This window comes from Carcharodon carcharias, chromosome 2 (assembly GCF_017639515.1).
Source record: "Carcharodon carcharias isolate sCarCar2 chromosome 2, sCarCar2.pri, whole genome shotgun sequence".
Taxonomy (NCBI): domain Eukaryota; kingdom Metazoa; phylum Chordata; class Chondrichthyes; order Lamniformes; family Lamnidae; genus Carcharodon; species Carcharodon carcharias.
The window spans coordinates 225816033-225888121 of record NC_054468.1 but is presented as its reverse complement, the minus strand read 5'-3'; the positions used below and the strand labels follow the sequence as shown (position 1 = coordinate 225888121).

General features: G+C 48.2%; 1 protein-coding gene across 1 annotated transcript; it reads left to right on the top strand.

Moving 5' to 3' along the window:
• The first annotated feature begins 36864 nt into the window (after positions 1–36864).
• Positions 36865–61165, top strand: LOC121289640 (p53 apoptosis effector related to pmp22). The gene is made up of 3 exons (XM_041209270.1): positions 36865–37252; positions 56890–57027; positions 60701–61165. The coding sequence occupies exons 1-3, from the start codon at positions 37057–37059 to the stop codon at positions 60910–60912; spliced, it is 546 nt and encodes a 181-aa protein (XP_041065204.1). The 5' UTR covers positions 36865–37056; the 3' UTR covers positions 60913–61165.
• The last annotated feature ends 10924 nt before the right edge of the window (positions 61166–72089 follow it).

Genomic DNA, 72089 nt, shown 5'->3' with positions numbered 1-72089 from the left:
CAGAAAACAGGGTCTATTTATTTACATGCACATCGCCTGTGAAAACAAAACTCAAAGGATTTTATTGTCCTGATTTGAACCTTTATTCTGCTTCCACTCTGTGCTTTACAATCTGGTCTTACACTCCTGGACAGGATACACAGGGGATGGTAGTCATTCAGTAGGCAACCTTCCTCTCACCAGGGTTCAAGTACCCCTCCAGGACTTGAGCACAAACATTAACTCTGATACTCCACTGCAATACTGAGGGAATACAGCTGTGTTCGAAGTGCTGCCTTTTGGATGAGATGTTATACTGAGGCTCTGTCTGCCCTCTCGGGTGTCTGTCAAAGATCCTGTGACACTACTTTGAAGATGAACAGGGTAGTTATCCTGGTGTAATGGCCAACATTTATCCCTCAGCCAGCATCACTAAATACAAATTATCTGCTCATTATCACAATTGCTGTTTGTGGGAGCTGGCTGTGCATAAATTGACTGCCATGTTTCTTACATTACAACAGTGACTACACTTCAAAAGCACTTCATTGGCTGAAAAGCGTTTTGAGATATCTGGTGGTCATGACAAGCGCTATAATAAATGCAAGATATCAATTTTAGTGTTTGTCTGAATTTTCTCGCTTATTCCTTCAAACGTCCTATACTTTCATCCACCTTTTCTGTATCATTGCTGGGTTGAAATTAAGACTTGCCTCACTCTGTCCTACTCTTAACTCCTTTAATGCCATAATCTCCAAAATGATATAGATGGGTTGGTGGAGTGGGCGGTAAAGTGGCAGATGGATTTTAACATAGAGAAGTGTGAGGTTATACATTTAGGGAGGTCAACCAGTTACAGGGATTACACAATAAATGGGAATATACTAAGAGGGGTAGATGAAGTGAGAGATCTTGGCTTACAAGTACACAGATCCCTGAAGGCAACAGTTCAAGTAGACAAGGTTGTAAAGAAGGCATATGGAATGCTCTCCTTCATTGGCAGAGGTATAGAATATAAAAGTAAGGATATAATGTTGGAATTAAATAAAACACTGGTGAGGCCACAACGGGAGTATTGTGTGCAGTTCTGGTCACTACATTACAGGAAGGACGTGATAGCTCTGGAGAGAGTGCAGTGGAGGTTTACAAGAATGTTGCCAGGGTTAGAAAAGTGTAGCTATGAGGAGAGATTGGATAGGTTGGGGTTATTTTCCTTAGAACAAAGAAGGCTGAGAGGTGACTTGATTGAGGTGTTCAAACTTATGAGGGGAATAGATAGAATGGACAGGATAAAATTGTTTCCCTTGGTGGAGAATTCTAGAACCAGCGGACATAGATTCGAGATAAGTGGCAGAAGGTGTAGGGGAGACATGAGGAAGAACTTTTTTACGCAGAGGGTAGTGGGTGTCTGGAATTCACTGCTCAAGTTGGTGGTAGAGACAGAAACTTTAAACTCTTTTAAAAAGTACCTGGATCTGCACCTTAAGTGCTGTAAGCTGCAGGGCTATGGGCCGGGTGCAGGAAGGTGGGATTAGAAAGGGCACCTGGGTGTCCTCGGGCTGGCATAGATAAGATGGGCTGAATGGCCTCCTTCTGTGCTGTAACTTTTCTATGGTTCTATGGTTCTCAGGGTGCATAACATCACCCATCATTACTTCCTGATTCATTTTGTCTTCTCTCCCATTCTTTCCAACCACCATTATGGGCCTCGGGACTTCACATTGAAGAATATAAAGGCCGTTGTCCACTTTTAAATTGTAGGCGCCTTCATTGTGATCCATACCCTGTGTGAGGAATACCTGCATCTTGTCCCAGGCACACTGGCTGTTCAGCAGGCAGAGGAGGGGCTACTGTATTCATTCCAAAGGCATTCCAAGAATCCAGGTTTGATACTTCAGCTATTCGTAGAATCTTACAGGACTGAAGGAGGCTATTTGGTCCATTGTTCTTGTGCCAGCTCTTTGTATCAGCTGTCCAACTAGTCTCACTCACTTGATCTTTCCACTAGCCCTGCAAATTTTTCCTCATTAATTCAAAGCAAAGGAATGTTTTCTTTTATTATTTTACAGTATAGTTTCTAGAATCAGAAAACTTTGGCTCTTATTTAGCTACCCCATTCCAAAAAAAAGGGGAAAAGGCTTTCATTTTCCCTCTTCAGCAGTCTTTGAATTTTATAAAAAATATTATTTAAAAAAGGATATAGAAGCACCAGAGAGGGTGCAGACAAAATTTACGATACCAGAAATACGAGAGTGTAATGACAGGAATGGATTGACAGGCTGTGTATCCTTCTCTTGAACAGAGAAAGCTGAAGAGGTGACCTAGTCGAGATCTTTAAAATGATGAAAGGTTTTGATAGAGTGGATACAGAGGGAATGATTCCTCTTGTGGGAAAGAGCGTAACTAGAACCCATCAATATAAGACAGTCACCAAGAAATCCAACTCCAAAGAGTGGTGAGAATGTAGGACTCGCTACCACAGTTGAACTGAATCCTATTGATGCAGTTAAGGGGAAGTTAGACAGACATATGAGGGAGAAGGGAATAGAGGGTTACAATTATAGATTTAGATGAGGAAAGATGGGAGGAGGCTTGAGTGGAGCATAAACTCCAATAAGGATTGATTGGGCCAATGGTTCTATACTAGATAGCCTGTGCAGTGGTGTGTTACAGTTCACTCAGGGAGTCTGGGTTGCTGTGACAACATGCACTTTTACATGCCTGGTCTAGTCTGTAGATATGGATAGTGATGGTAGAGGCTCCAGCTTTCTTTCCATTACATGGCTGACCAGAAATCTCTCCTGCTCTTACTGCCTATCATTGGTGTGTGTTGGAAGGATTTACAGGTTGATACTCGACCTGTCTGGCTGCATTATGAATGCACCTTCCTTTGCCAGTCAAGTCCTGGGGTGAGTCTGGAGCTTAGAGTTTCTGGCTCAGAAGCAGGGGCGTTACCCACTGCGCCACAAGATCTCCTATCCTATGTAATCCTATGTAAATTTCCACAGGCAAAATTAACACAAAGCCCTCATACTGTAATGTGAGAAACTGTAACTCAGGAACAGCAGGCAAACGGAGAGCTGCAGTGATCCTGCGAACAGAGGGTGCCAAGCATGGTGCGGACTTATCTGATGTATCAAAAATAAATATGACTTTTGTGTACAGAGATTAAAGTGAACGATACCGATTAATCCACGGGCAGAGGACAGTCACAGAGTTACATGGGCACACACATACACAGAAAGCAGACGCACACTGATACATACCCACAGGCTCACTCATGGGTCAGCCAACACATGCACACACGTGTGCACAATACTCAGAAACGTAGACGCACAGAGATGAATGAGACTATAGACCTATGAACATTTTGGGATTTTTGGGATTCAAAGAACATGGGATAGGTCAGAAAGATCAGGCAGGGGACTGTAGCATGGTGTTAATGCTACTGGACGAGTCAGCCAGAAGCCTGGGCTAATAGTCTGGAGACATGAGTTCAAATTCCACCCTCCTGGATAGAGTAGATGGGAAGGGCCTATTTACTTTAGCAGAGAGGTCAGTGACTAGGGGACATACATTTAAAGTGATTGGTAGAAGGATTAGAGGGGAGACGAGGAACTTTTTTCACCCAGAGGGTGATAGGGATCTGGAACTCACTGCCTGAAAGGGTAGTAGAGGGAGAAACCCTCAGCTCATTTAAAAGGTGTCTGGATAGGCCTGAAGTGCCGTAACTTGCAGGGCTAAGGACCGAATGCTGGAAAGTGGGATTAGGCTGAGTGGCTTGTTTCTCAACCAGTGCAGACACAATCGGCCAAGTCCTTTCCATGCTGTAAACTTTCTACGACTCTGTGATTCTATAGCAGCTGGGGTAATTTAAATTCAATTAATTAATAAATCCAGAATAAAACGCTAGTCTCATTATAATCATGAACTTACCAGGTTATCATAAACCCATCTGTTTCACCAATGTCCTTCAGGGACAGAAATCTGCCATCCTGAGCTGGTCTGGCCTACCTGGAACTCCAGGCCCACAGCAATGTCATTGACTCTTAACTGTTCTCTGAAATAGCCTAGCAAGCTATTCAGCTGTATTTGGCTCATCACCACCTGCACATGTGCAATTAAGGATGGCCAATAAATATTGGCTTTGCCAGCAACGCTCACATTCCAATAACGAATTATAAAAAAGGATCTTATTGAATAACAATGGCAGCCCGAGGCACTGAATGGCCAACTCCTGCTCCTATTTCTTACGTTTCTTGCACTGCCACACAAGTATACTTAAAGAGGTAAAAACACACACACACACACACATTGAACACACAATATGTATGAATATACCTGAAAGCATAAAAATTTAGACCACCAGTATTCTCAGAATGATAAACACTCCCAGTATTCCCAGTGTAACATTTTACTCCCAGTATTTTCAGAGTGTCATTCACTCTCAATATTCCCAGAGTGATATTTTACTCCCCGTATTCCGTGGCATTCACTCTCAATATTCCCAGAGTGATATTTTACTCCCAGTATTCCCAGAGTGATATTCACTCCCAATATTCCCAGGGTGACATTCTCCCCCAAAAATTCACAGAATGACATTCATGCCGAGTATTCCCAGTGTAACATTTTACTCCCAGTGTTCCCAGAGTGACATTCGTCCCCCTCCCCCCGCTTCTCTCCCCACTGATTAACGGAATCTGAGATTGAGATGAATTGGAACTTTGGTAAGAATGCTTTCTGTGCATTGTCCACTGATGACTCCCATATATTTTACAGGAATAGGATTCCCGGACACCTCAGGGTCAACTCACTCACTCCATGGGCCAACGGCCCTCTCTCAGCCTGGATCTGATGTTGCGCCTTGCACGTGCACCAGCGCATTCTGCGCCCCTGGTAAGGACACCCCGTTTGGGTGGTCACGAGGCGCTGTTGGTGACCCAGCACTGCAGGCGGGTGCCCACCTCATTGCCATCTCCGCATGCTGCAGGAACAATGCAGGCTCACCAACCCCTTTGCCAACCAACAATCCTGTGGCCATTAATGGATCCTCGTCCTCGTCCCAAGTGGAACCGATCCTGCCGTCATGGAATAAGAAATACCACCTTGGAGGGGAGCGCAAGATTCTCCGGGACCCCCAGAGTCCTGGCTTTACTCACGTTGCTCATCAGGGGTCAATACTCAGCGTGAGGGAGGGAGTCCACCACTCCGGCAGTTACACCCACAGCAGGAGCGGGTACGAGTGTGATTTTATTCGCAGTCTGTACCAAGCCGAATCGTGCTCCCAGGGACAAGGAACCTCTCCAGGTAAGGCCTGACACTGAAGCCTGAGATCATGTCAATTCCAGTTTGACCACATTTGATAACTGAATCTTGGTGTAAGCTGTAACTCAGTGCTAACAAAAGCAAAATACTGCCAATGCTGTAATATAAACAGAGAATTCTGGAGCTGCTCAGCAGGTCTAGCGTAATGGTAATGTCACTGGACCTGTAATCCAGAGACCCAGGCTAACGCTTTGGGGACATGGGTTCAAATCTCTCAAAAAAAATAATACCAGCTTAGTCCTGGTAATGGTGGCCATAAAACTACCATCAATTGTCATAAAAAGCCACCTGGTTCACTAGTGCCCTTTAGGGAAGAAAATGTGCCATCCTTACCTGGTCTGGCCTACATGTGACTCCACAATGAGGTGGACAAGCCATTCAGTTCAGGTGCAGTTAGGGATAGGAGACAAATGCCAGGCCTTGGCAGTGATGCCCACATCCCATGAAAGAATAAATGAAATGTGGACAGAAAAAAGCGGAGTTAATGTTCCAAGTCTATTGGCCTTTTGTCAAAACTGAGTTCCTGAGAAACTTTGTTTTCTCTCCGTCCAAATTCTCAGCATTTCTAGCATTTTCTGTTTATAGTTCAGTGGTAACATTCTTGTCTCTGAGTTAAGAGGTCATTAGTTCAAGACTCACTCTGGGTACTTGAGCACATAATTGAGGCAGACACTCAGTACAGTGCTGAGGGCGTGCAGCACTGTCAGAGATGCTGCCATTTGCCTGAGTCATTAAATTGAGGCCCCGCCTGACCCCCATTTAATGTGAAAGATCCCAAGGCACAATCTGAAGAAGAGTGGGGGAGTCCTCTTTGATGTCCTGCCAAGTGTATACACCACAACCAACAGATTATCTGGTTATTATCTCATTAATGTTTGTTGGACCTTGCTGTCTATATCTATTGCTTATCCCTAGTTGCCCTGAAAATGTGATGGGCTTTCTCCATGAACCACTGATCATTTGATAGAGCTGAGAAGATTACGAGGTTACTTCAGAGGACAATCAAAAGTCTTATTTTTTATTCGTTCATGGGATGTGGGCATCTATAGCTGAGCCAGAATTTATTGCCCATCCCTAGCTATCCTTGAGAAGGTGGTGGTGAGCTGACTTTTTGAACTGCTGTAGTCCATGTGGTTTAGGTACACCCACAGTGCTGTTAGGGAGGAAGTTCCGGGATTTTGACCCAGCAACAGTGAAGGAACGTCAATGTATTTCCAAGTCAGGATGGTGAGTGGTTTGGAGGGGAACTTGCAGGCGGTGGTGTTCCCATGCATCTGCTGCCCTTGTCCTTCTAATTGGAAGATGTCACGGGTTTGGAAGGTGCTTTCAAGACGGGCTTGATCAGCTGCTGCAGTGCAACACTGCTGCCGCTGTGTATCAGTGGAAGGGGGAGTGGATGTTCAAGATGGTGGATGGGTGCAAATCAAGCGAGTTGCCTAGTCCTGGATGGTGTCGAGCTTCTTGGGTATTGTTGGAGCTGCACTCATCCAGGAAAATGGAGAGTATTCTTCCTGACCTGTGCCTTACACCAATGACTACACTTCAAAAATACCTACTCAGCTATAAAGCACTTGGGATGTCCTGCGGTTGCGAAAGGTGCTATAGAAATGCAGGTCTTTCTTTTCCTTATCAGCTATGTTGAGACCGGAGTCACATATATTGCAGACTGAGAAAGTACAGCAGGTTTCCTCTCCTAAGGCAAGTTAAAGGTCCTATTCTAAGGATAAATCCAACAGCTCCCTGGCCCGTCTGATCTCTCGCTGTCTGCATTACTAACCCAGCATCATAACCACTACATTACTGAACCCCTATTGCATTCAACCTGTATCCGGATAGTGGGGGCAGCAAGGTGGTTAAAGGGGAATCCTTCTCACCAAATGGCCGATTGAATCCTGATCTTAATGAGCAAATCCTACACCACACTGAGTGCTCTTTGTGCAGCGATTCAGCAGCCAGAGAGCTCCGGGTGCAGGATGCAAGGAGCTGACATAGAATGTACAGCGTAGAAACAGGACATTCATCCCAATTGCTCCATGCTGATATTTATGCTCCAAACAAACCAACTTCCCCACACCAACATCCCCGCAACACCCCCCCCCACCCCCCCCAACTTTCAACTCACCCTATCAGCGAACTCTTCTGTCCTTTCCTCCAGTAACTTCCCCTTAAACGCATCCATGCTATTCGCCTCAGCAACTCCATGCCAGGATTTTGTGGCCCTGACACCGGCGGGTGGGGCAGAGAAACCTATAGAGCCGCCGACCTTTAACCGCTCTCCAAGTTTTCCCGAAGACTCCCGCTGCCGGCGGGACTGGAAAATCCCGGCCTAAGTGGGCAGTGAGTTCGGCATTTTCCTGAATTCCTTAGGGGGTGGGGTTTTTTTTAGCGAGAATCTTACGTTCGTGGTTTTACGAAGACCCCGTTGTCATCGCGCACTCTCGCGATCTTCCGGCCATCAGGAGGCCTGTTAAGGCCCTTAAGCAATGAACTAAGTTGTATTTTTCGCTGCCCGCTTGACCGTTCAGTTGGCGGGCGGCCGAATAGGCTGGGCGGCCTTTGCGTTGCTTTTTTTGTGAAACCTCATCCACGGGCAGAAGGATGTTTCTGCAATTAATCTTTTTTTAAAAGAAAAATGTTTGGGCAGGATTTTAATAATCACCAGGTAAAGGTGCGCGACTCCGCTGGGCGGACTCCGCTGTGCAGACATTTTTCCTGGATTTTTTAAACATTTTTCATTTTGTTTTTAAAAGTCTTCAGCGTCCCTGAGGCGAGCGCAGACTTTAGCGCTCCTCCCCCCACCCCTCCTCCTCCCCCCCCACCCTCCTCCTCCCACCCCTCCTCCTCCTCCCCCCCCCTCCTCCCCCCACCCCTCCTCCTCCCCCCACCCCTCCTCCTCCCCCCACCCCTCCTCCTCCCCCCACCCCTCCTCCTCCCTCCCCTCCTCCTCCTCCCCCACCCTCCTCCTCCCACCCCTCCTCCTCCCCCCCACCCTCCTCCTCCTCCCCCACCCTCCTCCTCCCACCCCTCCTCCTCCCCCCCACCCTCCTCCTCCTCCCCCACCCTCCTCCTCCCACCCCTCCTCCTCCCTCCCACCCCTCCTCCTCCTCCCCCACCCTCCTCCTCCCCCACCCTCCTCCTCCACCCCACCCCTCCTCCTCCCCCCCCACCCCTCCTCCTCCCCCCCCACCCTCCTCCTCCCACCCCTCCTCCTCCTCCCCCACCCTCCTCCTCCCACCCCTCCTCCTCCTCCCCCACCCTCCTCCTCCCACCCCTCCTCCTCCCCCCCCACCCTCCTCCTCCCACCCCTCCTCCTCCCTCCCCACCCTCCTCCTCCCACCCCTCCTCCTCCCCTCCCACCCTCCTCCCCCCACCCCTCCTCCTCCTCCCACCCCTCCTCCTCCTCCCCCACCCTCCTCCTCCCACCCCTCCTCCTCCCCTCCCACCCTCCTCCCCCCACCCCTCCTCCTTCCCCCACCCCTCCTCCTCCCCCCCCACCCTCCTCCTCCCACCCCTCCTCCTCCCCCCCACCCCTCCTCCTCCCACCCTCACCCCTCCTCCTCCCACCCCCACCCCTCCTCCTCCTCCCACCCCCACCTCTCCTCCACCCCCCCCACCTCTCCTCCTCCCCCCCACCCCTCCTCCTCCCACCCCCACCCCTCCTCCTCCCACCCCCACCCCTCCTCCTCCCCCCCACCCCTCCTCCTCCCCCCCACCCCTCCTCCTCCTCCCACCCCTCCTCCTCCCCCCCCACCCTCCTCCTCCCACCCCCACCCTCCTCCTCCCACCCCTCCTCCTCCCCCCCCACCCTCCTCCTCCCACCCCCACCCTCCTCCTCCCACCCCTCCTCCTCCCACCCTCACCCCTCCTCCTCCCCCCCCACCCTCCTCCTCCCACCCCTCCTCCTCCCCCCCCACCCTCCTCCTCCCACCCTCACCCCTCCTCCTCCTCCCACCCCTCCTCCTCCCCCCCACCCCTCCTCCTCCCACCCTCACCCCTCCTCCTCCTCCCACCCCTCCTCCTCCCCCCCACCCCTGCTCCTCCCACCCTCACCCCTCCTCCTCCTCCCACCCCTCCTCCTCCCCCCCACCCCTCCTCCTCCCACCCTCACCCCTCCTCCTCCTCCCACCCCTCCTCCTCCCCCCCCACCCTCCTCCTCCCACCCCTCCTCCTCCCACCCCTCCTCCTCCCCCCCACCCCTCCTCCTCCTCCCACCCTCACCCCTCCTCCTCCTCCCACCCCTCCTCCTCCCACCCTCACCCCTCCTCCTCCTCCCACCCCTCCTCCTCCCACCCTCACCCCTCCTCCTCCTCCCACCCTCACCCCTCCTCCTCCTCCCACCCCTCCTCCTCCCCCCCACCCCTCCTCCTCCCACCCTCACCCCTCCTCCTCCTCCCACCCCCACCCCTCCTCCTCCCACCCCCACCCCTCCTCCTCCCCCCCCACCCTCCTCCTCCCACCCCTCCTCCTCCCACCCTCACCCCTCCTCCTCCTCCCACCCCTCCTCCTCCCACCCTCACCCCTCCTCCTCCTCCCACCCTCACCCCTCCTCCTCCTCCCACCCCCACCCCTCCTCCTCCTCCCACCCCCACCCCTCCTCCTCCTCCCACCCTCACCCCTCCTCCTCCTCCCACCCTCACCCCTCCTCCTCCTCCCACCCCTCCTCCTCCCACCCCTCCTCCTCCCACCCCCACCCCTCCTCCTCCTCCCACCCTCACCCCTCCTCCTCCTCCCACCCTCACCCCTCCTCCTCCTCCCACCCCCACCCCTCCTCCTCCCCCCCCCACCCTCCTCCTCCCACCCCTCCTCCTCCCACCCTCACCCCTCCTCCTCCTCCCACCCTCACCCCTCCTCCTCCTCCCACCCCCACCCCTCCTCCTCCCACCCTCACCCCTCCTCCTCCTCCCACCCCCACCCCTCCTCCTCCCACCCTCACCCCTCCTCCTCCTCCCACCCTCACCCCTCCTCCTCCTCCCACCCTCACCCCTCCTCCTCCTCCCACCCTCACCCCTCCTCCTCCCCCCCCACCCTCCTCCTCCCACCCCTCCTCCTCCCACCCCTCCTCCTCCCACCCCCACCCCTCCTCCTCCTCCCACCCCCACCTCTCCTCCTCCCACCCCCACCCCTCCTCCCCCCCACCCCTCCTCCTCCTCCCACCCCCACCCCTCCTCCTCCTCCCACCCTCACCATGCTCTCAGTGCCCGTTTCACGTGAGCTGGCCGTGTTAATTGGCCGGCCAGCGTGAAATGGCGGTTGGGGGTCCCATCGGGGGCCGTGGGCCACTCTCAGGCCCACCCGACAAGGGGGAAATCACCCCCCCCACCCCACCCCTAATCTCCCCCCCCTCTCCCCCTCCACCCACTTAAAGCGCGGTGGTTGTTATAGGAAACTCCGACAAATCCGCCACCTAGCCGTGGGTCAGCGCAGGCCCCGAGCGATACGTCAGGTTTGTCACTGAGAATTTCCTTGCTGCTGCTGCTAATATAACTTTGCTGCAAGCAGTTGCACGTTTGTTTCCGCCCAGGGAGCGGAGCGGGAGCACACCTGAAAAATCCCAGGCTTTCGTCACGTCGGAGCTAATTCCCAGCAAAGGTCAGACGAGCAGAGAGGCGTCTCCTGTTGGTAATCAACCAACAGCAAACACTGGAGGGCAGCACGTTCATGTATGTGACTGTCTTTCCACATACAGGAATGAGCTCCATTGATGCATCTTCACATCTGCACCTTTAACTCTTTGGCCTGAGAGACTTTCTAGAGTTAAATCTATTTATTCATGTACAGCTGGGGGGGGGGGGGGTGGGGGGGCACGGTGTAGTGGTGTTGTCACTGAGCTAGTATTCCAGAGGCCCTGGCTCTATGCTCTGGGGTCATGGGCTCAAATCCCACCATTGCAGTTATGCCCAGGATTGAATACCACACCCATGTTGTGAAACTCACATAACTAACAGGTTAATTCAAGTTGACAGGAGAGAGGCCCTGAGCAGGCACTCCACCAAAATGCCAAATACCAGCCCAGCAGTGTATGTAATGGTCTTTAATGTTCAGTTACTTATGGGTTACTGCCTCCACTGCCAGAGATGCTCCTGGCAGCAGCCTCCTCCTCTTTAGGATACAGCATAGGTTCAGATAGAAGAGGCCCATGAGGGATGGGAGGGTGGTGATTTCAGCACAGCAAGAAAGGAGCTGGGGGGGCGGGGTGGATAACTGAGAGTGTTTAAAATGATGAGAAAGCTTGCTGGGGTAAATAGTGGAAGATGATCAGTGATATAACCCCCTCCCAAGTTGGGTTGCCAACTCTGGTTGCATGTATTCCTGGAGGTTTCATTAAATGTGCCCTCACATCCAATAATAGCGTTGACTCAAATATCCTCTCCCACCATCTTCCATATTTTGATAAGTAATAAAACATTTTTTTTAATGCTCTGATGATGCTTTTTCCTGTGTTGATTGTGGCACTGTTCAGAAGGTTAATCTTTAACTCCTACAGACTCCAGGACACCATGGAGGAATAGCAACCTTGGTCCTCCCACATAAAATTCCTCTGAGAACCTTTGCCCTGTTCACCTGATTCTTGTAATTATAATATCACAGAATCACAGAGCACAGAAAGAGGCCACTCAGCCCATCATGCCTTGATAGAGCTATCCAATTAATTCCATTCTCCCGCTCTTCCCCCATAGCTCTCTAATAATTTTTCCAACTTCCAAGATCCAATTGATCCAATTTCCTTTTGAAAATTACTACTGAAAGTCCTTCCATCATCTTTCAGGCAGTGCATTCCCGATCACACCTGACTGCATAAAAAAATGTTTCCTGTTGCCTCCAGTCCTTTTGCCAATCACCATAAATTGGTGTCCTCTGGTTGCCGACCCTTCTGCCACTGGAAACAGTTTCTCTACACTCTATCCAAACCTTTCTTGATTTTGAAACCCTCTATCAAATCTGTTCTTAGCCTTCTCTACTCTCAGGAATGTTGTAAGATGCCTTTAAGGGATAGCAGCATGACATCACTAGAAGGGAAGTTTGTCTTGTGATCCAGTCTTAGTTTCACTTTTGCCTATGAGCAGAGTGCACACACACACACACGCACACACAGCTCTGCTGCTGATGTCTTCAAGCTTTCTACCTTTGTATAAATATTCCCACGTGCCCAGTCTAAATAAATGAACCAGCACTCGGGGCCATTGTGTATCAATGAGTATTACGTCCTTTCTGTTACTTCACTGACACACTCTAATATTCCGAGCTGAATAATTGAAAAGATAGGACAATAAACTTCACCCTGGTTCATACATGACTGTAGGCTTTGAAACTAACAAAGTGAATGCTTATTATAAAACAGTCAGGCTGGTTTCACCAGATAGCAAACCTCAGGTTACTTTGTCCCCCTATTAATCCCAAACCCCACCCCAGACTGTTTGTTTTGTAGGAAACAATGAGCAGGTCGTTTGCCATTATGGTCCACCCGCATTCCGCACTGGAGCTTGGTACCTTGTCAGTGGGAAACTTCTTCTATCAAGCAGTTTGTGAAGCTCCATTTTGCACTGAGGAATATTCATGGCACCTGGTTTCCATCTCTGACTTCCATGGTCTTAGCTGTAGCTCAGTTGGTTGCACTTAATACTCTGAGCCAGAAGGTTGTGGGTTCATTACTCACTCCAGTGATTTCCAAGGAGCAGGAGTAAGCCATTCAGCCCCTCAAGCTTACTCTGGCATTCAATAAAATTATGGCTGGTTTGATTGTGGCCTTAACTCCACTTTCCCATCTCTTTCCCCATGACTCTTGTATCAAAACTTAGCCTTGAATAAATTTGATGACCCTGCCTCCACTGCTCCCTGAGGGAGAGAATTCCACAGACTAAGGACCTTCTGTGAGAGAAAAAATCTCCTTATCTCAGTCTCAAATGGGAGACCCTTCATTTTTAAACTGTGTGCCCTAGTTCTAGACTCTTCACATAATCCAGGATGAAAATTGTACAGTGCTGAGGGTGTTGTCTTTCACGTGAGATGTTACATTGAGGCCCCGTCAGCCCTCTCAGATGGATCTAAACAATCCCATGGCATTATTCAAAGAAGAGCAGGGGAGATCTCCCTAGTGTGCTGGCCAATATTTAATCCTTACCCAATAACACTGAAACAGAAATCATCCCAGGTTTGCACTAAGTGCGATAGCGGGCAGATGTTTTACCCACCGGCCGCAATGACAGGTTTTCATGTTGTATCGTCCCAAACCAGCTGCATTACTTATGCATTCCCGGGAAACATGCCATTTCGATGACAGACAGGCTCCAATTCGCCTGCCCCACTGTCACCTCGCTGCTTCATCACGCCAGGCGCTATATTTAAAGTACAGCCGCTCTCAGTGCTTCCAGCCCAGGACTGCAGCAAACAAGACATGGCCCCAAGAGACAAGAAGACTGCAGCCCTCGAGCACCTTTCTGGATGCTGTGGAGGCCACTGTGATGTCCTCTACCCCCCGCTCTGGCCACAGGACAGGCAGCAGCATCACCAATCCAGCATGGCAAGTGGTGGCAGTGGTGGTCAGTGCCAATGCTGCATGGAAGAGGTTGGCCATCCAATGCAGATAGAGGATGAATGATCTCATCCGTGCTGCCAGAGTAAGGCAACCATCTCATCACTCTAAACTCACACACTCAAGCCCATTACACATTCACTGGCATCTCACTCACTGCCAGCTCAAGGGGCATCACCAGGGTGTCTTACACACACCCTCACATCTCCATCTGGCCTCATCTCCTCTGGAGACTGCCTCCTCAGCCCTCACCATCTTGAGGCCACTTGCACAGATCAACATGGCCCCCATACACACACACTGGTATACCCTCCTTCCCCAGTACAGCCCTCATCCTGCAGCCTCTTCCCTTGCCTGAGGCCACTTCTGCCCCTTCCCCAAACAAGCCCTAGTCCTGCAACCGTTGAAAATCTACCCACATTTGGCTGGTCTGGTAGGTAGAGACCTACCCATGAACCCCCCTAAAAGTGATGCGGTGCTGTCTGTGAAGCCTGGTGCTGATGACTGTGAGTGCTGACTGAAGCAAGGTAGGCAAACAAACCTCAAAGTCCCAAGTGAAGTGCAGCTCGTCAGGTGCATGTTTGGATGGACAGTCCAGTGAGGGTAGTTAGTGGGGGGGAGATGAATCCAGCGGAGCTGACGTTATAATGATATGCACATGTACATAACAATGAGGTTCCTGACATCCAATGGTGGGAATGGAAGATCCCGGCCGGAGGGTGGGATTTTCTGTCCCTGCCCACTGCTGGGATAATCCAGTCCCACCAAAAGTCAATGGACATTTGGCTGGGCTGCCGAATCTCCCACGGTGTATCCCACCACAGTGAAGCCGGAAAATCCCGGGCAGAATATTTCATTGTTGCTTAAAGGATCTTGCAGTGTGCAAATTGGCTGCTGTTTTGACTACGCTTCTGCAGTACTTAATGGGCTGTAAAGTGCTCGGGAATGGCCTGAGGTTGAGAAAGATGCCATATAGATGAAGTCTTCCTTCTACTCCTCCTGACTCTCTGTCTCTAGGGCCTCAGCATGATGGCTATTCTGAATGTGTTAGCTTAGAAATTACCATGAGGCCAACTGACTAAGGGGTGGGGGGGAAATTGCATCAGGTCACATGACCTGACATCCATACAAATGCACTTCCGCCAGGATTCCGATCGGGAATGGGAGCCAATAGGATTTTAAAATCTCTCCAGCTGAGGAGCTGCTTTTTGCCTAGGACCAGTTAAAGAGGGAAAAGCTATTTTAATCTTTCCTATGTAGTGCTCTGTTCCTTGGCTACCACCGACATCTTAAAGAGGTGGAAAAGTCACGTTTGATATCCCCGGAGAGAGCTGTGCTGGAGTCTACGAGACTTGCTGCAGATTTGTGATTTGTGAGTGGTGTAAAATCTATTTAAGTATCCACAGTGCGTAAGGAAAACACAACATTTCCAAGAAGCAGTAATATTTTTATTTTACTTCACTGTCTCTGGGGAGATCGCTTACCAATTCCTTTCTAAATCCTATCAGTGGACATGAAGGGGAATTTTGACCCCTCCCCCCCCCTTGGGGACGGAATTGGAGACGGGGCAGGGTCAAATAATAAATCCTACCGGCCAGTGTTTTTTTCCTTTATTCTTTCATTGGATGTGGGTGTTGCTGGCAAGGCTAGCGTTTGTTGCCCATCCCTAATTGCCCTTGAACTGAGTGGCTTGCTAGGCCATTTTAGAGGGCAGTTAAGAGTCAACCACATTGTTGTGGGTCTGGAGTCACATGTAGGCCAGACCAGGTAAGGATGGCAGATTTCCTTCCTTAAAGGGATTTTAGTGAACCAGTTGGGTTTTTACAACAACCGATGATAGTTTCATGGTCACCATTAGCGAGACTAGCTTTATCTTCCAGATTTATTAACTGAATTTGAATTCTACCAGCTGCCATGATGGGACTTGAACCCTTCCTCAGTTGCAACCTCCAACTCATCATGAGCAATGTCTGAGGGCTCTCGAATTTATTTCTGTAGCTTTGGATAACAGTCAGGGACTAACATGTGGGTACACATCCATGGAGGGGGTTAGGGGTGATGGTAGTGGGTGGGCAAGTGGTGGTGGCTAGATGGCTAGCGTGTGTTTCAGTAATAACACCAGCAGCGTGATTGAATCCCCATTCTGGTTGAGGTAGGCTTGAGACCTTTTCGGGATTGAAATGTACTAAAGGTCCTACCTGGCTTGCCATTAGTCATGTGACCTTTGCCATGAGGCACAGGCTGGGGGCAGCCATGTTACATTCAGTTCTAATGAAGTCATTGTACCAGAAGCACTTTTCTCTTTCAGCTCATAACAGGACCTGCTTCCTCGCCCTGACCCGATAGTGGAAGGCAATGGGAAACCTACTTTAAGAAATAAAAAAAAATCTGGAGGTCTTGGGGCACAGTGGGTAGTGTCCCTGTTTCAGAGTCAGAAGCTCTGGGTTCAAGTCCCTCTCCAGGCCAAGGACAGTGCATCTATAATGCAGTTAAACAGGTCGAGTATCAACCTGCAAATCCTTCCCACAAACACCAATGGCAGGCGGTAAGAGCAGGAGAGACTCCTGCTCAGCCATGTGATGGAAGGAATGCTGGAGCCTCTGACATCACTAACTGTAGCTCCAAGCTACAACATGCAAATAAAGGGCATGTTACCACAGCAACCTGGACTTCCTGAGTGAACTGTAACACACCAGCACAGACCTATGGATGTGCTTCCCCAACAATAGAAATTGACTGTAATGTTAATTGATTGTATTGAAGCACCTTGTGAAAAAGCTGAATCTGAGTGCACGTTTTGTGATGGTGATTTAGAAATGTTTTGTAATGTTTGTTCAGATATTTTATGAATAAAGTATATTTTTCAAAAAAAAAAGCAATCGAAATTAGCAGCTAATTAAACCTCAGGATACACCTGTAACTAAAGTCTGTTTGTAGCAAGTAGACTTTCTGCCCCTATATAGACAGGGCACATCACACATAGCAAAAAGAAACGAATAACTGTGCTCCTGTCTTTAAGAATCTATATCTTCTCTTCTACCTGGCACTATTTCAAAGGACAGGGCGGATCTCCATGCTGCCTTGGCCAATCTTTATCCCTCAGATAGACTCCTAAAGTAGGATGATCTGGTTATTTTGTTGCTGTTTGTGGGACCTTGCTGTGGGCAAGTTGGCTGCATTCTCTACATTACAACAAAAAGTTAAGTCACAACAGTGAGTACACTTCAAAAAGTATTGCATTGCCTATGATGCACTTTGGGACATTATGAGGTTGTATATAAGCTTATATAAAGGCGCTATACCTTCTTTCAATCTTACTTCCCAAGTATCTTAATTCCTTTTAAATACATCCATTGATTCTCCATCTGTGGACACTGCATTCAAAGCTAACAATAACAAAATTCAGAACTTTAAACCTAAATTACGACACGCAACTGAACCTGTCCTGGATCCTTCTTTTCCCTGAGGCAAACCCGCCCATCAACATCCCAAATTGCCAACTCAACCCAAATCTGCATTTATGTGCTGAGTCACTAGAGGGAGTTTGACTCATCCCTTCCCAGCCCCTCCCATCATGAGGCCTTAGCCTTCCCTTTACTTTTAAAGTTAACTGGCTGAAATACTGCACTCCATCCAAACCGCTCCTTGTGCATACAGTTCATTGCTTGGTATTGTCTTGCTTTTAAAAATGTAATTAACCTCTTAATCGCTGAATGGATTAGAATAAAAATGAAGGATGAGAACTGGCGATGCGGGTCCACTGAATCCTAGGGTTGCCAACTGTGATCCAATGTATTCCTGGAGGATTCATCACATGGCTTTCCCCAGGCTCCAGCCATTAGTCGGCCAACACTTCCACCCTTGTGATGCGCTGCCTTCCTGCATCAATTGGAACGCAAAAAGACTCTTTGCCCAATTGGATAAAGCTTGCCTGTCATCCAGAAAGCCTTTCACACGCCCCCCCACCCTCCCCACCACACCTCCCCCAATTTTCAATGTTTTTCTCTCTGGTAAAGAGAAATGTTCAAAGAAAATGACAAAAAAAAACAATCTTTTTTAATGTCCTGATGATTTTTCTCCAGGGTTGCACACAGCAGCATCCTGGAGACTCCAGGCCAATCCTGGAGGGTTGGCAACCCAGTCCCTCTTTAATGTTTGAATTCTCATAAGAACAGGAGGCCATTCAGCCCATTGTGCCAGTGTTGGTGCTTTGAAAGAAATTTTCAATTAATTGCACTCTCCCCACAACACTTAAAAAAATCTCCCGTGTTCTAGTATTTATCCAGTTCCCTTTTTAAAAGATATTATTAAATCTGCTTCCATTCCAGTTCCAGCTTCCTTTAAAATAACTCCAATGGCTGATCATCCAGGACGATGCTGCCTACGTTTTCCCATCCCCTTTAGTCTGCAGAAGTGTTTTCTGTGGGGATCCAAAGAGATTTAGGGGGCCCATGTCCATAGATCATTAGAACGTCATTGAAAATAATGAATCAGGCTAATGAGATACTGGTAAGGACGCCCGGCCTCTGAGCCAGAAGCCTCGAGCCCCGTTCCAGGGCCGGGATTTTCCGGTCCCGCCTGTGGCAAGAACCATCGTGGTCAGTAAGGGAAACTTCGGAGAGGCAGCCGAAAGTCCTTGGACTTAGGGCCGGGCTGAAAAATCCCGACCACGGGCAGGGAGCTGAAAAATCCCACCGCAGGACTTGACGGCCAAGGAAGACCCATTGGTAACACGGCCAACCAGGTTGAATATCAACCTGCAAACCCAATGGCAGGTGAGTAAGAGCGGGACAGATTCCTGGTCAGCCCATGTGATGGAAAGAACGCTGGAGCCTCTACCATAGCTCCAGACTGCAGCGTACACCTAAAAGTGCTTGTTGCCACTGCAACTCGAACCTCCTTGGGAGGCCCATTGGCTGGACAATCAGATTGGTGCCAACAGCAAGGGGTACGATCCCTGTCCTGGCTGCGGTGGGTTTAGGTCCTGCCTCCCTGCTCTGGCCATGGTGCTGAGGGTCAGAGAACTTAAGAAGAATGGAATGCTGCCCTTTATATCTGGGGGTGCTGGTATACAAGGAGTTAAAAGTCATTCTTCAACAATACAAAACTCTGGTTAGACCACACCTGGACTGCTGCACTGTGCTCAGTTTCGGGCACCAAACCTTAGGAAGGACATATTGGGAGTGCAGCATTGATTTACCAGGACTCCAACGTTCAATTAAATTTGGGGGAGATGTTTGTGTACTGGTAATGTTACTAGGCTAATAATCCAAAGGCCTAGGCTAATACCCTTTGGACATGGGTTCAAATCCCACCATGGTAGCTAGAATATAAAGCCAGCCATTAGTAATGGTGACTGTGAAACTATCATCGATTGCTGTTTAAAAACCCATCCAGTTCACTAATGCCCTTTAGGGAAGGAAATCTACCATCCCTTACCTGGTCTGGCCTACATGTGATCCCAGACCCACAGCAATGTGGTTGATTCTTTGATGCCCTTTAAAATGGTCTAGCAAGCCACTCAGTTCAAAGGTCATTAGGTTTGGACAATGAACGTCGGCCTTGCCAGTGGTGCCCACATCCCATGAAAGAATAGGAAAACGATTAATGGAGATATTGATTACACAAACCAGTTCTGATGCTGGGTCACTGGCTCGAAACGTTAACTCTGTTTTTCTCTCCACAAATGCTAACTGACCTGATGAGTATTTCCAGCATTTTCTGCTTTTAGTACACAAGCTGGGGTTTTATTCCCTGAAACGTAGAAGATTAGAGGGTGATTTGGTCAGAGCTTTAAGGGAAACCGGTAATTTTGGTTAGAAAGAACTCATTTCCACTGATTGATGTGTCCAGGACTAGGGGACATAGTCTAAAGATTAGAGTCAGGTTTTTGGGAGGGAAGTTGAGAAGTATTTTTGCACACAGAGGGTGGTAGAAGTTTGGAACTCTCTCCCACAAATGGCAGTACTGATAGATCAATTTTAACTTTAAACCTGAGACAGATTTTTGTTAGCCAAGGATATTAAGGGATTATGGGGAAAATGGAGTTAGGTCGCAGATCAGCCACGATCTCATTGAGTGGCGGAGAAGGCTCAAGGTGCTCAATGGTCTCCTCATGTTCCAATGTTCCTGGGTTTGTTCTTAACTAGTTCTACTTTCCTCGTTCAAGATTCCTGCTATGTAAACAAAGAGACATTCCCTAACAATCTTATCAAAGTCCTTCACTAACTGAAATATCCTTCTCCTCCTCATCTCTATAGGGTTTATCCAGGCTCTCACTGGTGCTTGCCTCCCTTCATGCCAAGGATAATTCTGGTGTGTCATCACCAGCTTTTTTTCTGAGGCCTACACATACTAAATAAACAACAGAACTTATATTCATATGGCACCGTTCATGGTCTCCGGATATCCCAAAGCACTTTGCTGTCAACTCAGTACCATCGCAATGTGGTCACTTTTGTAATGTGGAAAAACAAACCAATTTTGGCTGCAGCAAAGGCTCAAAAACCAATTATGAGGTTAATGTGCCAGATGATCAGCTTTTAGTGATGTTGATTGTGGAATGAAAGATTGTCCAAGACACCAGCTCCATTATTAATAATAACTCATCGTTTTCTATCTGATCAAGTTGCCTCATGTTTCCCAGGCTATTTAAGGAGCTTTGAGGTTAACTCGCATCCAGGAAAAAGCAGGTTGGTTGTCATCGTTCTGCAGTGGACAATGACTCAGTCACATTGTGGCTGGTCACACATGAACTTGGCCTGGCTGAATTTTGAACATTTTGAACCCAACTTCCACACAAGGAGTAGGTTCTCACAAGACCCTCCAGCCCATCGCACTTGGCTTGGGGGCTGAGGGAAAAGTGACGGTCCTCGAGGCACAAGGGTTGCCATGTGGCTCACAAAGACACCTATGTGCCATTGGGTGGAATTTACTGCCCTCCCCTGAGGCAGGTTCAGAGGCAGGGGATGTTTAATTGGGCAGGAGGGTGCTGGCTGGAGACACCGCCGCCTTCCCACCTCTTCCCCGGTGAAACCCGGATGACCTTCCCATTCCGACGCCAAATGAGATCCTTGAGTGGACAATTAATGCCCCCTTAAGTGCCTCATCCCACCGCCGCTGGTATTTTTGCAGGTTCCCAGGGGCAGGTCCCTCGTTCGAAGGCACTCAGTGCCTGATTAAGGGACCCGACTATTCGGAAAGAAGGGCCGTCCGCCACCCTTGCCTCCAAACCCCCTCCTCCCCTGACAGTGACCCCATCCCCATGACCTCTATTCACTGTTCACTCACCTGTGGCCTGGGTCCCTCACTGACCCAAGGCCCCGGAGCCTCTGGTGGGTGCAATGCTGGCAGCTACCACTGCTTGCCCAGTGGTGCTGCCTGCAACGGACGGCTGCCAGCTTCTGATTGGCTGACAGCTCCCAGGCGGCGGGATTTCAGCCCCCCAGGGTCCTCGACCCTGGGAAAGCCCCACTGCTCACCACTTAAGTGCCTGATAGGCACTTAAAACTGCAGACCTTCCACAAATGAGGTGAGACAAGATCCCCATTGCCTGGATTAAATTCCACCTTTTGTGTGAGCTTTGCACTGTATCTTGTTAAGCATTGACTTTGCACCTCTTGTTGGCCATGGTTCACTGTCCCTTCTGAGTCAGAAAGTTCTGGGTTCAAGCCCCTTTCCAGGGCTTGAACACGGAAATCAAAGCTGACGCTCCAGTGCAGTATTGAGGGAGTGCTGCACAGTCAGAAGTGCCGCATTTCATTAAACCGAGGCCCCAGCTGCCTGCTTGGGTGGATGTAAAAGATCCCACCGCTCTTGTAAGGAGAGTAACGTGAAATGAGCTTGGGGCAGCCTCAACCGGGTTCCAACCAGATCCAGGCTTGGAGCGCAAAACAAACACAGGCACCGGCGTCAACAAAGTGGCTGGCGTTGAAAATGGGAAAAACGTCACGTCAGCATAGAGAATGATCTCCTGAGATTGGGACTGAGGTGCATTATTGGAGGAGGGCACAGGAATCTGCAACGTGATCTAGCAATCTTCAGTATTTGCACTGGAGGATTGGCTTTCCTCTCCCAGTGTACTGGGTCCAGAATGGGATTTTGAGTAGGCAGAAGCTGAAACGTATCCAGGTCACTCTATTGTTATGGCAACACTGGAGGAGATGACGCTAGCCTATTACTGCCATCCAACATTACTATGGATGTGGGGGCCATTTAACTTTTAAAAGCTCCCCCCACCCCCCCACCCCCCTCCCCGCCAACCCCACTCTGCAAGTGCATTCAACTACACAGCCATGAACTGCACCAAGGGACAATGATAATTTAAGTGTTAAAGGGGTAACCCATCCACGCCAACAGCTGATTCTGCTCCACCACTGAAACCTACGGCAGCCACTCTCCTGTCAAGTTAACCCATATGGGCTCTTTGGTTTTACACTGGAATGCTGCCTGGAGTCTGCCCAAAAATGGACCATTCTGAAACCTTACACCAAGTTCACAGACCCCAGACTCCAATTCCACCTTCCAAACCCGTCACCACTACCACTGAGAAGGACAAGGGCAGCAAGCACATGGGAGCACCACCACCTGCAAGTTCCCCTCCAAGCCACACACCATCCTGACTTGGAAATATTTCACCATACCCTCACTGTCACTGGGTCAAGATCCTGGAACCCCCTCCCTAACAGCACGGTGGGTGTACCTACACCACAGGGACTGTAGCGGTTCAAGGAGGCAGCTCACCACCACCCTCTCAAGGGCAACTAGGGATGGGCAATAAATGCTGGCCCAGCCAGCGACACCCACACCCCATGAACGAATATATAAAAATAAAAGATTCGGTGCGGGGGGGGAGGGAAGGAAGAAACTTGATAAATCAGGTAAAACAATTGTATTTTCAATCTCAGGTTCTTGTGGATCAGCAATATCGAGGGCTCATCACAGTGCGGACTACACAGGGTTAAGGCCCTGTCCTACGTGGAGCAGCAGCCAGAGTCTTACTCATTGCCAGACTGAACCATACCCTGCATACGCCTCAGGAGCTGCCTTGTACTTCAATCAGTATCCACGAAACCCACCTCTCCACAGAGCCAGGTCAATCAGCACAGAGGGAAACAGGCTTCAACATGAAGCCTTACAGATATGATGGATTCCTGTTTGCTTTGAAGTTTAGCTGTTGGCTCATTGTTGAAGGTTTTCAGTGGGAGGGTAATGTTCATGTGGCATTCTTTCCTTCCCTCTCTCTCTCTCTCTCTCTCGCTTCCATTCTCTATTTAAAGCAGTATTACCATGGTCGTTTCTCCTCCATGCCGGTCTCACCATTTCCCTCTTTAGACCACAAATACAAAACCCTACACATTCTTCCCCCCCGCCCGCCCTGTACGTTCACTGTGCTGGAATAAAGACTCATCTGACCATCTCCTACACTTAACTCAGGAATGGGTCAGAATTGAGAACAGCTCCCTGGGTCGTCTTCCTAATAACTCACCAGAATTTTATGTCAATTCTTGGTGTAACTCCTCACTTCCCTTCTTCTTACTGGGTTCCTGAGGCCTTCGAGATTTTAAAATACAAGGGAATCCATGGGGGCACAGCCTCAGGATAGGGGGGGGCCAATCGTTTAGGACGGAGATCAGGAGAAATAACTTCACTCAAAGGTTTGTGAATCTTTGCAATTTTCCACCCCAGAGGGTTGTGGATGCTCCATCATTGAATATACTTGAGGCCGGGATAGTCAGATTTTTGGTCTCTCAGGGGATCAAGGGATATGGGGAGCAGGCTGGAAAATGGAGTTGAAACCCAAGATCAGCCATGATTGTATTGAACAGTGGAGCAGGCTGGATGGGTACATGGCTCCTGCTCCTATTTCTTGTCTTCTTGTGTTCTTGAATTGCCAATAATCTAATCATTTCACCTTGATATTCGCTGAGCAAATCTCTGGGTCCCTTTGCAGTTCCGGGAGCTGTTGTGTCCTCATTGGGTAGCCCCTGGATCCTAGGAGCATGATCATTATGCCCTCCACCCCTGCCCAGCAGATAGCCTGGCTGTTTTCCTATTAAGAAGCCATTAGATGTTCCTTCCCTCCTTTTTCCATTCCTCTGCTGAATTTTGCATTTGCCATTCTCTTTGCATTTTAAGTCTAGCCCATAGCTCAGTTGGTAGCACTCTTATCTCTGGGTCAGAAGATGGTGCGTCCAAGTCCTGCTCCAGATCTTGAGTACATAATCCAGGCTAACACTCCAGTGTAGCGCTGGGGGACTGCTGCACTGTCAGAGGCGCCTTCTTTCAGATGAGTCATGAAATCAAGTTCCTTTGAGCCCTCTCAGGTGGACACAAGAGATGGCATTATTTCGAAGAAGAGCAGGAGACCTTCCCCTCCGGCGTCCTGGCCAATATTTATCCCTCAACCAACATCACCAAAACAAATTATCTGGTCATTATCTCATTGCTGCTTGTGGGAGCTTACTGCGTGCAAATTGGCTCTTTTTCCTACATTACAATGGTGATCACACTTCAAAAGATATTTCAGCAGCTGTAAAGCACCTCAGACATCCAGAGATAATGAAAGGGGATACATAAGTGCAAGCCTCTCTGTTTCAAAACTGGTCTTTACCTCCAATATTCTCCACTTTGCCCTGTGGAAGAGCAGACTCAGAAGCTGCAGCATCTGTCTGCAGGCTCTGCCAGCTGATGTTGCTTCATACCAAAGGCATTCTTAATGCGAACCAGCCCCAGAGTGTGCAACATTGATGCACCAGCCAGCCAGGCCTTCATAACCAATTGTCTGCATTCACATCTCCTTCAAAGCTTAAGGAAAGTCTTATGGTGGCAAGGTGCATCAGCTTCAAACATTTTCACTTTCTAAGTGTCTTGTTTCCCAGGCATTTTTTAAAACGACTAAACTTTTACCAAATAATAAATATCGATAATAAAAAATATTGCCTGTTGTCACTTTCGCTTCGGCTCCCATTTGGTGTCAATGACATTAATGAGTTTGGCCCAAGGTGATGTGCTGGCAATGAATGGCAGTGTTTATTTTTTTTAATATCTATTTTTTCATGGGATGTGGGCATCACTGGCAAGACCATTTGTTGCCCATCCCTAAGCGCCCTTGAACTGTGTAGCTTGCTAGGCCATTTCTGAGGGCAGTTAAGAGTCAACCACATTGGAGTCACACAAGGACAGAAGATTTCCTTCGCTAAAGGCTATTTAGCAAAGGGTTTGCATAACAATCAATGATAGTTTCATGGTCACCATTTAGCAGCTTTCAGTTCCAAATTTTATTAATTGGAATTTAAATTCGACCAGCGGCAATGGTGGGATTTGAACCCACCTCCCAGAGCATTACCTGGACCTCTGGATTACTAGCCTAGCAATATTACCACTACATCACCTTGAAGTGCATGAAGTCTCAGTGAAACAGTCAGCTGGGGTCATATCAGACAGGATTGAAGTCCTGTACCCTTGAGTTCCTGGTCTGATGCATTGACTGTGAAGGTGCGAAGTTGGGAGAATGGGGATGTGGCAGTGAGAGGGAGTGGGATGGGGGGGATGTGGGCAGTGAGAGGGAGTGGGATGGGGGGGATGTGGGCGGTGAGAGGGTGTGGGATGGTGGGGGGGGGAGATGTGGGCGGTGAGAGGGAGTGGGATGGGGGGGGAGATGTGGGCAGTGAGAGGGAGTGGGATGGTGGGGGGGGAGATGTGGGCGGTGAGAGGGAGTGGGATGGGGGGGGAGATGTGGGCAGTGAGAGGGAGTGGGATGGTGGGGGGGGGAGATGTGGGCAGTGAGAGGGAGTGGGATGGGGGGGAGAGATGTGGGCGGTGAGAGGGAGTGAGATGGGGGGGGGATGTGGGCGGTGAGAGGGAGTGAGATGGGGGGGGGATGTGGGCGGTGAGAGGGAGTCGGATGGGGGGAGATGTGGGCGTTGAGAGGGAGTGGGATGGGGCGAGAGATGTGGGCGGTGAGAGGGTGTGGGATGGTGGGGGAGATGTGGGTGGTGAGAGGGAGTGGGATGGGGGGAGAGATGTGGGCGGTGAGAGGGAGTGGGATGGGGGGGATGTGGGCGGTGAGAGGGAGTGAGATGGGGGGGGGATGTGGGCGGTGAGAGGGAGTCGGATGTGGGAGATGTGGGCGGTGAGAGGGAGTGAGATGGGGGGGGGATGTGGGCGGTGAGAGGGAGTCGGATGTGGGAGATGTGGGCGGTGAGAGGGAGTGGGATGGGGGGAGAGATGTGGGCGGTGAGAGGGTGTGGGATGAGGGGGGAGATGTGGGTGGTGAGAGGGAGTGGGATGGGGGGGGAGATGTGGGCGGTGAGAGGGAGTGAGATGGGGGGGGGATGTGGGCGGTGAGAGGGAGTCGGATGTGGGAGATGTGGCCGGTGAGAGGGAGTGGGATGGGGGGAGAGATGTGGGCGGTGAGAGGGTGTGGGATGAGGGGGGAGATGTGGGTGGTGAGAGGGAGTGGGATGGGGGGGGAGATGTGGGCGGTGAGAGGGAGTGAGATGGAGGGGGGATGTGGGCGGTGAGAGGGAGTGAGATGGGGGGGGGATGTGGGCGGTGAGAGGGAGTCGGATGTGGGAGATGTGGGCGGTGAGAGGGAGTGGGATGGGGGGAGAGATGTGGGCGGTGAGAGGGTGTGGGATTGGGGGGGAGATGTGGGCGGTGAGAGGGAGTGGGATGGTGGGGTGGGGAGATGTGGGCGGTGAGAGGGAGTGGGATGGGGGGGTAGATGTGGGCGGTGGGATTGGGGGGGAGATGTGGGCGGTGAGAGGGAGTGGGATGGTCGGGGGGGGAGATGTGGGCGGTGAGAGGGAGTGGGATGGTGGGGGGGGGTAGATGTGGGCAGTGAGAGGGAGTGGGATGGTTGTGGGGGGGAGATGTGGGCGGTGAGAGGGAGTGGGATGGGGGGAAGGGGAGGAAACACCTGGGCCAAAATCCGGAGAAAATTGGCTGGAGCCTAGGACAACCAATGCAGCTGTCCTTGGCTTCAGAAGTGTCAGATTAGATAAAAGAAAATAAAACAGGCATAAAATGGCAGAAGTGGCAGCGGGGAGGAGGAGGCTGGCTGAGAATCCACTAAACTACACAGGGAGAGTCAAAGCAATTTTTTTTAATGATACTGCCCCTTTCCAGTCAGGTTTACAGGGGATTAAGCTCCAGTGCCTAACGCAAACTCCATGTAGGGTATACTGCCAACTCTGGGACCATGTGGTTCACTACACATTTTGGAGCCACAAAGACCACAAAGGAAACTTTTCCCGAGGCTCTCTCACCTGCAGAGCACTGTACAGGGACAAAGCCAAGGAGGTGACGGGCTACAGGATAATATGGACAGTTCCTCACTCTCGAGTCGCAAGTAAATGTTTTGTGGTTGTGGATCACACGAACTAGAACAGGAGCTTTAAGGGAAGTTAAAGGGAAGGAGCGGGTAGGAAGGAATGAGGGAGCCTCCCCTAGGTCGAACCCACCACCCCACACCCCCCCTTTCCTTCCCTTTAAATGCTTAAGTTAAAAAATCGGGCCTCCCACTCCTGCCTAGCTGCCCACGTTAAACGTTTTATGGGGTGGCCAGTGTATTATTAGGGTCAATTGGCTTGATAACAGCTATTCATTTAGGTATGGCGGGCAATTCCACCACCCGCCTGCGCCCTCCCATACTATGGAGGTGAGCGGGAATGGGGGTGGGGGTGGTCACCTGCACTATTTTATCTGCCCCCCACCCTGACAGGCAAAATTCAGCCCCCGAGTGAAGTGTAACAACCAGCGGCCATTGTTCAGCTTCAGCACTTTCTGTGTGGAAGCACAACACTGAGATTACCCAGGCACCTGCCACACCCAAACCCCACAGGCAAACCTTGGGATTAATTGCTGACATAGAGGTGCATAATGAGCACCTAGAGCCTGTCGGCATTTTTCTCCCTTTCATGGGATGTGGGCTTGCAAGGCCAGCTTTTGCTGCTTATCCCACCCTTCAACTGAGTGGCTTGCTAGGCCACTGGCACTCATGGGGCAGTTAAAGAGTCATCCGCATTGCTGAGTCACATGGAGGCCAGATTTGGTAAAGGTGACAGATTTCATTGTTTTACAACAAGCAACGATAATTTCATTGAAAACAAGAACAGAATTACCTGGAAAAACTCAGCAGGTCTGGCAGCATCGGCGGAGAAGAAAAGAGTTGACGTTTCAAGTCCTCATGACCCTTCGACAGATAATTTCATCGATGCTAGTTTTCAATTCCATGGCAGGTTTAGCGATCTGATACATGAGCCAGGAAAGCCCATGATATTCAAGGCCGCTGCTGATGATTGACTGCCCAGTTCGGCTGGAGAGTTAGGCTTTTGGTATCAGATGGGGCACTGTCACCCTGAATCAGAACATCGGGGAGGGGTTTAATCTCCACTCATTACTTCTCTTTCCTGGCTTCTAAACAACAACAAGTTGCATTTACAAAGCATCTTTAACATTGTAGAACATCCCAAGACTCATCACAAGAGCATTATCAAGCAAAAGTTTCACCATACCACAGAGTTAACGAGCAAAAGCTCGGTCAAAGAGATGGCTTTTAAGGAGTGCCTTAAAGGAGAAGTGAGGTGTAGAAAAGTTTAGAGAGGGAATTCCAGAGATTAGAGTGTATTGTTCTTTTTCTCCTGGTTATGTTTTTATAACTTTCAGCATTAGAACTCGATCAAAGGTATGTTTATAGAGACGGGTAATGTGTTGGGGCAACAAGTGGGTATACGGACATGATGTGACACAGAATGTTCAAAATGTCTGCAGTTCCTCGTACAATAATTCCACTAGAGGAAGGAAGGAGAGAAGATAAGCAAGACGAGAGAAGACATTAAGAGAAGACAAGATTAAGCAGAGATTTGACAGAGGTGTTCAAAATCATGAAGGGTCGAGACAGAGTAGATAAAGAGAAACTGCTCCCATTGGTGGAACGGCTGAGAACCAGAGGTGATTGGGAAAAGAACTAGAGGCGATATGAATGAAAGACATTTTTACACAGGGAATAATTAGGATCTGGGATACACTGTCTGAGAGTGTAGTGGAGGTAGATGCAGTCATGTCTCTCGAAAGGGAATTGGATAATTATCTGAAGGGAAAAAGTTTGCCGGGCTATCGGGAAAAGGCGGGGGAATGGGGCTCGCTGAGTTGCTCTAACAGTGAGAGCTGGCATGGATATGACAGGCCATATGGGCCTCCTTCTGTGTTGTAAAATTCTATGATTCTATCAGGGTCAGATAATGTGCCTGATATTAAAACCCATGGAGCTCAAAGTGTTTACAGGGATAGAAAGCTAACCAATCCCAGTTTAACTCATGAAGGCATTTACTATGCTGACTCAGGCCTCTGATGTTTAGAAACCAGTGTCTCCTTCACAGTCGCCTTGGCAACCTAATTTGTTTTACGGACAATAAATTAATCTGCAGTTTAACGTGAATTGCTGGCATGTAAAGTGATGATGGAGGGCAAGTTGATTTCAAGAGGGACAGCTATTAACATTTTTGATGAATTATGCATGCACATTAGTATGAGAATATCAATGGTCAGCATTTTTTTTACAGTCTTACTGTCAGCTATTAAGGAGACTTTTTAAGGATACTACAGATTAGAGCATATATTTCTGACTGTGATATATGTGGATTAGACAATAAGAGTGAAATTCCAGTGTGTAATACTAGTCTTTAAACAGTTTACGGTATTTGTGTGAATTTCCCTCTCCACTATTTTAAGGGAATTTAAAATAACTAGGTTAGCATCTCCTGGACAAAGGAATCTCAGCTTTACATGTTTATACTCCTAAAACCTTTCACAAACTGATGATTAGCCTTTCGCCAAGTAAATTGTTTTAATTATTTGTCACAGATAGGACACTCTTGAAGTCCAGATATCTAAGGGATAATTTTCTAATTTCTTGCTCCATGCCTGCCAGGATTGCAAATTGGAATTTTGGATGTGAGAGATGTGGGATTTTTCTGATTATTAATTGAAATTGTTAAAAATAATGGCAGCAGGATGCGTCATCTACAAGACACACTGCAGGAACTCGCCAAGGCTTCTTCGATCGTACCTTCCAAACCCATGACCTCTGCCATCTAGAGGACAGAGGCAGCATGGGAACACCACCATCTGGAAGTTCCCCTCCAACCCACTCGCTACTTTGACTTGGAAATATATCGCCGTTCCTTCATTGTCGCTGAGTCAAAATCCTGGAATGCCCTCCCTAACAGCACTGTGGGTGTACCTACACCATACTGGTTCAAGAAGGTGGCCCACTATCACCTACTCAAGGGCAATTAGGGTTGGGTAGTAAGTGCTGGCCATGCCAGCGACGCCCACATCCCATGAACGAATATATGAAAAAACTCTTGGACTTCCAATGTGGTGAGACTTCTCACCAAAAGTGCAAACTCAGGACATTAGCCCTAGAAAGCCAAGCATATTCAGGTTTGGCTGGTACGGAGAAGCCGTCAATCTCTCTGTCTGCTCATTCAGGCTGAATGCAATAGGCTCACTGGTTTATTCAATCCAGCGCTCAACATGAATTCCTGGGGCACCACCAAGCTTGGTCCCTGCTACACAGATGAGCTAACATCATATTGAATTCTATGTCAGAACTGGCGCAATCAAGCAAGAGAAGCCCCTTTTTTACAAGATAGGTCTAACCGAAAGAAATAAAGGTAGAAAAATAGGTGGAATTCACAAATAGTATCAATAAATTACAGATAATGTCAGCAAAGTTATCAAAGGAAAGAAAAGACTTGCGTTGATATAACACCTCTCACAACCTCAGAACACTGAAAAATTGTTTTATAGCTAATGAAATGCTTTGAAGTGAAGTTACTTCCGTAATTTAGGAACTGTGGCAGCAGCTGTGTCCACATAGTCTACATCAGTGATAAATATTGACCAGAACTCTCGTCTTCTTCAAACTAGCACCACAGAATCTTTTAGTCCACTTGAGGGGGAGCAAATGGAGCCTCGGTATAATGTCTCATCAAAGTCTACACATCCGACAGTGCAGCATCCCTCAGCTCTGGGGCATCAACTTCGATTTTGTGCTCAAGTCCAGAGTGAGTCTTGAACCCATGACCTACTGATTCAGGTGCAAGTTGCACCAACTGAAGCATGGCTGATACAAGCACTCTATAACATAAAGCAACAATAAAACCTTTAACATTAGCAAATCCTATCTGTTAAATTGATCCACAAATAATAGCAATCGACTTAACAATCAATCCAATGAATAAGACTGGTAAATCAACCAACAAGCCCACCATAACATGGCAGACTCATCCACGAACACAACAGCAAACTCACCAACAACCCATTCAACTAACTTAACAACTTTGTGTGTAACAATAGCTCCCTTCTTAAATCTCTGTTTTCCATGCATGTCTAAGGGTTAGCTCCTTTCTGTGAAATGTGGTACTGATTGCAATCAGTGGTGCTGTGATGTTAGTTCAGCTGCCGATGTTGGTCAGATCATGCCCCTATCCTAGTACGTAAGTACAGTTTTCGGAAGCTAAGGCTTGCCGGCGGAGTTGTATTCGGCTCTGTGGGACTAGATTGGCCCAGACCTGATAGAAGTGTACGAGAATATGCTCCTGGCCAGCAGCATGTCAGAATCCATGAGGAAAGGCATCATCACCCTCATCTACAAACACAAGGGGGAAAGGGAGGAAATTAGAAATTGGCGACCCATTTTACTGTAGAATGTGGACTAAAAGATTCTGTCCAAGGTCATCGCCAATCGGGTCAAGTCCGGTCTGGAACTGGTGATCCACCCTGACCAGACCTGCACTGTGCCGGGCAGGAAGATCTCTGACAGCCTCGAGCTGCTCAGGGATATGATTGCCTATGTACAGGACAGGGGTGTGGATACCTGCCTCATCAGCCTGGATCAGGAGAAGGCCTTTGACAGAATATCGCACACCTACATGGTGGATATGCTCTCCAAAATGGGGTTTGGGGAGGGAATTCGCAATTGGATCCAACTGCTCTACACTAACATCAGTAGCGCAATCTCAATCAATGGGTGGGAATCAGATTACTTTCCGATTAAATTTGGAGTCAGGCAGGGCTGCCCTCTCTCCCCTGTCCTGTTTGTGTGTTGCATAGAACCCTTTGCTGAGTCCATCAGGAAGGATCCGGGCATAAGAGGAGTGATGATCCCAGGCAGCGGAGGCACTCAGGTCAAAGCCTCCCTGTACATGGACAATGTCGCCATCCTCTGCTCGGACCTGCTGTCGGTGCGCAGACTGATCCACATCTGCGACCAGTTCGAACTGGCCTCGGGAGCCAAGGTAAATCATGGGAAGAGCAAGGCCATGTTCTTTGGGAACTGGACTGACCGATCCTTTGTCCCCTTCACCGTCAGGGCTGACGGCCTGAAGGTGCTGGGGATATGGTTCGGAGGGACCGGGGCATGTGTTAGAAACTGGAAGGAGCGAGTGTCTATGGTGAAAAGAAAACTGGGCCATGTGGGAACGACGCTCCCTCTCCATTGCGGGTAAGAACCCGGTCATCAGGTGTGAGGCACTCTCGCTGTTGTTGTACGTGACACAGGTCTGGCTCATTCCACACTCCTGCGCGATGGCGATCACCCGAGCCATCTTTCACTTCATCTGGAGGTTGAAAATGGATCGTGTCCACAGGGACACAATGTACAAGCCTCTAGATAAAGGGGGGAAAAACATGCCCAACATCGCCCTCATACTGATGGCCACCTTTGTGTGTGGCTGCATTGTGCGGTGCGTAGACCCTCGGTACACAAACACCAAGTGTCACTACGTGCTGAGGTTCTAACTGTCCCCAGTGTTGTGAAGGATGGGTCTGGCCACGCTGCTGCAGAACACTCCAAGTAGTTGGACAGTGCTGTACCACCTGTCCCTCGTGGAAAAATTTATGCAGAGAAACAACTTTGACCACAAGTCCATCAGGCAGAGGTCGGCACGTAACATCCTAGAGGCCCTGAGGGAAAAGGAGAGGGTGGATCCTGTGGGATGGTTCCCCAAGCAGACTGTCAAAGGCATTTGGCAGAATGCCTCATCACCAGAACTTTCCAACAAGCACCAAGACGTAGCTTGGCTGGTGGTGGGAAAGGCCCTCCCTGTAAGATCCTTCCTACAAGCCAGGAGTCTCACCCCCTCTGCACATTGCCCTCGAGGTGGCTGTGGTGGGGACGAGACCATTGTTCACCTCCTTGTGGAATATGCCTTTGCAAAGAAGGTCTGGAGAGAGATGCAGTGGTTTCTGTTGAGGTTCATCCTGAACAGTTCTGTGACACAGGACTCTGTGCTCTACGGGCTGTTCCCAGGGACACACACCGAGACAAACATCAGCTGCAGCTGGAGGATCATCAACTCGGTGAAAGACGCTCTTTGGTCTGCCCGAAACTTGTTGGTTTTCCAGCGCAAAGAGTTGTCCCCGACCGAGTGTTGCAGACTGGCACATTCCAAAGTCCAGGACTACGTGCTGAGGGACACACTAAAGCTTGGGGCAGCCGCCACAACGATGCAATGGGGAAGGGTCGCTGTCTAAGACCTTTCTGCCACAGTGCACCGAGGGGTTGAGAACTGTATAGACCCCTAGGGCTGTACAGCTCAAAATGCATGTCTGCAAATGATTGTAATATTCATTTATTGTATTGATGCATTTCGTGATATGTTGTAAAAGTTGAATCTGATTGTACCTTTGTGTTGGTGTTTTTGAAATGGTTTGGTATATTCTTCCAGATATTTTATAAATAAAGTATATTTTTCCAAAAAAAAAGTAAGTACAGTTCCTAGCCTTTGCCAGGTCAAAAAACTGGAGGGCTAGAGGAGGTATGGGGGAGGGGGAGAGGAGGAGGGAGGGAGTGGCTAGTGTAGGAGTCATTTGCACAGACAAATGTCTGGAATCATTGAACGTGAACTCCTAAAGTGCTAGTAAAAATCCTGCAATCCTGGAATTTGATCCAGTGGTTTATCATAATCCAATAGGCCTGGAATAGGTTAGAGGAATTTGATTCCCAAAACTCTAGTAAAAAGTCAATTATCATATGTAGTGAAAACAGAATTTGACAACTTCAGTCATCTGAACCCAACAGATCATATCATACCTTCAGTTGTTTTCCAGGCAGTGGAAACCCAAGGAAAACCTTAACAACTTCAGTAATTAAGGTCTCCATTGGAAACAAAGTGCAAAATCCACATTTATATTGAAAGCAATGGCTTTGGTGTCTTGTTTCCAGAAATCGTTGAGGAATCGGATATAGCAGCAGTTGTGTACCTGACAGAAATCCTAACAAAAGGAATGTCAGGCCAGGGCGTATGAAAATGCCTGGAGATACTGGCAGTGTAAAGATGCTCTGACATTGGCACTTGAATACTTCAGATCGTGGAAGATAGGCACTTGTGGCTCGAATGCGGCTAAAATAGAGCTCCTTTTCTTCCCCAAAGAGGGTTATATCACAGCATGGAAGAATCAGATTCAGCTATGCAGCTAATGACAGCACAATGCATCAGTTAGCCTCTTTTCCTACCATCCCATGGTGGTGAGCCTCTGATTGCATTGCAGGATAGCACATCAGTACTAATGGTGCAAGCTAAACTTGTGTGTATGTGTGTGTACAGGAAGAAATACTTGCATTTATCTAGTGCCTTTCACGACCTCAGAACAATCCAAAGCGCTTTAATTAAATACTTTTGGAAGTTTAATGTACTATTACAATGTCGGAAATGCAGCCATTCATTTATGCACAGCAAGATCCCACAAACAGCAACATGATAATGACCAGATAACCTGTTTCCTTTTTCGTGGTGTCGATTGAGGGATTAATATTGGCCAGGACATCAGGGGTAACTCCCCAGCTATTCTTCAAAATAGTGTCATAGGATCTTTCACATTCATCTAGAGAGAGCAAGTAGGGCCTCGATTTGAAAAAATGGCACTCATGACAGTGAAACATTTGCTCAGTACTACACTGGAGGACCAGCTTGGATTTTTATACTCAGGTTCGAAAGTGGGACTTGAACTCACCACTTTCTGACTTAGAGCTCTACTCACAGAGTCAAAGCTGACATTGTATAAATGCACTGTTGCCTGCTGTGTATGTGTATAATAAATAAAACTATACCTCAGGTGATGGGAGGCAGCATGCTTGGCTGTGTTAGAGATTGTAAGGATTTTTTTAAGTATATATTCTTTCATGGGATGTGGGCATCACTGGCTAGGCCAGCGTTTATTGCCCATCCCTAACTGACCTTGAGAAGGTGATGGTGAGTCACCTTCTTGAACTGCTGCAGTCCACCTGGTTTTTGCTTATCAGTTTGGTTTGGTTCAATGGAGTTGCTTGCTCAGCCATTTAGAGTCACAGAGTCATTGAGGTCTACAGCACAGAAAAAGGCCCTTTGGCCCATCGAGTCTGCGTTGGTCAAACAAGTACCTAACTATTCTAATCCCATTTTCCAGCTTTAGGCCCATAGCCTTGTATGCTATGGCATCGCAAGGGCACATCCAAATACTTCTTAAACGTTATGAGGGTTTCTGCCTCTACCACCCTTTCAGGCAGTGAGTTCCAGATTCCCACCACCCTCTGGGTGAAAAGAATTCTTCCTCACATCCTCTCTGAACATCCTGCTCCTTACCTTAAATCTATGTCCCCTGGTTATTGATCCCTCCACCAAGGGGAAAACTTCCTTCCTGTCTACCCTATCTATGCCCCTCATAATTTTATACACCTCAATCATGTCCCCCCTCAATCTCCTCTGCTCCAGGGAAAATAACCCCAGTCTATCCAATCTCTCCTCATAGCTAAAACCCTCCAGCCCAGGCAACATCCTGGTAAATCTCCTCTGCTCTCTCTCTAGTGCAATCACATCCTTTCTATAACGTGGATTCCAGAACTGCACGCAATACTCTAGCTGTGGCTTAACCAGCGTTTTATACAGTTCCAGCATAACCTCCCTGCTCTTACATTCTATGTCTGGGCTAATGAAGGCAAGTATCCCATATGCCTTCTTAACCACCTTATCTACCTGTCCCACTACCTTAAGGGACCGGTGGACATGCACACCAAGGTCCCTCTGATCCTCGGTACTTCCCAGGGTCCTACCACTCATTGTGTATTCCCGTGCCTTGTTTGTCCTGCCCAAGTGCATCACTTCACACTTATCCGGATTAAATTCCATTTGCCACTGATCAGCCCATCTGACCAGCATTCCAGAGGGCAATTAAGAGTCAACCACATTGCTGTGGATCTGTGGCCACGTAGGCCAGACCAGATAGGGATGGCAGATTTCCTTCGCTAAAGGGCACTATAGTGAACCAGGTGGGTTTTTACAGCAATCGATGATAGTTTGCTAGGAACACCATTACTGATATTAGCTTCCAATTGCAGATTTTATTAATTAATGCAATTTATTAATTGAACCCCTGTCCCCAGCACTAGGATCATAGAGTTATACAGCACAGACACAGGCCCTTCAGCCCATCTTGTCCGTGCCGGCCATCAAGCTATTCCAATTCCATTTTCCAGCACTTGGCCCGTAGCCCGGTGTGTGTTAGGGTGTTTCAAGTGCACTTCTTAAATGTTGTGAGGGTTCCTGTCTCTACCACCACCCCCTCAGGCAGATTCCAATCACCCTCTGGGTGAAAAAGCTTTCCCTCAAACCCCCTTCCCTGAAAATCTCACCCTCTGCCCCCAGGGTTGTTGACCCCTCTGCCAAGGGGAAAAGTTTCTTCCTGTCTATGCCCCTCATAATTCTGCACACCTCTGTCGAGTCTTACCCCACCCCAACACCCCACCAGGAGCTGAAGAGTCTGAGCGCAGTGACATTCTGCCACCGTCTCCCCCCACCGCCCCCCCCCCCCCCACCCAAAACACTGGATGGGAACTGAGTGGTGGGGAGTTTGAGCACCCAAAGGGTTAACAGAAAGTGGCCGCTTGCTGTAACTCGATGCTGGATATGTTGTGTGTGTGTGTGATGCCTTCAAACAAAAAAAAGTGTTGTTTGCCCCTCCCAGCAGTCCGACAGGTTTTTATTGGGGAGGTGGGTGGGGGTGTGGACTGAGCGATCGCTGCTCCGCTCTCACACTCTGTAGCTGGGAGAGGAACTAGCTGCAGGTCCGGAGACCCCGGTTACGTTGTCCTTCTCCCTGTTTGCTTGTCTGCCTTGTGGGTTGGACCCTGCGCCTGTGCCAGTCCCTGTGTCCTGGTCGCCCACCTTTGCCTGGCCATGTTTAAGTGTGGGCTCGCCTTCCCTCGCTGCCGCTGGATCCTTCCTCTGCTGCTGCTCTTGGCCATCATCTTCGACATCATTGCCCTGGCCGCCAGCTCCGGCTGGGTGGACTCCAAGTATCATTATGCCTCGCTGTGGGACCAGTACCGGGGCAGGGAACCCAACTGGGAATCCAGCTCTCTCATGGAGTACGGTAAGGAGTGGGACTGGGGGAAGAAAGAGGGAGGAGGGAGGGAGGAGGGAGGGGAAGGAGGGAGGGAAGCAAAAATGGAGGGGAGAAAGAGTGAGGGACAATCAGGGGGAGGGCTGGGGGGGGGGGGAAGAAAGAGTGAGAATAGATAGGGGGAGTGACTGGGAAAAGAAAGAGGGAGGAGGAGGAGGGAAGGGTAGGAGTGAGGGGGAGGGAGGGGAAGGAGGGAGGGGGAAGGGAGGAAAGCGCAAATGGAGGGGAGAAAGAGTGAGGGACAATCAGGGGGAGGGGAGGGGAGGAAAGAAAGAGTGAGACAAAATAGGGGGAGTGACTGGGAAAAGAAAGAGGGAGGAGGAGGGAGGGAGGAAAGCACAAATGGAGGGGAGAAAGAGTGAGGGACAAATGGGGAGGGGAGGAAAGCGTGAGAAAAAATAGGGGGAGTGACTGGGAAAAGAAAGAGGGAAGAGGAGGGAGGGGAAGGGAGGAAAGCACAAACGGAGGGGAGAAAGAGTGAGGGACAAACGGGAAGGGGAGGAAAGAAACTGAGAAAAGATAGGGGGAGTGAGGATAAGAGGGAGGAGATTAGGGGAAAACGGGGAGTGGGGAAGGGAGGGAGGGAGAGTGAGAAAAAATGGGGGGAGTGAGGAAAAGAGGGAGGAGAGTGAGAAGAAATGGAGTGAGGAGAAGAGAGACAGGGAGTGAGAAAAAAGAGTGAGAAAAGGGAGGGGAGAGTGAGAAAAACAGGGGGAGTGAGGAGAGAGGGAGGAAAAAATAGAGAAAAATGGGGACTGAGGAAAAGATGGAGGAGAGGAAGAGAAAAAACAGGGAGGAGGGAGGGAGGAGAAAGAGTGAGAAAAACAAGGAGGGTGAGGAAAATGGGGAGGAGAGAAATAGTGAGAAAATGGGTGTGAGGGATAGAGAATGGGGAGAAAAAAGGGAGAAAAGGGGAGGGGAGAATGAAGTGAACAGAAAGCAAAGGAGAAAATAAACAGGAGAGAAAGGCAGGAAAAGGGAATGAGGAAAAATCTAAAGGAGGAGTGGAGAACATAGAGAAGGGGAATGAGAAGAAGAATGAGAGGGAAGCAAACAACAAAGGGAGTGGAAAGTAGGATGGAGAACAGAAAGAAAATGTGAAAGATATAAGAAATGGAACCAAAGAAAGGCAGAAAAGTGAGAAACAGATGAGGAAAACAGGAATGAAGAATACGTGGTTGGGAGAAGACTGAGTGAGAAAGAAAAAACAAACAGTGAGAATATCAGCAAATAAAAGGTTGGAAAGAGAAGAGAAACTGACTGAGATAACACCATTGAAAGGGAAAAAGTGGAAGAGAAACTGAATGAGGGAGAAGACAGACAGTGAGTGAGTAAAGCAGGAAGAGATTGAGGGAAATCCAAGAAAAGCAGATGGAGTGTGTCAGAGAGAGGGTGAAAGAAGACAGCGAGAGAGAAAACTTGAGAGAGTGAAATATAAACACTAACAGAAGAATCTGAGAAGGAAGGTGAACTCAGGAAACAGCACATGAGCAATGAAGACAAAAGTGACTCAAAAAATAGTGAGAAACTGCGAGAAAAACAAAGATTTTGTACACATAAGAAACAGTGGGTGAGACAAAGCAGGAGGGGAGCAAATGAAAGGAGAGTAAGACCATTGAGAAAAACATGGAAATGAACAGAAAGAGTGAAGGTGTGCACAAAGGAGAGGTCAGACCAGACACGGTGTGAAAAAGAAAGGAGCGAGGAGGAGAAAAAAAGAAATCTGGAGAGAACAGGGTGCGAAGAAACATCATTTAGAAAGCTAACAAAGAACAAATAAAAGTGGTTTTCAAATAGTTTAATTGTCCTCAACCTGCGTTTCTCTCCATTTTACTTTTTCCATTGAATGTTTAATGCCACGATCCACTGCTCTGTCAGTCCAAACACGAGTAACTAGCTGCCTACGCCTGTATTATACATTCTTAGACCCACACTACAGTTCCCACAGTTGCGGGGTGTTCTTGCTGTGCAGTGGAATTGCAGAGGAATAACCCTCCCACCATTCTCCGGACACCCACACTGTTAAACCCTTCAACAAAGTAGAAAAAAGTGATTTAGCGAGCAGAAAGAGGCTCAGAAATCTGGTGAGAAGAGCAAATGAAGTGGGCCCGGGAGAGATAGAAGGATAGGCCAGGAAATGTGTGGGAGGTCAGACAATTACTGAGCTAGGATGGGCCGGAAGCATAGGACAGGTTTGAAGTTCAGGATTGTAAGGTCTGTTCCCTAAGACACAGTGGAGTCTGTTGGCAACAACAGCACCTTAATTTACGTAGCACCTTTAATGTAATAAAATGCCCCAAGGTGCTTTACGGGAGCATTATGGAACAAAATTTAACGCCAAGCCACAGAGATATTAGACCAGGTTACCTGAGGCGTGGCCACAGAGACAAGTTCTTTATTATTCTTTCATGGGATGTGGGCGTCACTGGCAAGGCCAGCATCTGTTGCTCATCCCTAATTGCCCCTTGAACTGAGAGGGAGCTAGGGAGGAGGCGAGGCCATGGAGACAGCAGGGACGAGGGTGAAAGTAAAGAAGGTGAAAATGCAGATAGTGACGGAGGAAAGTAAAAATTAAGAGAGGGAGATAAAGAGAGGAAAAAGGGGGAGGAGAAAAAAATGTTAGGGAAAAGCGTGATAAAACGTAAAGCTGATGCATCAGATAAGTGGAACTAAATGTAATGCAGTACAAGTTATTCCAGATACACTTTGGTCATATTTAGAACGCTGTGGATAATTCTAGGAACACTCACTTCTAAGAACCGTGAAAGGAAGGAGATTCTAGTGAGGTGGCCACCGAGTAGAAATGGGGAGGGAGGGAGGGAATGTGTAACGGAAGACAAAAATGGAACGAAATACTGAAAAGAGAGAAAAAGCAATTGTAGATCGGTTGTTACCTACGGGCCCAGCAACCATTTGCAAAGAGGTGATGCACTTCCTTTGGGGCAATGGATTTCTAAGTTGTTGTCTTGGATGAGGGAAAAATATATTTTTTTTTGGTAAAGTTGAAAGAGAAAGTTGCTTTCTGGAGCTTTGTGTTCAAAGTCCTTTCAGCTACGACACTTCCTACAGTGCAACAGTGATTACGCTTCAGCTCTGCGCATCCTTGACGTTGTGACCAGTTAGGTGCTATACGAATGCAAGTTCTTTCTCACATTTCATCTCAGTTCCTGATCACGTGCGTTTGTTGTTCAAGGCACTGACCGTGAGGTCAGTGACCATACTTAACCATGTCCATTCCTCAATGATTGGGCAGTGTGGGGAACTGCAGTCAGTGTGGAACCAAATAAACATCAGGACTTTCACTTGGCTATAAAAAAATGTTTTGCTTTTATCTTTTGCAAAATTTGCAATTCTAGCAAAGCAATTTACAGAGTGGAGCAGCAACATCATAGAGACTCCTAGAACGATACCACACAGCATGTGACCATTCGGCCCATCATACTTGTGCTGTTTCTCATTGCTATATTCATGAATTCCACCCTGACTCCGTGAGTTGTTAACACTGCCTGATAACTGGTGCTGAGTTCCATCGATTGACAAGTCCCTGAGTTTATTCTCTATGATTGTTTTTGGCCTGGATTTAATTGTAGAATTAGCTAATCTCTGGGTAGAGATGATATTAATATTTGCATCTGACTAATGTGGCAGAAATGCTTAAATGACGTGTGAGTTCAAAGTGAAGGCTTGTTGGCTGGAGTGAGGGCCATCCTTGCCCTCAAAAGGTGGTATCCCATTGGTAACTAGCCCAAGCATCTGTTGGTCATGGGCGAGTCTGACCAGTGACTGCTGAACCGTGCTTGGTGATTGTCTATCTCGCTACCAGCTCTTCACAAAGATGGTGCCTCCAGCATTGCAGCACTCTCCTCAGTACTGCGCCAACATTTCAGCCTGAATGAGGCGCTCAAGTTTCTGAAATGGGACTGTGGGTGAACTCACAATACGCTGGTACGAGGCAAGCGTGCTACCCACTGAGCCAAGTCCAACAGGCTAATCTCTATTGGAGGGAACAGCTTAAATGGATCTCCAGGAAACCTGCTTTTGCTGACTTACCAGCACAGGCTAGATCCACGGTGTCAGTGATGGTACAATGCTCGTGCCAATTTTTGTCTTATGCCCACATGGCATAAGGGCCCACATTAAGTTAAGAGGCATAATGCCTGTTGGTGGGCACCTAAAAAAAATAGTGCCCACACATTTAGCAGAGGGGCACCGAGAAGGGTTGTGAGGCACGCCAATTTCTATCTCACTTTAAATCTGCCACTCCAGGCCATTTCAGCTTGGCTCCTAAAATACAAGTTTGGCAATCTGTGAAAAATAAAACCGATTCCTTATTAAATTCTTTACATGGAGGGCCATGTTCTTTTAGAAATGGGTTAGAATTCCTGTCTTCCCTGAACATTCCCAAAACAAGCTTGGATCCCAGTTTGTGTTTTGTTCAAAAATCACAAGTTTGGATGTCCTTGGACAAGAAACTCAAGAAGTTAGCATGCAGATACAGTGAGTAAACAGGAAGGTGTTTTTATTGCAGGAGGATGGAATGCAAAAGGAGGGAAGTCTCACTACACCTGTACAGAGCGTTGGTGAGGCCATGCCTAGAGTACTGCACACAGTTTTGGTCTCCTTTTTTTTTAAAAGATAATAGGTACTTGAATTAGAGGCTGGTCAGAGAAGGTTCACTAGGTTGTTTCCTGGGATGGAGGGGTTGCTTTATGAGGAAAGAGCAATGGGCCTATACCCATTGGTGTTTAGGAGAATGAGAGGTGATCGTCTTAAAACATACAAAATTCTAAAGGGGCTTGACAGGGTGGATGCTAAAAAGATGTTTCCTGTCATGAAGGTATCTAGAACCAGGGCATAGTTTCAGAATAAGGTGTCGCCTGTTTAAGATGGAGATGAGGAGCAATTTCTTCTCTCAGAGGGCTATTAATCTTTGGAATTCTCTACCCCAGAGAGCAGTGGACGATGGGTCATTGAATCTATTCAAGGCTGTTTTGGACAGATTTCTGAACTCTAGGGGAGTCCAGGCCAATGGGGCACGAGAAGGAAAGTGGAGTTGAAGACTAGATCAGACTAGCCATGATCTTATTGAATGGTGGAGCAGGCTTGAGGGGCCGAATGCCCTACTCTTGCTCCTATTTCTTGTGTTTTAACTTAGTGTGACCCCTACTGAGAGCACATGGCGTACACGTCTGATTACGATGGAATTGTGTCTTGGGTGCATCTCCCTATTTCTCCCTCACTGCACCCTCTCTTCCTTTTGTACTTCAGCACCCACTGTCAGTAAATATCTGGGATCACTCCTTAGAAATAACTGCTTGATTAAGGTACCTCAAAAGCTGTAGTCACCCGCCCAACAGTAGAGCATCAAGAGTGGGGATTGAGCATCGCTCAGAATTAGGCTCTCAGTATCCGGGAAGTGTGGTGGCAGTGTCCCTGTTTTGGAATTTAGAATATTTACAACACATTCCCTTCAGCAGAAGGAAAAACAAAGACTTATTGGACGCTGAAGCTCTTTAAGATTATGAAAGGTTTTTGACAGTGTAGATGGTAGAGAGGATGTTTCTGCTTGTGGGGGAGACTAGAAATACAGGTCATGAGATAGTCACTAATCAATCCAATAGGGAATTCTGGAAAAACTTCTTTACCAGAGAATGTCAAGAATGTGGAACTCGCTATCATGGAGTGTTTGAAGCAAATGACATGGGTGCATTGACGGAGAAGCTAGGTAAGTACATGAGGCAGAAAGGAGTAAAAGTTATACTGATGGGGTTAGATAAAGCAAGGTGGCAGAAGACTCATGTAGATTATAAACACTGAACGCCCTTGTTTTTATGCTGTAAATTCCATGTAAAACTAGGGAAGGGTGATAACAATGGAAATGGCAAGATTTGAAATGGATGGGCAGAAGGACCTTGGTGTGCACAGGTCATTAAGGTGGCTGTGCAAGTCGATAAGACAACGTATAGGCAAATCACATGCCTACAACAATTTGCATTTCCATGGCGCCTTTAACATAGGAAAAAGTCCCAAGGCCTTTCACAGGAAGGTAATCAGACAAATATTGCCACTGAAGGAGCAGATATTAAGACAGGTGGTAGTTATGTTAAGGCAAAGAATACAAACACATGGAGGGAAAATTGAATTTCTTCAAACCTCTTAGTTGGACAACACTTGGGATTATTGTGCACTGCTTTGGGCCATTCTTACAGGAAGGATATAAAGCGATTGGAAAAGTGAAGCGTTGAATCATGAGGGCATTAGCAGGAGTGAGGAGTTATAGTTAGGAAAAGAAACATTAGAATTTAGAGTATTTAAACTGAGAAGGTTAAAGGGTGATCTGATTGAGAATTCCACAATTAATAGGTTGTGATAGGGTAAAGTGACAGATTGATTCCACAGCTTGGTGCGATGGTACAAATTTAAGACAAGTGCATAAGCAATTAATGGAGAAGTTAGAAAAACATTCTGGTTAGAATATGGAATTCTCCGGCCACCAACTGTCGTTGCTAAACCTTTCTGCCTCACACTCCTTTAAGATGCTCCTTAAAACCCGAACTCTTTAACCAAGCTTATGGTCGCCCGTCTTAATGTCTCCTTTTGTGGCTCCAGTGGCAAATTTTGTGAAGCACCTTGGGATGTTTTAGTATGTTGAAAGGTGCTACATGAATGCAAATTATTGTTGAACCAAACTCTGGGAAAAGGAATCGGCTACTTGCTCGAAAATGTATATAACATATTGTGACGGTGAGTGGATGAGTGGAATTGGAACGTGTATTGCATAAAAAACATGTGGCCCTAATGGGCCTGTTCCTGTGCTGTTATATCACTGATCTTATGCTAATCCCATCAGGGAACGAGGGAATAAAAGCTTGGCAAGGGGTCTCCTCCCATCGTGAGAGGATGTAAAATGGTGTGACAAAGATGGTTCAGGCCATCAAGAGCTTAAACTGTCAAGAAAAGTTTGTTTTCTTTTAGAAAATGGCGACTTCACTGTGGCCTAGTTGAAGTTTTCAACATTGTGAAAGAATTGACAATATTGATGAGGTGAATTAAAGACTTGCATCTATATAGCGCCTTTCACGACCACAGGAAGCCCCAAAGTGCTTTATAGCCAATGAGATATTTTTGAGGTGTAGTCACTGTTGTAATGTAGAAAAACATGAGACAACTTGCTGACAACAAACTCCCACGAACAGCAATGTGATAATTATCATCTGTTTGTGTGGTCCTTGTTGAGGGATAACTATTGGTAGGGATAATTTTAATACTCCTCTTCAAAATAGTGCCATGGGACCTTTTACATCTAGCTGAGAGGACAGGCAAGGCCTCAGTTTAATGTTTCGTCAGACTGTACAGCACACCCTCAGCACCGATATGGAGTGTCGGCCTAGATTTTCAGGCTCAAATCCCTGGATTGAGATTTGAAACCACAACTTTCTGACTGAGGGCAGCGTGCTACCCACTGAGCTACACCTGACACCGTATTCACTAAGGTGTGGATTCAGACACGATGGAATGCAAGTTAAGGACTTGGAAAGTGAAGGTAATAAGGCAAATCACCAGGAAGAGTTGGATTCATAAATTGGTTTGATGCATTTGGGAGACATCAAGACTTGTGCGTTATGGTGAATGGGTGGGGTTGGCATCTATCACAGTGGAACAGACTAGTTTTGGCCTGTTCAGTTTTGTTGAAGGGTCATGAGGACTCGAAACGTCAACTCTTTTCTTCTTCGTCGATGCTGCCAGACCTGCTGAGTTTTTCCAGGTAATTCTGTTTTTGTTTTAGTTTTGGCCTCTTGGCTTTTGAACTATTCTTTACATTATTAATGTTCTTATGAGGGATGAGAACATTAGGCCAGTTCTGCATGAGTGGAATAACCTAAAATATATTCAGGAACTGGCAAGCTGTTCAGTTTATTTACATTATCTTTCTAGTAATGTAATATATTAAAACATTAGCACAAAGTATCCACTTCCTGTAATGTATTTATTTTCTGTCAGTTTTCACATTGTCGCTATCAGTCTAGTTATTATAAAACTTTACACCCTGCAAGTCTTTGCAAACACTGTCACAGTGGATTTGTGTTATCTTCTTTAGTAGAAAGAACTTGCATTTATATAGCACCTTTCACTTCCTCATACAGGAAGAGGGAATGATAAACTATTTACTAAGGATGCTGTCTGGTCCCTGGCGTGAAAAGACTTACATTTTTATAGTGCCTTTCGCTAACTTGGGCCCCAGAGCTCTCTAAAGCCAACAAAACATTTTTTTTTAAAGTGTAGTCACTGTTGTATTGTAGGAATTGTGGCAGCCAGTTTATGCACAGCAAGATCCCACAAACAGCAATATGATGATGACCAGATAATCTGTTCATAACAATGTTGGCTGAGGGGTGACTATTGACCAGGGCACTGATTGAGAACCAGAAATACTCGAGAGCCAGATTAATTTGGTTCAGGCTGGTCATATTCCCAAATACTGGGTGGGATTTTCCGGCCCCGTTTGCCGTTGGAATCGTAGCAGGTGGGACGGAAGAGTCGACGGACCGGCAAAAGGTCCGTTGACTTCAGGTGGGACCGGAAACTCCCACCCACTGACTCAAGTTGCAGAATGCTGCAGTGCAGAGGGATCTGGGTGTCCTTGTACATGAATCACAAAAGTTAGTAATGAGGAAAAGTGTTTATTGCAAGGGGGTGTGGAGTATCAAAGTATAGAAGTCTTGCTACAACTGTACAGGGCATTGGTGAGACCGCACCTGGAATTCTGGGCTCCTTACTTAAGGAGGGATATACTTGCGTTGGAAGCAATTCAGAGAAGGTTCACCAGGCTGATTCCTGAGATGAAGGGGTTTCTCTTATGAGGAGAGGTTGAGCAAGTTGGCCCTGAATTGATTGGAGTTCAAAAGAATGAGAAGTGATCTTATTGAAATATCTAAGATTCTAACGGGGCTAGACAGCGTGGATACTGAGAGGATGTTTCCCCTTGTGGGGAATCTAAAACTAGGAGTGGGGGGGGCACATCTTAAAAATAAGGGGCCTCCCATTTAAGATGGAGATGAGGAGGAATTTCTTTTCTTGAGGGTCATTCATCTTTGGAATTTTCTTCCCCAGAGAGTAGTGGAGGCTGGGTCATTGAATATACTCAAGGCTGAGTTGGGCAGGTTTTTGATTGACAAGGGAGTCAGGGCAATGGGAGAAGGCAGGAAAGTGGAGTTAAGGCCCCAGTCAGATCAGTCATTGATCTTATTGAATGGCAGAGCAGGCTCGATGGGCTGAATGGCCCACTCCTGCTCCTATTTCTTTTGATCTTAATGCGGATCAAAACCAGAAACCAACCAACACATAGTTGTACGTTTAGAATAATCTGGTGAATTTTGGAGATAGTCCCTAACCATGATCAAGCTCAGTGTGAGTCAGACTTCAGTCTGACTACAGGTTCTGTTCTGCTGCAGTGTTTACAGTACAAACTGTCTTTCCCCAGTTTATTGTCTGTCTGGCATTCTTTTCTAGTTAGTTCTGTAGCTTCATGTTAACTTTCTCCCCATGGTTTTTAATTCTAAACATTCGTGGGATTTTACCACTGCAGGGAAAAATATCCAATTTGTGCATTACAAACCAAAAACTACTAATAGGAAAGGTGAAGTCTCAGACTGGGGGTTAAGACATTTTCTGAAGTTTAGAAATAGATAGCTGCAGTCTGTTCAGGTGAAAAAAAACATGTGACATGAGGGAAATCTTTTTTTACACCAGCGAGTGGTTAGGATCTGGAATGTACAGCCCGAGAGTGTGGGTGGAGGGAGATTTAATTGTGGCTTTCAAAAGGGAATTGGATAATAGTCTTAAGGAGAGAAAGTTTGGCGGGTTATGTGGAAAGGGCGGGGGGGAGTGGGACTGTCTGAGCTGCTGCTGCAGAGAGCCAGCACAGACACGACAGGCTGAATGGCCTCCTGCGATTGTATGGAATGGTGGAGCACTCTCAAGGGGCCATATGGTCCACTCCTGCTCCTATTTCTTCTGTCCCTGTGATCTAACACTGGCCTAGTAGCAGAACGCTGTTAGCCCAGACACGAGGCATCTTTCCATTCCCCCCCCCCCCGCCCCAGGGAGGGGAGCAGGAGGAAATATTCGGGGAATGTGTATTTCTGCCATCGAGCAAACATTTATATCGGCTCTCGGCAGAGGGAAGAGAAGGCACACACAGTGTAGGAATTTGATCCTGGCTGAACCCAGAGCAGGCAGGCGTTGGGAATAATCAACTAACCAAAGCCAGGCCAGGCAATGTGCTGTTCCGCCTCATCCTCTCATTATTTTCCCTTTCACGGCCTGTCCTTCCCTGTTTGTAGATGTTTTCTGACTGAAAGCAGATTTTCTCTATTTTGCATTTGGTTTAATTTAACTTTAGGGTGCTGATTTCCTTTTTCCCCTCCACTTTTACCTCTGAAATCACTCCCTCTTTTTTTTTTTGAGGTCCAATTCCATGGGAAGTGCCCCTCCCCTTTTAAGCGCTGACCCTTGCTGGGGGCAGGGGCCTGAATTTTACACCCTGAGGTTGGGCGTGTGCCCGACCTGAACACACACACAATTGCGCAAAATGATGTCATCGCCAACACGTGTAGTATTGAGATCAGTGGCCTTGGCTCCCACTCCAGTGCGTGCCGATTAAGGACATTTAACAGTCTATTGACCGAAATTTTACGTTGCCCGAGTGACTTTTTTGCTCGTCCCACGGGCAAAAGGGGTGGGCGGAGATCAGGTTTTAATCATTTGCTCATCCGCAGGTGGGAGAGCCATCCCAGAGCCGCTTTGCGTCTCGCTCGATTGTCCAGCCTGCTTCTCAACATCTCGGGTCCTCGTCTTCCCTGGAAGGTTCCCCTGAGTACCGCAGCCCAGCGCTCCATCGTCTTCAAGGCCCTGCTTCGCTGCGTCCCATCGTCTGGAGTGTTCAGGCAGCATTCCAACTACCTCCAGATGTCGGAGGTTCAGTGCCGCAGGAGGCTCTGCCTTTCCAGGGACACAGTGACAGCCACATGTCACATGAAAGGTCCAGAAATCACCTCCAACCGCGTGGGCCAGCCACCACATGCCAGTGGCTGTGATGGTCACAGTGACCCTCAGCTTCTCTGCCTCTGGTTCTTTTCAGGGCTCAGTGGGGGATCTGTGTAGCGTTTCTCAATCTGCTGCACACAGTTGTGTCAAGCTCATGACTGATGCTATCTTTAGACATGTCCGTATGTTCATCCACTTCCGGACAGACAAGGCAAACCACTCGGGGGATGGTGGCATAGCGGTGTTATCACTGGACCAGTATTCCAGAGACACAGGGTAATGCTCGAACCCGGGTTCGAATCCCACCACAGCAGGTGGTGAAATTTGAATCCGATAAAAATCTGAAATTAAAAGTCTAATGATGACCCTGAAACCATTGCTGACTGTTGTAAAAACCTATCTGGTTCACTAATGTCCTTTAGGGAAGGGAATCGGGGATCTGCCATCCTTACCTGGTCTGACCTACATGTGACTCCAGACCTGCAGCAATGTGGTTGACTCTTTAAATGCCCTCTGAACAAGGGCAATTAGGGATGGGCAATGAATAAAAACAAAAAGCGGAGAGAATAAGGCTTCACTGTTTGTGGCTCCTGCATGAGTGGATGGATGGCTCCTGGGTGACAAGGGCTACCTTGAAGAGGTGGCTGATGACCCCACTTGGTTACCCAAGAACTGAGGTCAAGGAGAGATACAGCAGGGGTCATGCCTCACAAGAGCAGCAGTGGTGGAGAGGACCACCGGGCTGCTGAAGCTGCGTTTGCCTGTGGGGAGCATTGCAGCATCCTCCAGAGCATGTCTCCCTCGTAGTTGTCGCATGCTGTGCCCTGCACAACCTGGGTCTAGCAAGGGGGACACACTGGAGGCTGAGGAAAGCAAGGCGTCTCCACTCGGAGGAAGAGCCTTGGGAGGCGCAGGGTGAGGACCTCAAGGCAGAGGACAGGAACCTTCATGGAGGCAGGGACGCCAGGGATGCTTTGATGCAGCGAACCCTTCAGCTAGGCATCCAAGGCTTCGATGCCTCATCAAGCCAATGCCAACATCTCCTTTGCTAACAATCAGTAAATGAGAACCCAACCCAGTCCGCCAGCACCACTCAACCCCATACTTTTACAAGCCAGTGCTGCATCTGGCACCTAATAATAACCATCCAGCCAACTCAGATCATCTGAGTCAAATAAATGTTTATGTTACTTCACATGAACGTACAAATCCTGAACACAAACGTCAAAATAATTAATGCAAATAATGTCACCTGTGATATGAGCCCTGTTGTGCTCAAGGTGCCTTCAACTCAGGCCTGCGAGTGCTGTGTCTTGATGCCCCCCCTTCCCCTTGGCTGTCAGTGGGGTTGGGGGCAGTCGCTGACTCTGCTGTCCTGGCGGCCCTGATGACCTTGGTGGTTGTCCTAAGCCTGTCCGAGCCTGAGCAGGCTCCGCCTGGGAGGGTCCATCCAGCCCCAAGGCTGGGCACTCAGTTGTCGTGGCATCATCAGATGCAGCGGCCACTGGCAGAGGGGTTGGTGCCCTTGTCCGGAGCGCCCTGAGAGGAGTCTACACAGAAGACAGGCAGTCGTCTGCCAGCATGAAGTACCTCCCTGCTCACCATTGACGGATGGACATCCAGCAGTGAGACTAGGTGCCTCATCCATCTCTCACCGAGGTCACTGCCTGGGTGAGGCTTGCAGGTCCGAGTGCAACCCCAGGAACCCCTGAGTCTGCTCCTGGAGCTGCCTCTCCTTGAGAGTCGCCGCTCTCTTCATGGAGGAGGCTGTGCGCTCGGTGTTAAGGGTCAACGCAGAACTCATGCTCCGCATGGACTCCTCCATCACGGAGACCATGGCACGCAGACCCTCATGGATCCCCACCAGATCTCCCCACACATCCCACTGGACATCCAGTGTCTGCCGCCTGATGGACGACTCCAGAGGCTCATCATCTGCGTCAGACGTAGCATGGTCCTGGTCTCCAGCTGTGCTCTTGCTGTCGGCTCCCTGGGCCCTCTCTGCCCCTGCCAACTCCTCATGCGAGTGTGATGTACCCTCACCGCTGTGCATTACCCAGGGAGCCGAGTACCTAATGCCCACCGTCATGAGAGTATCTGCGCGGGTGCCTGGTTCAGACAGACAGTGTGATGCTGGAGCAGGTGTGATGTCTTCCTCGGAGCTCAATGACGGGTCCCTGGGGTCGCTGGCAGTCCTGCCAATGGCCCGTCTGCGGGAGGAAGGCGAAAGATCAGTACATTCAATCCTCGTAGTCATTACGCAGGCTATAGGCGGGCGGAGGAGACAGTGGAGAGCTGCTGCATGGTGCCATCTGCGTTGGTGCTTCAACGGGCTCTCTGGCTACCACAGTTCCGTTTCTGATGAGAGGAGCCTGTTATGTTTCCAGTGCCCACCTCACACGCATCTGTCACCTGCACGCTTACCTCCATCCAATACCCCACCCTCACCACGACCGGAGGAGCGAGCTGGCCAGTGGCATTCCAGCTCCGGTGCATCAGATTTGGCACTCCACCACCCGTTCAGCAGCATTATAACTGCTCTTCTCCTGACAGGGAAAGATGGAAAGCCTCTTTATTGCTCCGCCTTCCTGAAGGTTCTTTCCCGGTTTCCGACCCCCTGCTCACCCCCGGGCATTAGGCAGGCTGTGTCACATCTCACCCTGCAATGCACTGAGGCCAGTCGTGCTGCCATCCCAGCCTTGGCAGGGCAGGGTTTCAGTGCCAGTTGGCACTCACACTCTTAGGCCCCTGAACATCCTGAGCAATGGGCACCCGACTAAAGTCCTCTGCACGGGTCAGTGCTCTGCACTTACCCTTGCTGACCACAGATGGTCATCGAACCGTTTTGCGGCACTGAAGCCATGTGCGGCACACCACGCCGTGGTCACTGACCTGGACGGTGGCCTCTGTCCAGGCCTTCGAGGTCAGGTTGGAGCGGCCTTCTCTTGCCCTCTCTGGGCATTAAGATATGGCACCTGGCACTGACCTCCTCGATCAGCACTCCCCGCCCCCACCCAGGGAAAACACATCCAGTGGTCACATTTCACCCTGGGCAGGCCTTAATTGGCCACCCAGCGTAATATGGCATCACAGTGCGATCTCGGCCGGGAGTGGGATTTACTGGGGGGGTGAAATTCAGGCTAATATTTGCCTGTAGTCCAGTCACTGTTCTCATGTAGGCAAAGCTTGGCTTTTCTCCCATTTGAAATGTCCTATCGGACCCTTTACTGTCTCTTACATAAAATAGGCCTTTGTTAATATGGTTCCCATTTTAGCAACAGGCATTCTTTGGTTTGACCTATTTTGAGAAGAGACACTCAACCACTTTTTTTTACAGTATAATATGTAATTCCTCATGCACTTGAAGAGCCTTCAGCACAAATCTTTTGTTTGTTTAGAAATTAGGATTGTCCCAACAAAAGTGCTTCTGTCTCCAAGAGGTCATGTCCCTCGGATCTAAGACTTGCAGGGAGTGGAAATAATTTGCAATATCCTTTTCTCCTGCCAGAAAGTAATCACTTTTCCCAATTAAATTCAGTTAGTCCCACATTCATCACAGGCCTCAAACATAATCACTGTCAATGATGCCCACTGTCAGGCTCCACACATTCCAATGTCTTGGCTGCATTCTTTAACTCAATATTTGGAAGCTGTATGTAGCCATCCCCAGCTTACCACACACTGTTTCATCTGTACGCTGACTTGAAATTAAACTGTTTTAGATCCTTGCATGCAACCAGAATAGACCCAAACTGACCTATGCTAAACACACACACATGGTGGGCAGAGAGAGGCCCACTGATCCATCATATCTGCCCCACACTAGGGGTAAGGCAATGGGGATGGGGGGTGATGGTGTAGTGGTAATGACACTGGATGGGTAATCCAAAGGCCCAGGCTAATGTTCCAGGCACATGATTTCAAATCCCACCATGTCGGGACTTAATGGAATTTGAATTCAATTAACAAACCTGGAAGATAAAGCTCGTCTCAGCAATGGTAACAATAGCAACTATCATTGATTGTTGTAAAAGCCCACCTGGTTCACTGATGTCCTTTAGGGAAGGAAATCTGCCATCCTTACCTGGTCTGGCCTACATGTGACTCCAGACCCACAGCAATGCAGTTGACTCTTAACTACCCTCTGAAAAGGCCTAGCAAGCCACTAGGATCAAGGACAATTAGAGACGGGCGACAAATGCTGGTCTTGCCAGCGACACCCACATCCCATGAAAGAAAAAAATAATTCAGGTTGACTCCATGAGTCACCTCCCATTCTATCCACCTCATCCCAACCTTTCAGCGTACCTTTTTATTTCTTTCTGCCCCTAGTTTCTTTTTGCAAGCATCTAAGCTTATTTGCTTCAACTCCTTCCTACGATGGCGAGTTTCTCACTCTAACCACACACTGAGTAAAGAAATTTCTCATTTTTTTCCTTTGTATTTATGGATTTGGATTCACCCAACAGGGAAACATTCTCTCTGCATCTACCCTATCCCACTGGGCTTAACTGGTAGCACTTTAGCCTCTGAGTCACACAGCGAGTGGTTAGGATCTGGAGTGCACTGCCTGAGTGTGTGGTGGAGGCAGGTTCAATCGAGGGATGCTAGAGGGAATTGGATTATCACCTGAGAAGGAAGAATGTGCAGGGCCGGGGGAGAAGGCAGGGGGAGTGGCACCATGTGAATTGCCCCTTCAGAGATCCAGGACAGACACGATGAGCCAAATGCCCTCCTCCTGTGATGTAGCCACCCTGTGATTCTGAGTCAGAAGGTTGTGGGTTCAAGCCCCCCTCCAGAGACTCGAGCATGCAAATCTGGGCTGACACTCCAGTGCAGTACTGAGGGAGTGCTGTACTGTCAGGGGTGCTGCATTTCAGATGAGATGTTAAACCGAGGCCTAGTCTGTAAAAGATCCCATCGCACTATTTTGAAGAAGAGCAGGGGAGTTAGAATAGAGCAGATTATCTGTTCGCTATCACATTGCTGTTTGTGGGAGCTTGCTGTGTGCAAATTGGTGTTACCCTACATTACAGCAGTGACTGCACTTCGAAAGTATTTCAGTGGCTGTAAATATCTCTGGGATGTCCTGTGAAAGGCATGGTAGAAATGCAAGTCTTGTGGTTTTTTTCTTTTAACCCATTTTTGATTTTAAAGACTTCCATCGGGTCTCCTTTAAGCCTTCTCCAAGAATCCAATGAACACGATCATGGTGAAGGCTCTGCTCCTTGGTGAGGGAGGTGTATTGTGTACCGGATGCCTTGTGGGTTTTGTCACTGGGTGGCACTGAGCGAGACAATGGTTGCATTATTTACCGTTTGAATGGGCGTCTCTGGGTGAGGGAGTTGCCAGGTAGATACAGCTGCTGTAGTGTGAGTCAGCTCACATTCTTTTAACCTTATACAACACCTTAGTACTGTGAACATCGCCCTTGTAAATCTGTATAATCAGCACTGACCTTGAGAAATCAACTTACTGGGGACACACCTTCCACTAACCATGTTTCCCAGTTTCTGTGTGCAATGACTTGCATTTATAAAGACCATAAGACATAGGCACAAATTAGGCCATTCGGCCCATCGAGTCTGCTCCACTATTCAATCATGGCTGATAAGTTTCTCAACCCATTTCTCCCGCCTTCTCCCCGTAACCTTTGATCCCCTTACCAATCAAGAACCTATCTATCTCAGTCAATGACCTGGCCTCCACAACCTTCTGTGGCAATGAATTCCATAGATTCACCACTCTCTGGCTAAAGAAGTCTCTCCTCATCTCTGTTCTAAAAGGTCTTCCCTTTACTCTGAGGCTGTGCCCTCGGGTCCTAGTCTCTCCTACTAATGGAAACATTTTCTCCACGCCCACTCTATCCAGGCCTTTCAGTATTCTGTAAGTTTCAATCAGATCCCCCCTCATCCTTCTAAACTCCATCAAGTATAGATCCAGAGTCCTCAAACGTTCCTCATATGTTAAGCCTTTCATTCCTGGGATCATTCTTGTGAACCTCCTCTGGACCCTCTCCAGGGCCAGCACATCCTTCCTGAGATACAGGACCCAAAATTGCTCACAATATTCTAAATGTGGTCTGACCAGAGCCTTATAAAGCCTCAACAGCACATCCCTGTTTGTATATTCTAGTCCTCGCGAAATAAATGCCAACATTGCATTTGCCTTCCTAACTACCGACTCAACCTGCAAGTTAAAAGGCACCTTAAACAACCTCAGCCCACCCCAAGGTGTTTTACAGCCAATGAAGTACTTTTGAAATGCAGCCATTGTTGTAATGCAAGAATGTGGCGGCCAATTTGTGAGAAAGACAGCGCCTCCTGCAGAGCAGCACTCCTCATCGCTGCCAGAGGATGTCAGTGGCAGCATCAGCCTAAAGGGTGCTCTGGAGTCTCGGGAATGGGACTCAAATTCACGACCCCTGATTCAAAAGCGAGCGCTCACCCCATTGAGCCGCAGCTGATAGCTGACTACGTCACGCAGTTTTATTTAAAATATGACCTGGGGTCACAGGCAGCCCACGCCCGTTTGATCTGTCCCCCTCGGCAACCCTCGTTTCATGTCCCGCCCTGCAGCCCCACTTTTGCTGTTTTAGTGAGAGGAGAGAGATCAGGGGAGGAGTCTGTCCAGTGGGGGGATGGGCCTCCTCTCCGCAGTCCTATCCAAATAAGAGCAAGGGAATCCCGAGGTGACGACGATGCCTACTCTTCAACAACAAAACTCAAAACTTCAGTGTCTGCATGGCGCTTCAGAAAGAGCTGAAGCTGTGAAAGGCGCTATACAAATGCAAGTTCTCTTCACCAATTTTCTTGCGGCCAGGGTGTGCCAGTAATTCCGACAGCTGAACGATCGGCGGACAGGACACAGGAGCAGACGAGATAAATTAGGAACGAGGTGCCCGTGGACTTGGATTTTAAAGGAAGGAAGATTGTGGGAGGTAGCAGCAGGAATGAAGGAATTCCACAATTTTTGGGAGGGTGGGAATGAATGGGAGGTGGCGCAGAGAATGTGAACTGCCAACACATTGGGGAAAGAATGAGAAGGGAAAGATCACTGTACCATTGATAACTATGGAACTGATACCACAGTAATGTGACATGGCGGAGTACAAATGGGAAAACTTTTATGGCCTGGGTGGGACCCTCTGTCTGTCTGTCTGTCTGTGATGCTCTGTCGTCACTTTCTGGAAAGTTCCACCGTTCATTAAGCAGTTGTGCAGAGGAATGCCTCTCAGTCCCATGTAGGGAGCACAAAGAGTTATCGAGTTACCGAACTGTCATGTCATCCACACACACTAAATGCTCGCTTATTCTGAAATGTGATCAGATGCCATTTATAGATTCAGAGCTGCAAAATATTTGATTGAGATGGGGTGTGAGGCCTCTCACATAGAAACGTTGTGCCACATTGTGAAGTGACAGCCTGCTCCTCAATGACTCACTTTCCCAAAGAAAGTATAAACCTCCCATCCCTTCAAACAGCTGTTTCTTTTCTCTTGGGTGAGGTTTTAAACCAGGGACAGAGGCAGCTTCAGATAATCCTCCGATTCCCTGTTGAAAGCCGCAATTGAATCTGCCTCGGCCACACTCTCGGGCAGTGCATTCCAGACCCTAAACACTCGCTGCACAATAATGCTTTTCCTCATGTCACCGTTGGCTCTTTTGCCAATCACCACCTTTTATATCAGTGCCCTCTGGTTCTCAACCCTTCTGCCCACGGGAACAGTTTCTCTCTTTCTAATCGTCCGGACCCCTCATTGATTTTGAACACCTCTCTCCTCTCAGCCTTCGCTTCTCTAGGAGGAACAGCCTCAGCTGCTCCAATCTATCCACGTAACTGAAGTCTCTCATCCCGGGAACCATTCTTGTGAATCTTTTCCTGCGCCCTCTCTAATGCCTTCACATCCTTCCTAAAGTGTGGTGTACAGAATTGCCTGCAAGGTTGCAATTGAGGCCAAACCAGTGTTTTATAAAAGCTCATCATGACTTCCTTACTTTTGTGTTCCATGTTTGTGTTTATCAAGCCCAGACTCCTGTGCACTTTATGAACAGCTTTCTTAACCCACCCTGACACCTTGGTGCTATTCTCTAGCGAAGGCACTGGCTCCGAATAGTTTATGGCTCCAAACGTGTCAGTAGACCCACCACCACCTGCACCCACCCACCTCCCCCCCCCACCGCCAAACCTGACACTTCACCCAAATGATCATTCTTCATATGCAAGCCTGGACGTAAGCTATTCAACAGTGGAAGCATCAGAAGGATCAATTCCATTCACATCCGCCCCCTGCCCCACTCCCTCGGCATGCATGCAGTTTCCATCTGAGGGAGGAAAGTCACAAAACCAGCATTCGAGGCATTGCCCTAGAGTGGGTTTGTCGCTGGGACATGTCAAAGTTCTCCTTCCCAATTGCTAATTTCGTAAATTTCGACTTGTGGCCCCTCGTGTTTTAACACAAAGAGATTTACCTCATTTACCAGGATTATCTTTACCGGATTTTTATAAAAATTAAGTTGAGACTGACAGTTGATAATTCTCTTCTCCTTTATTTGTGACAGGTTGGGCCAAAGCTTCTGCAGCTATGCTGATTATTGGTTGTATCCTGTTGATCATCTGTTTCATCCTGTCCTTCCTGGCTCTTTGCAAACAACAAGCGGGCCTGTTGAGAGTGATTGGTCTCATCCTCTGCATTGCTAGTAAGAGCTCATTTTAATGTCTGTATAGTAAGTGCCTCCCTCCCAAGGTCCCGACAATCTCGCCATCAGACCAATGCCATTTTTCTTTTATTCATTCATGGGATGTGGGCTTCGCTGGCTGGGCCGGCATTTATTGCCCACCCCCAGTTGTCCTTGAGAAGGTGGTGGTGAGCTGCCTTCTTGAACCGTTGCATCCATGTGGTGTAGGTACACCCACAGTGCTGTTAGGGAGGGAGATCCAGGATTTTGACCCAGCGACAGTGAAGGAACAGCGACATATTTCCAAGTCAGTGGCTTGGAGGGGAATTTCCGGGTGGTGGTTTTCCCATCTATCTGCTGCCCTCGTCCTTCCAGATGACAGTGGTCGTGGGTTTGGAAGGTGCTGTTGAAGGAGCCTTGGAGAATTCCTGCAGTGCATCTTGTAGACGGTACACACTGCTGGTACTGTGTGTTAGTGGTGAAGGGAGTGAATGTTTGTGGATGGGATGCCAATCAAGTGGGCTGCTTTATCCTGGATGGTGCCGAACTCCTTGAGTATTGTGGGAGCTGCACTCACCCAGACAAGTGGGGACTATTCCATCACACTCCTGACTTGTGCACAGGCTTTGGGCGGTCAGGAGGTGAGTTACTCATCGCACGATTCCCAGCCTCTGACCTGCTCTAGTAGCCGCCCTTCTTCCCCAGGGAACTCTCATTTCCAGGAAAAGAAGAAAAGGAAAAAGAGCAGCAGTAGGCCGACAATGCCTCAACCCTGCTACACCTTCCAATACCTGATCCTCCACCACCGCTCCACTTGCCTCTCAATCCCCAAATCCCTCAATAACTGAGCATCCACAGCCCTCTAAGGTGGAAGATTCCAATGCTTCATAACCCTGAGGGAAGACATTTTTCCCCCCAGTCCTAAAGGAGATGGAGATGGATTTCACCCAGGCTCCTTCCCGCATACATTGCCCTGATGTTACTGTAGCACCCTTGAAGAGTTTGTCAAGCCCCCTTCGACAGCACCTTCCAAACCCATGACTTCTACCACCTAGAAGAACAAGGGCAGTTGATATGTAGGAACACCCACCACCTGAAAATTCCCCTCCAAGCCACACACCATCCTGTCTTGGAAACATATCGCCGTTCCTTCACTGTTGCTGGGTCAAAATCCTGGAACTCCCTCCCTAACAGCACTGTGGGAGTACCTACACCACATGGACTGCAGCGGTTCAAGAAGGAGGCTCACCACCACCTTCCCAAGGGCAATTGGGAGTGAGCAATAAATGCTGGCCCAGCCAGCGATGCCCACATCCTGTGAGCAAATGCAAAATTATCTGCAGAAGGGACCCCGGGGGACAACCCGATGGGAATTGAAGAGGTTTTTGCTGAGCCCTCCCAGGACAGTTTGTCTGATATGTGTTAAAATAGCAGCTCAGGGCATGGTTCCTGTCCATTACAGGGCAGAGAGAAGCCAGGAAAACCATCCCTGATGTACCTGCTACTATATATCCAGAGTATACTACACTCCATTTGGGCCACTGCACCTCAGGAGCTTAGGAACATTGGCTTAGGGTAGGAGGGATATTCGGATTTTACTAAGCGGCCTGTTGACTGTTTGGCTCTTGTTACGATCAAACAAGTTGAACAATAATCTCCTGATGAACTAGAATTTTGTTTCCCAGCATCTTAAAGCCAGGAGGTTTACACTTGCCATGAACTGACTGTGCACAGGAACAAGGTAGGAAATCCGGAAGAGGAGGATAACCACTTTTGAATGAAGGGGAAAATTTCAATTTAAGTATTTCTGGAGTCATTGTTCAAAATACATAGGAGTTACTAGAGAAAAAACACCCAAAATCCATCTAATTACCTTCCTGATAGACATGTAACACAACAATTGTTGGGTTGGTGACTAATCATTGGAAACAAGCTCTATCAATTAGTCCACAACAGGCCCAAAGGATTATCCCAATAATGGAGAGCTTTGGATCCTCCCAACCACATTAGACTTAACGTTCCTCAAATTACTCAGATACTGCATCCCAAAATATTATTTGTGGTGAGAAGCTTGCCATAGAGGTCACATACTGAGTGCAAATCGCTCATTACTAATACCTTGGGGAAGGTCTGAGTCAAGAGCCAAAATATTATTTTCTGAAAGCAGTTTACTTGGAATGAATCCATTCGGACTCTTTCCACCATCTGCCTAGCCAGCCTGTTCCACAGCTCGCCCACTCGTTCACCGAGAGTGCCTAGTTTCGGCGTCTCTTGGCAGTGCCCCAAACACATTGCGATGACTGGCTGAGTATGGTGTTCAGCGTTAATACGCAGCTGGGCTGTGCTGTGCAGTGCGCAGCAGGACCCCCATAGACGAGGCAATAAGAAGAATGGCCAGCTAGTTACAGGCAGGGTTGGGTACGGAGGGAATCCCACCCCCAGCTCTGCCCCTCAACTGGAGACCCAAGGTCCCACTCCATGTTACATCCAGCAAGTTCTGATTAAGACCGGGGGGGGGCCTCTGTCTGATGGGCAGAACCATGGCAGCCTGCAAGTTCCACAGGGACGCAAGGCGCTGACGGTTAATTCTCAATGTCACAGATTGGCTAAATTGACTAATCTCAGAAAAAGGGGTCGGCCATTTTGGAATGAGAGAAGGAAAGTTTGCTTCACTCAGAGGGTTGTGAATATTGGAATTCTCTACCCCAGAGAGCTGTGGTTGTTGTCATTAAGTATACGACGCACTGATGGCTCATTGTTTTGCCATCCACCCCCTCGAAAAGCAGCATTAGTAAGTATAAGTCTTGATGTTTAGGAAATATTTATTAATAAAGAACCTACTTTGTCATTCATACCTGATCTTATGCCTCAACTCCACTTTCCTGCCCTATCCCCATAAACCTTTGATTTCAAACAATCTATCAACCTCAGAATTGAATATACTTCACAACAACACCCACAGCCCTCTGGGGTAGAGAATTCCAAGGATTCACAACCCTCTGGGTGAAGCCAATTTTTCCTTCTCTCAGTCCAAAATGGCCGACCCTCTTGCCCTGAGATTAATCAGTTTAGCTAATCTGTGGCATCGAGAATCAATTGTCATCGCCTTGCGTGCTTGTAGAACTTGAGTTTAAATCAGAATGAAATTCAAATCTCCCACCCTTGAGAACACAGTCCCAGTCAATGGCAGAAAGGGAAGGTTGAATCTGTTGTTTAGGTTTGGTTCTAAATGCACATAGATGGGCCTTCATCAGCAAGTTAGGTTCCTGTACCAAAGAAGCAAAGATATTGGGCCTGATTTTAACCCATTCAAAACTCACCAGGGTTAAGATTGAGCCCATTTGAACATCTCTTGGATCGGCGCGATGCATTGGGTGCCGATTTTCTTTCCCCCACCCCCGGAAATCCTGCTCCTCCAAGCTTGTGCGCAAGTTGACGCTTTTTGACTCTGACCTCTGCTCTTTGACGCTCGGCCTTGTGGTTGGCATAACCATGCGGGGGGGTCAAAGTGCAGAGGTGGGTGATGTCAGCCATTTTAAATATTGGTCTTTTATTGCATGGTGGGGAAGGGTTTCAGAATGCCAAACCTTCCTCCAATTAAACTCCCGCTTGCGTGCTTGTGAGCGAATTTGTTCCCCTCCCCCCCGCCCCCCCACACAAGTGACGAAGCCATTTTTCTTCCTTCTCTCTGCAGTCCTGATGCAGGTCATTTCGCTCATCGTTTACCCAACCAAGTTCACTGAGACTCTGATCCAAAATGGCGACTATGAATACAGCTGGAGCTATGGCTTCGGATGGGGCGCAACGATCCTGATGATCGGCTGTAGCGTTTTCTTCTGCTGCCTTCCTAACTACGAGGACGAACTCTACGGCCAGGCCAAGCCCATCTACATTTACGAAGGGTGAGCCTCAGGACCGCCAGCTGCAAGGATTTGGCTCCGATTTGGCTCTGCTCAACTCTGGTGCCCTGCACACACACGTACATTTGTTCTTTCAATATGCAAGAGGAACAGTGTGTTCTTTATTTTTAAGTACATGCACGTTCTATTATGCACAAGTACTGAATCTATCTAAGCTCTGTTTTTATGTTAAAGTAGTTTTTAAGGGGTTTGCCTCTAAATAGACTTGGCAGGTGTTGGGGAGCAAGAGGTAAGGCTGGGGCGGGTGGGTGGGTGGGGTGGGGTGAGCTGAGGCAGGATTTAGACACGAGACCATCGTCAAATGCAAATTATAGCCAGCGCCTGAACCTAACGATTGAAATTACAACTCATTTCTCTCCCCTTTCTGGCATCTACTCCTTTTAATCATTTAAATTATGGTCTGGATTAGGACAAGATGAGTTCTGGTAATTGCAGGTAGCAGGAGAGGTTGGAATAATGTTGATTGTGGGGTTGCAAGAGTCTGTTGCGGTGTCCCTGAGGACAGAATGGGATAAGACAGGAATTATTTCTGGTTGGGAAAATAGTCAAGATTTTTATGCAAGGGACAGTACTATATGTAGGATGATGCTGTTACACTTGGTTATGTTCCTTTTATACTTTCATCTTTGACCAAAAACATCTATTTGCTCGTTCAGTTTGAAAGAAGAGGTTTCTGATATTGAAGTGACATTGTACCAAAAAAAAAAAATCAACATTGGGAACTTTGAATTTTACCGTTGTATTAAACAGTGCACATTCTACTCATTGTCTCCAGGTTATTTCTACTCAAATGTGATGCTGGGGTTGTTCTCAGGAACATGGGAATGTAGGAAATAGGACCAGGAATAGGCCATTCTGCCCATCGAGTCTGATCCGCCTCAACCAGGTGGTGGCTGATCTACCTCGGTGCCATTTTCCCTATGTTCTCCTCATATCCCTTTATCTTTAATAACTAGAAATCTATCGATCTCTGCCTTGAACATGCTCAATGACTGAGCCTCCACAGCCCTCTGGGGTAGAGAATTCCAGAGATTCACCACCCTCTGAGTGAAGAAATTCCTCCTCTTCTCAATCCTAAATGACCAACCCTTTATTCTGAGACTATGTCCCCTGGTTCTAGACCCAAGCCCCCCCCACAACCAGGGCAAACATCCTTCCGGCATCTACCCCGTCAAACCCTGTAAGAATGTTGTATGCTTTAATGAGATAGGGCAGAGAGGATAAGGGTAGGAAGGGGAGTTGATATAAACTGTCTCCACTGGTGGGTCAGTCAATAACCAAAGGGAGCAGATTTAAGATAACTGGGAAACAAACTAGAGGGGGTGGAGGTGGGGGGGGGAATGATTATTTTTACACAGTGAGCTAGTGTGATCTAATATCTTATAATATTATGCAAGGGGAATTGAGAATAAAAGTAGGGAAGTTTTGCTAGAGTTGTACACGGCGTTGATGAGACCACATCTGGGGTACTGTGTACAGTTTTAGTCTCTTACTTAAGAGAGCATATAATTGCGTTGGAAGCAATTCAGAGAAGGTTCACTCAGCTGATTTCTGGGTTGAAGGGGTTTCCTTATGTGGACAGGTTGGATAGGTTGGGCATGTGCCCATTGGAGTTTGGAAGAATGGGAGGCGATCTGATTGGAACATATAAGATCCTGAGGGGATGTGGCAGGGTGGATGCTGAGGGGATACTTCCACTTGTTAGAGAGACTAGAACTAGGCGACACTGTTTGAAAAGAAGGGGACTCCCACTTAATATAGAGACGAGGAGAAATTTTTTCTCTGGGGTTCGTGAGTCTGTGAAATCCTCTTCCCCAGAGAGCGGTGGAGGCTGGGTCATTGAATATTTTTAAGGCTGAGGTAGATAGATTCTTGACTGATGAGGGTGGGGTTGGGGGGTGGTGGGTGTCAAAGGGTATCTGGGGGGTAGTCAGGATAGCGGGGTTGAGGCCACAATCGGATCACCCATGATCTTATTGAATGGCGGAACAGGCTTGAGGGGCCGAATGGTCTACTCCTGCTCCTAATTTGTATTTTAATCTGATCTGTACTGGGCTGCCTGAAAAGGCACAGGGGCAGCAGGTCCACTGTTAACGTTAAAAAGGCAATTTGAGAAATACTTGAAAGCACAAATTAGCAGGGTTATGGGGAAAGAGCAGGGGGGAATGGGGCTAATTATATGGTTCTTTCAAAGAGCTGGCACTGTCATGATGGGCCAAATAGCCTCCTGTGCTATCTCATTCTACTATATATTCTACCTTTTCACAGCATTTCCATGGCTTTTGGTTCTGCTCCAGATTGTTAAGGCACTTGTGGACATAAGGTATGGGGGAAAGGCTGCTTTGAAAAGTGAGGGTTTTTGATCAGGTAAGTATGCAAAAATTATTACTTGCATTGGTCAGAGAGCCTGTGTAAACTTAAACTCCTCAAAAGGAGAGGGAGAGGGAGGGGGAGGTTAGAGAAAAATACTTACATACACAAAGGTTGTTGGGACAGAGTAAGTGAATGTAGGATCCATAATAGTTTTTAAAAAAGAGAAATGGTTAAAGATTTGAAAATGAGAAGAAAATGAGCATGGATCAGGGAGAAAGACAGGAGGATGGTTGTGAACAGTTAGCTCTTTCAGAATCTCATCACAGGCTTCCTGAGTTGTTAGGTTTTATGTTATTACATTTTAAGTGTTAGCTGGGCTCTGTCAGTATAACTCTCATCACTGAGTCAGGAGGCTGTGAAACACCAATTCCGCTGAAGAACAAACTTGCATTTGCGTAGCGCCTTTCCTAATCTCAGGGCATTCCCAAAGCGCTTCACAGCCAAGGAAGTACTTTTGGACTGTCGCTGTGACTATGGGAAGCGTGCAGCCAGTTTGCCACTTTGTGGGTTCTTGCTGTGCGCAATGTGATAATGACCAGATAATCTGTTACCGTGGTGGTGTCGAGGACAGTGGGGAGGATGCCTCCGTTCTTCTATTTAAAGCATTGGGATCTTTTATATCCACATGTGGCATCAGTTTAATGTCTCGTCTGAACATTGGCACCTCCGACAGTGCAGCACTCCCTCAATTCTGCGCCGGGGGTGCCAGCCTGGATCCTGTTCCCAAGTCTCCAGAACGGGATTTGAACGTGTGGCCTTTGTGCCTCTGAAGCATCTGACGTCAGTGGCCATTGGAGCTGCAATACATGTTGCAACAAGCGAGAGAGTTTGAGTTTTGCTTGCGCATCAGCTTTCAGATGAAGAAGTATTTCTACCTTTGTTTCGAAGGGGAAAAACAGAGTTGGACTCTCAGGGAGGATGTACAGCTGCTGGCAGAGACTGACTCATTCTGGGTGTAACCCACCCTGAGCTGTAAAATGCATCACCTCGAACTGCTTCACACTGGGTGACTATGTCTCTCCCACCATATTTGAACCATTGACGTAGCAGGATGTCACCTCGTTCCCCATTAACCCTCTCAGACACCACACACGTTCTGAGATCCATTTGCTCGTATCTCTGACAGCTAAAGGTGTAACGGTAGAAATTGAACGGCCACATAAAGTGGGCGTTAACACGTGAGCCACACGCATAACAGCCTGTTAAACCTCCTGCCCTATTGAGTCTCCAGGTTCACTATTGCCCTTACTGTGCTGCCTTCCGAGTCGAATTTGCACTTCGATCTCCCTTCCACGCCCCCAGTTTTGCCCCCTCCTCTCCTGAAGGCACTGACTCCTTGCTGGTGGTTCAGTTCAACAGTCGCCCACCCTGCGTACGTCAGCTCTACTTGGAGGGTTTCCACTGGGCAATTCGGCTACATATGGCATCACAAGTAAGCTCAATCCTCCACCTATCTGAGCACTGGGAGCCCATTGGGCATGGGGACTATTTTCCTGCTCTGTGAACCAATGGCATTGGATCGCAGCCACCCTGACTTCAGACAGCCGTTTCTACTGATGAGCCTATAAACCCCTGTTACAGAAATATGACGTCAGCAAATATAAGCTCATTGTTAGTGAAGTTATATTAACCTGCACCATCCTCCGTCCATCTCACAGGTCTGTTAAGTCGATGGCCGGGATTTTCCAGCCCTGTTATGGTGGGACCCGCTGCAGGAGGCCCAGCCAAGAGTCCGTTAACTTTAGGTGGGGCCGAGTGACCCTGGCAGGGGTTGGGGCCAGAAAATCTCGCCCAATGTCTGGGATGGAGCTTATTGTACTTGCTGTTATGAATGTAGCTTTTTATTCCAGGTTGGGGGAGAGGGTCTTGCTTCCTCCCTCTTTGATAGAGTCTCCCAGACATCGGATGTGTCCTGCGTTGCTATTGGGATTGTCAGAGTCCAGTGACATTGGCTGGAACACCACTGCCTGCAAGTTCTCCTCCAAGCCCCACACCATCCTGACTTGGAAATATATTACCGTTCCTTCACTGTCGCTGGGTCAAAATCCTGGAATTCACTCCCTAGCAGCACTAGAGTTTAGAAGAGTAAGAGACGACTTGATTGAAACATATAAGATCCTGAGGGGTCCTGATAAGGTGGATGTGGAGAGGAGAATCCAGAACTAGGGATCACTGTTTAAAAATAAGGGGTCACCCACTTAAGACAGAGAAGCGGAGAAATTCTTCTGAGGCTCAGGCGTCTTTGGAACTCTTCTCAAAAGGCGGTGGAAGCAGAGTCTTTTGAGTATTTTTAAGGCAGAGCTAGATAGATACTTGGTAAGGGGGTGAAAGGTTATCGGGGGTAGGCAGGGATGTGGGGTTGAGGTTACAGTCAGATCAGCCATGATCTTCTAGAATGGCGGAGCAGGCTCGAGGGGCCGAGTGGCCTACTCCTGCTCCTAATTCCTGTGTACCTACACCACGTGTACCTCAGCAGTTCGAGAAGGTGCAAGGGGTGGTTAGGGATGGGCAGCACCTACTGGTCTCGCCAGCGACATTCACATCCCGTGAAAGAATAAACAACAAAACAAATTCACGTCACAACAGCAAAGCAAGATCCCAACCTGACAGGATAGTAGAAGGATGTCAGGGTTAGTACAACGCAGTCAGCTTGGGATCAAGGACTAACTGGTGGTGAGTATCCCACTGGCAGCAACATTGCAGGTTCAATCTCAGTTGGAGCTGACCAGTTACAGCTACGATGCTCTTAAGAGTACCGCAACTTGTCTTAGTTCCACTGGCTTAGGGAGGGAAAATTTAATCAGGATTTCTAGTTCTGAATGGCATTCGACAACAACATCTCCCCTTTTTTTTTAATCGGTCCATGGGATGAGGGCATCACTGGCAAGGCCAGCATATGTTGCCCAAACCAAACTGCCCTTCAGAAGGTGATACCTTTAACATAACCCTCCAAGGCACTGGGCAGGAGCGTGCTATCTGACAAAAATATGAGACTGAGCCAAAAGGAGGTGTATGTTCAGATGACCAAAAGCTTGGCCAAAGAGTTTTAAGGAGTGTCTTAAAGGAGGAAAGCGAGACAGAGAGGCAGAGATTCCAGAGCTTGGGGCCTTGGCAGCTGACGGCACAGTCACCATTGAAGGAGCAAGGAAAGTCGGGAATTGAAGGAATGCTCCGGTGAAGTTTGCATCTGTCCGTCGGATAAGATGCTAAATTTGGTCTCTCCCTGAATGCTGGAGGCAAAGAAAACTATTTGTGGGATCTTGCTGTGCGCAAATTGGCTGCTGCTTACTCGCTCACCAAGAAAGGCTACGCTCTGTGTGCGAAGTGTTTTCCGATCTCCCGTGATGAGGTGCTATATAATCGTAAGCTTGTTTTCCCTCTCTTGCGCCAGCCCTGGCTCAAGTGAGCAACAATCTCAGTTCCAAGTCGGAAGATGATGGGCTCAAGTCAGATGTGTCACCTTTCGGATGAGAGTTGAACTGAAGATAAATCCATCCTCTCAGATAGACATACAATATTTCATGACACTTGTTGAAGAGGAGCAATAGAGTTCTCCTGTGATGTCCTGACCAATATTCATCCCTCCAACTTCACTAAGAACAGGTGACCTGGTCTGTTTGTGGATCTCACTGTGCACAGATTGATCTCCATGTTTCCTTTGACTATACCTTAGAAGTGCTATATTGGCTGTAAAGCACAACGGGATGTATAGGGTCATGAAAGGCACTATATAAATGCAAGTCCGTCATTCCTTTTGTAAACATCAGGGTAAAAAACTGCAACCGAACTGAACTAGCCATATAAATACTATGGCTACAAGAGCAGGTCAGAGACTAGGAATCCTGCGGCGAGTAACTCACATCCTGATTCTCCAAAGCCTGTCCACCATCTATAAAGCACAAGTCAGGAGTGTGATGGAATAGTCCCCACTTGCCTGGATGAGTGCAGCTCCTACAACCCTCAAGATGCTTGACACCGTCCAGGACAAAGCAGCCCCGCTTGATTGGCACCACATCCACAAATATTCACTCCCTCCACCACCGATGCACAGTAGCAGCAGTGTGTACCATCTACAAGATGCACTGCAGGAACTCACCAAAGCCTCCTTAGGCAGCACCTTCCAAACCCATGGCCACTACCGTCTAGAAGGACAAGGGCAGCAGATAGATGGAAACACCACTACCTGGAATTTCCCCTCCAAGTCACTCACCATCTTGACTTGGAAATATATCAGCCGTTCCTTCACTGTCACTGGGTCAAAATCCTGGAACTCTCTTCCTAACAGCACCGTGGGTGTACCTACACCACATGGACTGCAGCGGTTCAAGAAGGCAGCTCACCACCACCTTCTCAAGGGCAACTAGGGATATGCAATAAATGCTGGTCCTGCCAGCAAAGCCCACATCTTGTGAATGAATTTAAAAAAAAACACAGGCTGTAGCTTTATTTGAAACTTTAGATTTCTGGAAATGGCATATGAGCTTTTGAGACAGTGCCTAGGTTATCACTGGATCAAGGGTGTAGTTTCCATGGTCATCTGGACTTCGGAATCTGTATAATGGAGTGATAAGGGAACGATTATAAATCAGTGGGAGGCTAGTCTCTGTTTAATTGTTCTCTGTAAGGTCAACAATGCTGTCATATTCTAACTTTATCCCTAGCATTGCTTAGTCTTTTAACACAAGTTCATTTTTGCAAAGCTCGTCTCATCAGTGGAACCAAGGCCTGTCTATTATTCATTAACCAAGTCTCAAGGTGTGACAGACAGAATATCAGCACGGCATCGACTGCCTTTCATTGTGAAGATTCAACCACGCACAGACATTTTGATCCGAGGGCAATTTAACAAAACGCATTATTCAGAGTGGGCGCAATTAAAGGGCACAGCGATGCCAAGTTACAGTTGATAAAATTGACAGACTGCATGTGCTTGCGGAGTCAGCAAAGTGGTAATGTTACTGGACGAGTAATCCAGACACCTGGACTAATACTCTGGAAACGTGGGTCCAACTCCCACCACCACCAGCAGCTGTGGGCTGGGGGAATTCAAATTCAATTAATTAACAAATCTGGAATTAAATTAGTCGTCGTTATTAATGATCACGCGCCGGGTTATTGCAAAAACCCATCAGATCACTGATGCCCATCTACAAAGGACATCTGCCATCCTTACCCGGTCTGCCCTACATGTGACTCCAGACCCAGAGCACTGTGGTTGACTCTTAATTGCCACCACCTTCGAGGGCAATTAGGGATGGGTGAGAAGCGTTGGCCTTGCCAGCGATGCCCACATCTTGCGAACAAATAACGAAAATAGAATATTTATCACTGGCCCTGTTAACACATTGAAAGGAAACTGAGATCTCTCTCTCAACAACATTAGCGACCATGGGCCTCCATGTTAATCTTGTTCTAGAGGCGAGGATCATGTTTGGAGGTGGGACATTCGTCCAGTCTGTGAGCCTCTGTAAAAAGACCGTCCTTTGTCTACCTTGATCTTTTTTGCCATCCATCTTTCCCGTCGGACGTGAGATCTGGGAATTGGAAAAGTCCAACAATTCCACCTCAATCTGAAAGGTCTCAAAGCTTGCTCTAACGCTATCCGCAGGAATACACCACATTGTCTCCTGAGTATGCCTGGAATACCTTAATGTGAGACCGGTGCCTACAAATGGTAGAACTATCAGCGCCAAAGTGATTTGGTTCCCCGGCCCTGAAGGGGTTTGGAGAGGAATTTCCCAGACACCCTTTCCCTGAGGCAAAGTGCCCTGTTTTTTTTATTAATCTTGTTTTTCTCCCTCTCTCAGGAAGGGTGAGGAAGTGTACAATGAGCTCCTCAAAGAGTAAATAATCTCTTGATCGGACGTTTCATATTTGACTTCATACCTCATCTGTGGATTATAGGAATCACTTCAATCTCGCTGTAAAGAGAGACATGTTGTCGAAGCTTTTCATCCTGCACTTACCAGGACAAACACAAGAAGGCTAAATTTCAAACGATCACAGCAATTTACATTACAAGAGAAAAGGGTGTTGACTGGTTGGCAAGTCAACTCTGATTGGCCGGGGCGTTGCTGTGGAGAAAGCAATGGGGAACTATGGGCTACCCAAGCTCCCCGGTAATTCAAAAAAGGCACAAGGCTTGAACATATTCGTTTTGTTTGCAGAGAACGGGTCCCTGCGTGTGAATGTTTGTCACTACTGGCAAGCATAAATGAACCATGTTAGGAGCTGAATTGATTATCTTATTGTTAGTGTATCTATTAAAAATACTTCTTCCCAGCACTTTTTAGAATCTCAGTGGGCTTTCATCAGTTGAGTCAAGAGCGGGTATAAATCACTGAAGTCAGTACTTCACTGGGGGAGAGGTAATTATGCCATCGGTGGACATGTTTGTTTCCCTTCCAATTCTGGGGTTCAGTCACCACAAACACTGCCCCCTGTTGGTGAAGCTATTCATCAAGGGAATAACACAGCTACTGCTGCAGTACCAGTTACACTTCCCCGCCCCCTTTAAGTCGCAGCTTGCTTTTGTATAGCGCCTTTCACAACTTCAGGACATCCCGGAAGTGCTCTACAGTCAATGAAATCACTGTTTGGAGGGTAGGAAATGGGGCAGCCAATTTAGGCACAGCAGGATCCCAGAACCAGCAGCCCGAGGGTCACTAAGAAAAATCAGTATCCATTGACAAAATAACTTCAGCATTCCCTCCGTTTCTGTCTGTGGGATCTTGCTGTGCACAGAATGGCTTCTGTGTTTGCCCACGCAGAGCTTAATTACACTCAAAAACCAAGGTAAAAAGTAACGCATGAAGCACATTCACAAATGCAAACAATATTAATCGTGAACAATGTGTTCACAGACTCTTCAGTCAATCTGAGGCTGGCTTTCACGCAAGTCTAATCACGTTTGGAAATATTGGTCATTAAGGCAGAAAGGTCTTTATGCACACACATGATGAATGTGCCTGATTAATGTGTGTGTGTGTGTGTGTGACTGTCTCCTGTTTTGCTCTGGTAACATAGCAACTGCTTCAAGCATGAGCCCTGAAGCGTTTCTGAAGAGTGTAGTTAGACATGGGTGGGGTTGGGATAAAAGCAAAGAACTGCGGATGCTGGAAATCCAAAACAAAAACTGTTGAAGGGTCATGAGGACTCGAAATGTCAACTGTGCTCTTCTCCACTGCTGCCGGGACCTGCTGAGTTTTTCCAGGTATTTCTGTTTCTAGACTTGGGTGGGGTTGGGTTTCAGTACCAGTGTTGAGCTCAGTCTCGGAGCTAAGTAAATACAGATAATGTTTGTCAGTCAAATTCCTGTGGCTCCGCAGACAGGTTTGACCTGTTTACAAAACCACATTCAGCACTTTAAAGATCGAGGCAGGACTTTCCCCGGGTGTCTTTGGGACCCGCATCATCAATCTCAGAAGGGAACCAGAAGCCCCACACTGTGGGGCAAACAGTCACTGGCAGTGACTTTCCCCCAAATTGCCCCAGTAGTGGCCAGAGGGAGGGCTTGCTGCCCCATTAAAGATGGTGGGTGGTCTTTCACAGCTGGAGAGGCAATAGGGGGTCCCCAGGCCTGAAGAAGCAACAGTGACCATTCAAAGTGAGTCAGAGAGAGGCTGCAGCATTTGGAGGAGCCCATTCTTCAGCTTTAACTGTAAAACTGGAAATGATTTTAGCAGCCAGGCCACCATTCTTGAAGGCTGGGGGGCGGGGTGGGGGGGGGGTTGCAGGGGGATAAGGGGGTTGGGGTGGGGTGGGAGGGAACCCCTCTACCAGGTGGTCTGCAGCTGCTGCTGAAGCAAGGCAGGCAGGGAGGGCCTCAAAGTCTGCCTGGAGCTCTGGTCCTCCTGGGCAGTCTCCAGGCAGCTGCCCCAGTCCCTGACACCTTGGGGAGTCACACAGCCAACTGGAAACCCCCAGTCAGCCTCAACACTTTGCAGGGGGGAGAGGCACAGACCTCGCTCCCGACACACTGCTCCCAGGTAAATGGTCTGGGTGTGGAATGGAGCCAGGAAACAGGCACACTGGTGGGGGCACAAATTGACACGTCTGAAACCATTGGGACAGAAAAGTTCAGCTCCTAGTTCCCTCCCTACATACCCACCTCCCCCAACCCAGTGTACACCCACCACCCCAACCCAGTGTACACCCACAAGCCCAACCCAGTGTACACTCACATCCCCCAACCCAGTGTACACACACTTCGCCCAATCCAGTATACACCCAGCTCCCCAATCCAGTGTACACCCACCCACCCCCAACACAGTGTACACCCAACTTCCCAAACCAAATGTACACCCAACTTCCCCCAACCCAGTGTGCACTCACCTCCCCCAACCCAGAGTACACCCAGCAACCCCAACCCAGGGTACACCCACCTCCCCCAACCCAGTGTACACCCAATTCCCAAACCCAGTGTACACCCATCTCCCAAACCCAGTGTGCACTCGCCTCCCCAACCCAGTGTACCCTCCGCTCCCCATCCCAGTGCACACACACCTCCCAAAGCAAGTGTACACCCATCTCCCAAACCCAGTGTACACTCACCTCCCCAACCCAGTATATACTCAACTCCCCAAACCAGTGTACACCCACAACCCAATGTACACCCACCTCCCTAACCCAGTGTACACTCACCTCCCCCAACCCAGTGTACACTCACCTCCCCCAACACAGTATGCACTCACCTCGCCCAATCCAGTGTAGACCCACCTCCGCAAACCAGTGTGCACCCAACTTTACCCAACACAGTGTACACTCACCACCACAACCCAGTGCACACTC

Bases quoted from the DNA above. Each gene is read 5' to 3' on its own strand.
- LOC121289640 (XM_041209270.1), top strand. From the start codon at position 37,057: ATGTTTAAGTGTGGGCTCGCCTTCCCTCGCTGCCGCTGGATCCTTCCT. The intron at 37,253-56,889 runs GTAAGGAGTGGG...TATTTGTGACAG, and splicing joins CAGCTCTCTCATGGAGTACG to GTTGGGCCAAAGCTTCTGCA. The intron at 57,028-60,700 runs GTAAGAGCTCAT...TTCTCTCTGCAG, and splicing joins TCTCATCCTCTGCATTGCTA to TCCTGATGCAGGTCATTTCG.